The sequence below is a fragment of the Lucilia sericata genome, unplaced genomic scaffold (assembly GCF_015586225.1).
Source record: "Lucilia sericata isolate MDLA Ls3-8-SP2 unplaced genomic scaffold, ASM1558622v1 Contig000214F_arrow, whole genome shotgun sequence".
NCBI lineage: Eukaryota > Metazoa > Arthropoda > Insecta > Diptera > Calliphoridae > Lucilia > Lucilia sericata.
Genome location: NW_023994242.1, coordinates 1 through 72089, shown reverse-complemented (window position 1 = coordinate 72089; position 72089 = coordinate 1). Strand labels below are relative to the sequence as shown.

At 33.3% G+C, this 72089-nt stretch overlaps 3 protein-coding genes across 4 annotated transcripts in view; all 3 read right to left on the bottom strand.

Annotated features, from left to right (window-relative positions):
- LOC119602212 (adenylate kinase isoenzyme 5) overlaps positions 1–9896 on the bottom strand; it is a 42287-nt gene extending 32391 nt beyond the window's left edge. The window contains exon 1 of one of the 2 annotated variants that reach the window (XM_037953599.1): positions 9038–9896. In XM_037953599.1, coding sequence (XP_037809527.1) covers positions 9038–9059 — 22 coding nt within the window. In that variant the 5' untranslated portion in view covers positions 9060–9896. The remainder of the gene's footprint in view (positions 1–9037) is intronic. The other variant, XM_037953600.1, reaches the window with a different exon arrangement.
- A 22867-nt stretch (positions 9897–32763) lies between these two features.
- On the bottom strand, positions 32764–63577 carry LOC119602209 (protein rolling stone). The gene is made up of 6 exons (XM_037953595.1): positions 63187–63577; positions 43763–44150; positions 35061–35289; positions 34872–34991; positions 34620–34803; positions 32764–34482 (listed from the first exon to the last, which is right to left on the bottom strand). The coding sequence occupies exons 2-6, from the start codon at positions 43871–43873 to the stop codon at positions 34161–34163; spliced, it is 966 nt and encodes a 321-aa protein (XP_037809523.1). The 5' UTR covers positions 43874–44150; positions 63187–63577; the 3' UTR covers positions 32764–34160.
- Positions 63578–67509: 3932 nt separating this feature from the next.
- On the bottom strand, positions 67510–72084 carry LOC119602206 (protein rolling stone; the record flags this gene model as incomplete). The annotated part of the gene is made up of 3 exons (XM_037953591.1): positions 67510–68085; positions 68231–68414; positions 71742–72084. Coding segments are annotated over 3 exons (717 nt in total), but the record flags the coding sequence as incomplete, so codon positions are not given.
- Positions 72085–72089: the final 5 nt, after the last annotated feature.

The window sequence follows — 72089 nt, the reverse complement described above, 5'->3', positions numbered from 1 at the left end:
TTGTTTGGCGTTCCTAGGAAGGACAGTATTTTGGTAGCTTTGAATACTTTTCCATTGGATATCACTCTGCATAGTTGCTTCATCCTGACCCAAGTTCTGCCTGAACTTCCCGTATTCAAGAAGACGATTCCTGATATACCTATTTATCTAGGGTGAGCTTTCCACACACTGTAATGTGATAAAGTTAGAATCACTTCTCTGATGGCATTTCAAAAGAAACTGATGGATCAGATCTGCTTTGGTGGGTATCATTTTGGTAGCTTTTAATAATTAACATGGTTTTTAATTGAACCCTGATCTATTGTATTACACATTGTCAGGGTTTCTTTATCCATACCATAAGTTTTACAGGCTAAGGTTTTGAGATGAGGTTTCGGATAATCGGATAATCAATTATTCATCAAGGCGTTCTGGGAAAGTATGATACTATTGATAGTGATATAGGTTTTGGAAAAATAAAAGGTCCTACAATTTGCTACTTTAGGAATCGATGTGTAAGCACTAACCGATAACACTAAATATTTAGAGATGATATTTGATAACAATCTGAAATCTTCACTTAGAAAGGTCATATTTTTTTAATATTTATGGCAACCCTTGTACATATCTTAAAATAGTAGTTCTTATTGAACGAAATAAATCAAATACTTTGTCCTTTTTTTGAGGTTTTTGTTCTTTCTTTAATATTCTCATGGTCATAGATTTAGAAAGGTGCCTACAATGTCCCAAAAAAAAAAAACAAAATACATATTAATTAATCAATTACATATGAACTGCCAAAGGAACACGTGCCTCATGCTATGTATAAAACAAGCTGCGTTTTTTTGTGGGAGTTTTCTTATGTTTCCTTTAATATTTATTTTATATTTTTTAAAAGGCTTTTACTAAGACTAAGCACACAAGACAAGGCACATCGATTTTTGGCTAAAAGTCCTTTTTGGAGTACCCGTAATATGTAAACATAGCAATGCAATGGCCAGAATGGAAGAATGGAATTTTGTTTTCCTAGGGAGCATCGTCACTACTATTTAAACCGGTTGGCAAATTTGCGGAAAGTAATACCGAAATACTTTTATATACTGTTATTTTGATCACCCACTTGTGGGATTGCCAGATTACACAGGCCGACAAATTTTTAACCCAGAAAACACAGAATACTTTTTTAAACAATTGAGCTGCACTGAATCTGGGACTCAAGATATCGTGTCCTGAAGTTTGAAAAAACGCCATTTTTTGCCCCTTTTGAGACGTTATGAAAGCGCCAAGATAACTTTATTTATAAAATGTTTTATTCCATCTGAAAGTTCATTCTGTCAACTTAAAAAAAGGCTTAACATCTGACATATCTTCATATTCTAAGTCAGTACGGCTCAGTTCTTTAGAAAAGTGGGTCTCAGGGTTTCAACGTTTTTCATATATTCTAAGGATAATAGATAGTATGGACAAGCGAAAATATACAGAATAGAAGAAAATCCAGCAAAAACCGAGTTATTAACATTTACAAGAAGATATGAAATCCTAAGAATATTGAATGCCTTTGAAGTAATTTTGAACGCAGAGTTCTTGATGAATCATAATTATTAGAGTTGTCTCTTTCAATTACTGATTCTATAAAATTAACACCTCAATCTAATCATGAAACAACACGCCCTTTAACCTATATTAAGGCAATTCAGCTATGTCGCCTCATAGAACGATTCTGGCCCATCAAATGGATTATATTCTACATACACCAAGCTTTGACAGAATCTAAAATTGAAAATAACTGCAAGAGACATTTACGGTTTTGAAAAATTGACGGGTACTGGCTACGAAGTTTCTCCAATGGAGGCCAACTTCATCAGTTTGCTTAATGTCTATTTTTTTCAAACTGAAATTTACTTCATCAAGTCCAAAAATTGCGAAATGAAATGATCAAAGAATGTTCGTTAAAAGGATCCTTAAACATTGGACTTTTGTGAAAAACGATAGACCATTTTAAAACGAAGAATATTCAATAAAAGATCTTCTATATGATTGCCCGTTCACTGCGCTCAAACAGTCAAGTAGAGCCGAAAAGACTCCGTTAAAAGGATAACAGATGACGCTTTATATGCGGTAAGTTTTGCGGTTTCAACGTGCTAGAGTTGGTTTGTTCGGTACAGAATTGGTGTGATTTTGACGTGGTGTGATTTTGACGTGGAAGACGAAGATCGCCCAGGTCTGCCTAGCATTACACTCAATAAGAACTTTCAAAATCCTTGGAAACTACTTAAACAACAATTTCAAAAAATTTGAGGGAAGCTGATTTTTTAAAAGGATGGGGAACCATACGAATTGAAGCCGAGAGAACTTGAAAGCGAAAAGTGGATCCATTATGATAAAATGAGTCATAAAGATCTTATGGAAGCCCGGCCAACCAGAAAAATCAACACCGAAGCCAAATATCCATGGCGCTAAGGTAATGCTCTTTATATGGTTGGACCAACATGGTCCTATCAATTATATGCTGGTGAAGTTTGGCTAGACTATCTATCTATGGAATCTATCGAATGCAATTGATTCGTTTGAAGCGAATATTGGCCAAAAGTCGTTGAGAATATGCTACTACTTGATATTAAAGTGTTATATTCCATCATGAGATCGCTCGGCCACCTTTTGAAACCTCATTAGAGATTAGCTTCGCTTTAGAACATACAGTGTGGCGGAATCAAAATTTCTTTGCAAATGAATCTGGTAATTCTAAACGGCGGATGAGATCGATATAAAATTTGACACGTGAGTAGCCAAGAAGAATTTAAGAGTGTAAGTTTTGAAAATGGTTCCCAATATGCTCCAGTTGCGGCTCTGTGGCAGCTCAAAGCAGTCTGTCTTCGTCATGTACTTTTTTATTTCACATTAGATTTTTATAGTCTTTTGTCCCCCCGGGACATGTTGTCTTGATGAATGATCCCATCTTGGTGTAAGGAGGAGCTACTAGTACCTCTAGTCTGGTGGGACTATAAACTGGTGATGATCAAATGTATCCCCGGCCTTGCCTTGGAATGATTTGACATGGGGTCGAATCAGAGCACCACATAATCTGGTACTACGGGTGGTCAGTGGTTCGCAGAACTTTGTCCTAGCTGTTCAGTTGATTGAGATTTCTTCGGAATCCACGTAGTGGCTGTGGTTTAAATCCAAATTCACGGAAAGAGGTGGTAGGTTAAAAGATTGATATACGGTGTAATATACATTTTTCGGGATAAATTTTTCGTTATCGCTCCTAGTTTCTAGGAGCAGTACAAACCACAAAGCAAGGCTGTGGATTAATAAAATGTTGGATTTGACCTAATAATACAAATATTGGGTACACAGAGGGAAAAGGAAATATACATGCCTGTTACCAAATTGACACCAAAGAGTTTATAATTTTTCAATAACATCCGTTGTCAAATACGTACGACAACACTATGTAACGTTGACAAAGCAACGTTGTAAACATAGGTAAGATCACTATTGACAAATAATCCGTTGCCAATAGTGAGCTTACCTCGTTTGTTAACATTTAGACAACGGATGTGTATAAAATTTAAATTTCGACAATGAATTGTTGCAATGTTGTTAACATTACATAGTGTTGTTGTACGTATGTATATACTTTGACAACGGATGGTATTCAAAAATTATAAACAGTCTGGTGTAAATTTGGTACCAGGCGTGTATATTTCTTTTTCTCTCTGTGTATGCGATGTACCATTGGATACTTGTATCTGATGGTTGAGAGGGATTCTGAGTAGTTTATGTGTAGATGTCGGAATGACGGATGGAGTGACGTTTTAATTTAACGACGATTTTCCTTCATAGTTGAGTGTGTTGGAGTTTACTCTAAACATGCTCAACTTATTGCGGTAGGTCCTTGTGGCCGCTGAAATAAGTCTGACCAATGTAGAACTGTGTTTTCGAACCACCTATTACGTCCCTAGCTGTAGACAGCAGAGCCATCTCAGTAGTGTAGTTGGTCGACTTAAGAGGTCTAGGAATGCATTGGGGTAAGTCTTTAGATGATAAGAATGCCGGTAGGGACAAGAACATTCCTTATAGCATCAATAGCCTGATGTTGCGTCCGACCCTTTCATAAAAGCTATAAAAGTTTTCATAATTTAGAATATAATCATAGTAATCAAATAAATTTATAACAATAAGCAACAGTTCTGACCTAAATAATTTTTTTCTGTGATAAAAAATTAATCAACAAATAAAAAAAAACACAAATCGAAAAAAAAATCTTAAAATCAAATCAAGGTGAAAAACTTAACGAAAATAGAAAAAACCCACAATGAACAAATGAATTAAAGCGATAATTCATAAGGTAGCAAGTACTTGATACAATTATCCACTTACAATTAGAACGATAATCATCAGAAATAGTTTTTCTCTCTCAAAAAGAGGGAAAAACACAAAAAGCTAAAGGAGAAAAGGAGTAGAAAATGAAATAAAAAGGATAAAATGAAAAAACAACAATAATAATAGAAAGAAAATGTAATAGGATCAAGGTCGTATATAAGAGGAATGACAACAAAAAAATCACTCAAAACAACAACAACAATTCAGTTGGAACACATTGGAATGGTCTATTATTTTGAAAAAAAAAAGACATGTAAATACTACATGACCACATGACCGACCAACAACATAGACCTACAAAATACAATTAAATTCCTACACACATACAAAAACACATGTATACAAATAAGCGGATGTCGAAAAAAAAACTAACAACAACAAACACCCCCTTTCCGGCCGTTCTTTATTAATAACATCAACAGGAATGAATAACTGTACACATGGTTGGGTGGTCAACTATTAAGCGGGTAGTCCACACCATTTCTAGCAACTTAATAATTTGTCATTATTATGTAAATGCGTGTGCTAAAGGACGCAGAGAGAGAGAGAGAGTGTGTAAGTATGAGTACAAGAGAAGGTTTTAAAATGTAACGTTTGTTTTATTTACATTATTAAGATATATTTGTTTAAGGACATGCGGAAGTGATAATTGAACGGAAGTGTTCAATAGGCAATATAGTCAGGTGCAATTTTCGCTGAAATGTATTTGTGTAATCATTATCCAACGACCTTGACTTTAATTTATTATTTGCTTCATTTCAATACTTATGTTTGTTTAGATAAATGACAATTATTGGCAAGTGTTAGAATATATTTTGTAATGTTTTTTCCATGTTACGGGGGATACATCCAAGGTTGGTTAGTTTTCAACAGCAATATGTATATTCATAGTAAGAATAAACGTGCTTTGTAAGATTCCTATCATGTCCAGTTTCCAGTACTGAAAATGTTTCTTAATTTAATAAACTGGAAAAATGTTTTTTGTTAAAAACAAAAACCTTATTCACGAAATGTATTGATTATCGTTCGTTGTTCAGAAACTCAATTTCCTGGACGTAAGTACTAAGAATTTCCCAATCAGTGATTGTAAGAGGTTTTACATCTGGAATAATATCATTCCCATAGGATCTAATTTCAGTGAGAGCCTGACAATGACAATGAAAGTGGTCCAGAGTTTCACTGTTTTCTCTACATGCTCTACATTCGTCTGAATACGCACGTCCCATTTTTATATAGTTACCCTGTGTGTCCACTCAGAATAGGCATCAGAAAAGGCTTCTTGTTAGGTTCACCCCATAGAATCTTTGTGGTTATGCCCATCTTTTCATTAGTTCATGAGGCCTTTTGGGATTCTTCCCTTTAAAGCTAGTACAATCGCTCCTTCGTTACCGACAACTCCCGAGTGGCACACATATCATGTAAACCTAACCTTTCGGAGAGTTTTCGTTTAAAGCTTTTATACAATCCAATATGGGTTTGAATCATATGACATCGCCCCAATTGCTGTCGGTAAATATGTTAATCCCTGTTGGCGCCATATTTATTATAACCCAATTTAGCATTCCATTATTGATCGGACTTCTGTCTCTAAAATAGTATTGTGATTAAGTAAACGGTAGTATATTTCTATTTCTGGGTCTTCAATATAGAACACCAGGCCCGCCATTCGTGTAGTAACGGATTCCTACGGGTATTTGCTTTATTATTCCGCTTGAGCATGACATTCCATCTGGAGTTAGTGTTTAAAAATTCTCGACATATTCAGTGTCTGGTAGGCGATAGGGCACGTCCGATGATTGAGTATAACCTTCCAATGTGTTCAGTATACATTGATGGTCGCTATTGGTTAGTTATGACCCGTTAGTCTATAAGTGCCACCAGTGTGTACCAGTACCAGTTTGATCGGTACAAGGACCCCAGGAAGTTGCAATAAACTTCCTCAATTTCCCTGCCCTTAACGAGTAAATTAACCCCTTTCTTGCCGATGACATATGTTAAACCTTCGATGTAACTAAAGGAGAACGAGAACTGAATAAGCGGAATCTGTCGTGTATAGAGCATTTCGTGAGAAACACTTTCTCTGACATCTCAAAGCCTTTGTCGACATATTCCTTAAGAGGGAAATTTAGTTTTCGAAACATCGTACAATAATTCATCTTTAAACATAATTCAGTCCAAGATTGGCCCGATAGCGCCCTACTAGTACCTATATATCTTCATGATATGCTGCTTTTAGTAAATTCTTATTCAACCGAAACTAACTTAATATCTCTATAAAAATCTTTAGAGTTTGGATCACAATGTAATCAAAAACTATTAGATGGCTTCGGCTAAAATAATTTTCTTTCAATTAAAGGTGATCTAGATGATAAGAAGATCACTAAAAATGTATCGTTTGAATATTTTTTTGACTGTAGTCTAATGTCTAGAGCATTAAAAACGATATATATATATAGATATATATATATATATATATATATATATATATATATATATATATATATATATGTAAGTTTGTCGATCGTTTGAACATGTATTTACGCTGAATATGGCAACTCTAGTAGTTCGTCAGACATATTCAGCGTAAATACATGTTCAAACGATCGACAAACTTACATATATCCTTTTTCAGCATCGTTTCATGCCCAACCTCCACTGATTTTTCGTAGGTGGCTTATTTATGATCTTTTTAGACTTTAGTCGCTCTCCATAATGAGTAATTCGATTGCGGAGTTGGGACGATCCATATAGTTGCCACTCTCTTTGGACTCTTCTTTTCTCATATAAGAGCTGTTCGACATCTGCAGAATAAATAGCTAATTCAGCCCTTGATCTTCATTCCCTTGGGATCTAATTAAACATGAATAATATGTTCTGAAAGAGTGTCGTTCTAATTGTAAGATTTTGAAATGACGCAGATAAACGCTGACTCACTTTAACATAATTTGGGGCTGTAGAATCTAGTAGCTTACTACGGAGAAATGGCACTTTGAGAGGAATTACTTTTGCAAGAAGTTTGGTCCAAATACTGAAGGTACGGATCTAGAATGAATTATCCCTATAATATGTTATTTCATTCACTAGTCAATCGTTCACAAATGGGCGTGTTCTTATTGAAAGATCTGCCTTGACTTTCCCTTTCAATAAGGGAACAAATTCAAAGGAATACATTCTTTTGTAAGATCGATAGAACAGTGTGGAACGGGTCGAAAAGCTCAAAATAGACTTCGAATCTAATGCTTATATATGAGAGAGTTGTATTAATTTTTCCTTTAGATATAAGTTATATAAAAAGTAAGGAGACCAGATCGAGTCAAATATGTATTTGTTCGCTACTTAGAAAATGGGCTTATTGCATTTTATTCTCATGCAAAAGTTTCTGATTCCATTCTTAGGCACTGAAACCCAAAATAGTAATTTGCTGAGAGAATTCAAATATCAAGTGAGTTACCTGCTCAAAATATATCTTATTATGTTATATGATGTTATCCAAAATATCTATGGATTTAGTGTTGACCGTTCGAGAGTTGGGCAGTATTCAAAACAAGTAGGAAAGTATAGTCGGGCATGACCGACTATATGATACCCTACAACACTGAGTATGTTAAAAATGTGGATTATTTTTCATAACAAAGCATTTAAGTTGTTTACCTTAATTCCGAAATATTTTAATAATTTGTTGAAAAAAGTAATTTTCTAAAAGAGGGGCATGGGTAATTATGGCCCTATCCTTATAAATTTTGATACATGGCTTTACGTTTACATTAGAGTTATGTATGCTGGATTTCATCGTGATACTAGTGTTTATTAATGAATTATTGTCATTTTCTGAAGGGGACTTTGTATGAGGGCTAGGGTCAAATAAAGTCCGATAATTACGAAAATCGGTAGTATTAAGACGTATGTAGAACTAAGTTTTGCCGATTTTTGTGTATATACTACAATATTTAACATAATTATGAACTCTAAAGCCCTTTTCGGGGGGTAGGGTTGTATGAACCGATTTCAACCATTTTCAATAGGTTTCGTAGTTGCCAAAAAACATGTATGGTCCAAATTTCATCAAAATATCTTGAAAGTTGCGAGCTGTACCTTGCGCACAAGGTTTACATGGACAGCCGGACAGACGGACATGGCTTAATCGACTCAGAAAGTGATTCTGAGTCTACCTGTATACTTTAAGGTGGGTGTAAGAGATCATGATTTTATAGAGTCCATAGGTCTAAAGTATTTACATAAATATACAAAATTTGATAAATTTTTAAAATAGTTCTGAAAATATGGTCCAATCTTTCAAATTGGATGAAGAACTGGTTCAAAAAAGGTGATTTGTTTCCTAAATTTCCATAGAACTAGTTCCCAGAATAACTACTTTGAAGTATTCGAAAACATTCATTAAACAATTAGTTCTAGAGCCATTCTAAAGAACCATTTTAAAAGGTGAAAATTTTCAAGATAAATCGTTAGCTGGTGGGTCTAGTGGGCCCAGGGGCTTAACAACTTTAATAGAATAGGAATTATTTTCTTAAAAATCTCTAGGAAATTGTGTACTACTATTTGTCCACTCCAAATGGTTTATGCTTAAACAAGTGATTACAAAAAAACAAGTTTCAAAAGGGAATAGAAGAAAAGAAACAGAAAAGAAAAACAAGGAAGGAAAATTACCACTCACCTGTGTCTAAACAAATACCCATTATCCATTCGGTAGCCAATATAGCAGAATCACAGCTATTTCCGTTTTGTTTTTGTTAACGTTTTCCCTTTTATTTTTCGTCTTTATTACTTTACTTCATACGAACTCGATTTTATTTTCTAATTTATTTTGTATATTAATTTTATTATGCAGCTTTAGGAATTTCTTTGACACGGCACAATTTTGTTAGTAAAAATTTTAATGGTTTCTTTACGACTTTTTCTATTTTATTTGTTTTATTTTAATTTTTATGGATAAATTTTGAGGTTATAAAACAATTTATGTTAATTCAATTTTATTAAATTTTTTAGGTTACTTTTAATATTAACTGATAACTTTTATGTTTTAAAATCTTTTTAAACACTTTTTCAAAAATCTTTTAAATTCTTTTATTATAAACTCTCCCATGATTTTATAAGAAATGTTAAAATTTTTTTGAAACTATATTTTAATCAAAATTTAGTAGAATTTTGTTTTAAACAAAATTTGCCAGGTTAATTTTTTTAATTTTTTCTTAATTTTCTTAATACTCTTGCCATGCAACATGTTTTGGCCTTTTCTATATTTTAAATAATTAAATTGTAACACTTTTTTATATAAAATAATTGAAATATTTTTCTTAAAATATTTGAAAAATAACTACGTGATAATTAGTAAAATTAAAGAGGTTTTTTTTTAATTTGAATTATTTCCACTATATGTCGAGTACTATTATAATTGTTTTATAGTTTTCCTTTCTCTTCTTCAATTTATTTACTTTTTATTTCTTTAGAATTTGTTTTTTTTTACGTTTTTAGTTTCTTTCCGATTTTATGTTTTGAAATCCTGAACGTTCGAAATCCAACTAAACTTTGTCATTGTCTAATGTTTGAGTTTTTAGCTCTGCCGGTCGTTTTGTTCGTACTAACTACAAGACCTAGGGTTCATGAATATTTTATGAATTCTAGCAGTCAGTTTTATTTTATTTGTTATTAGTATTTTTTTCTACTTTTGTTTCTTTTCTTTTTGTTGTTGTTTTCGTCCTGCATGTTCTAAGTATATGGGTTCAGTATGTGTTTTGAGTAGAGGGTGTATTTAAGTTTGTGGTAACGTTTGTAACACATATTTCAAATATTTTAAAGTTTTACTCTGAAGATACAAATCTAGCATCAATATTTTACTGTCGTCTTCTTGGTAGAAGCGAAGTCCAACTTGGAGCCATAGTAAGCATTTCATCACCTCTACCTAAAAGGAGCTAAAGACTAGCGCTTCACAGTGGCCGTGGTCCTTCTTTAGTGTCCTTAGAATTCGTTGGGAGAGTCCAACCTCTCCCAGCATATTTCTATAAATCGTGTCTGAATTTAAGTGAAATACTTAACATTTAGTGGAGAGATATCAGGATTTTCCTAACGGATATCACAAACAATCTAAAAAGGAGATTGAATCCTTAAAGAGGGTGGAGTAGTTTCTTTGATAATTCGTCAGAACTCTATACATCGTATCTGAATTTATGTGGAATAAGGCGCGATAAAAATCTATGGGTATTTTACTAAAGGATCTGTCATGCGGCCGCTGTTGTGGAACTGAGCCATAATCGTCTTCGTTCTCGTTTAGAAAACTCATTATATGAGATGGGAGTTAAACTCTTCTGATCAACCAAAGATTAAAAGAACCTCCTGAGAACCGGTTGGGAAAGCGTAACCTGTTCCCAGTTGCTTTGCTGGCAGAGTATCAAAAATCTGGTTCACAGTAGCCTCACACTGGTTTCATTTTTGAATTTGGGTGGAAAATAGCGCGATCAAAATCTTTAGGCTTTGGGTATTTCACTGTAGGATCTGTCGCTGTTACTTCAGATGTTTTTCCTGGAACCGAGCCATAATCTTCTTCGTTCTCGTTTAGAAAAGTCTTTATGTTGGCCTTATTTAACGGTGGTCTTTTTCATCCACTGGGTGAGCTAAAAAGTAACGACTCACCACCGCCCATTGTACATCTTACACGCCGGTAGCAATTTACGTATATGGATGTCCGGTCCAGTATACGTGCACTTTGCTCAAATACTCGAGCTATCTAATCTCTTATGAGGAATGATGTTATGAGGAATTCTCGTGTCCCTAGAAAACATTCTCATCATCTAAAGACTCACCCCAGTGCATTCCTAGAGCTCTTAAAGTCGCCCAACCACACTACTGAGATGGCTTCTGTTGGTTTGGCAACAGCATCTAGAGACATATTTGGTAGCCCGAAATATCCAAAATAATAAACCAGGATCCCTCTTCATGAACTGATCTGCGACAAAGGATATAGGAATTTCCAAAGTCAACTGAACCCAATAATTGCCCCGACAAATAGTCGCGTAGCATGAATCAAAATATCCTGTTGAGATGGCAACAGCACCGAGAAACTTTCCCGAAGCGTAAAAAGTCATACTAAATCAGTACTAATCTCCAATATATGGAGACTTTCCCAATCTTTCACCAATTTTTGCATCAGTTCCATTCCCATGATCATAAAGATCTCTCTACGGAATGACAGGCAACTACTGAACGCTAACCTGGCAATTCCCCAGCATATACCGGCTCCCTTCTACACGATCGGTAATAAAATACTGATCGGGAACAGTAATCCAGCATATGCTGCTTTGTACACAGACCTGTGAACCTCAACCAACTGACCAGCCAGGACAAGTCCTGCGGGAATCTGGCCATGTGGTTCTCTGGTTAGACCCCATGTCAAATCATACCAAGGACTAGCCGAGGAGTGAAGTGACATCTCCAGTTTATAGAGATACTGGTAGCACCTTTTTACCCCGGGATAGCAATACACCAAGATGGGAGCTATCATCAAACATGCCCCGGGGGAAACTAGGAGCGGTACAAACCACAACCCGAAAAATGTATATTTCACCGTGTATCAATCTTTTAACCAAGCGAATTTGGTTTTACTGACTGGTACTGTTAGTACTTCTTTACCCCGGGATTGCAAAACACCAAGATGGTCATTCATGATGGAAACATGATCCGGGGTGTGTATCTTGAGTATACAAAATCTCATTCACAGAATCCTCAAACTGGATTCATTGTCATGTGCCATTTCACTTTGTCAACTAACGAAACATGTGATTTTGCCGATTCTTTATGTCGCTATAAAACTAATACTCAAATATATGTAGAGAAGTTTTGTAGCGGCATAAAGTATTAGCGCTACAATATTTGATAACTATGTTGCATTATCAACGGTAGGCTTGTGATCGTAGTCCTCATGATCTTCGTATACTACAGTTTTTGTAGCTGGGGGTCGTCTGCTGAAAAAGATTTTGATATTCTCTCTTCATAGTGAAATACCAGTTTCCGCCATTATTTATTACCAGTTATCTATTGAGTAACCGGAATGCTCGATGCTCGGCATTCAAAGATCAAGTTTGATGTCGATACGCTACATTATTTGTTTTAGAGTTATCTGTGTAAATCTTATATGATCTAAGACGATGATTAGTTCCATATTATTTGAATGGTATTGGATCAACACGGAAATGTATCTATCAAAAAATAGTTTGGGGTAGCAGATATGTCAATATTATCCGGTAGTTCTCTCAAACTATTGAGCTTGGACGTATGTCCAGTGACAGTCATAGTTGAGGGCAACTTTCTGAGCCTAGATCAATAGGTAATGAATGAATGGACCTTGAGAAGCCACAAGTGACCATTAGTGATGAAATATGTAGGATTTTTAAAATGGATCTTTGTCAAAAACTTTGGTCTGGTCTAAAGTGTTGACTATAAAAATTACCCTTTTTTGCGATGTCGTTCAAAGAAAATAACTCCCTTATAGGCGTGGCTTCTAATATTGAACATTCTATAGTTTGCACTTATTCCTAATATTCTCACTCGCAAATCATGGTTGTTTAATGACTTTTATAGTATTTTTATATAGAGGATTCTCATGATATAAGACACTTGATTGAACCAGCTAGTTTGACAGACAGTTGATTGGTATTCAGAACAATATTTCCTAAGAAAAGGCTATGTTATAAACCTGATAATTAAGAATCAGTATACATAGATTATATTACAAAAATCTGAACTTGTAGGGTACATTTAAAATCAATCTAACCTGACCTCTAACCTGGTTTTCCTATTTTTTCATTTATTTGGTATGTATGTGTGTTAAATATTTGGTATCTATGCCTGAGCTTTGCGTGTTTATGCATGTCCATACATGTTGTTTTCCATAGTTGTTTTTCGGTTTATTACTCTCTGTTCATAAACCATGTATTTGAAGAAACCAGTAGTGTCTCTAATATTCTGAGAACATAGATAGCTGTTTAACACAATCCATCCTATCCCCACAACAACCTAACGCTTATATTTGGAAATTGTTTTCGAACTCACAGGTGTTTTGATTCGTTTCGTTTTAAAATGGGGGGAATTTTTCGTTTTTTTTTTACTGGAGCTTGTTGACAGTTGTATTTTGGTTGAGTTGGAAAATGGAACACAATCAGTAAAACTATAGAAAAAACAAAACAAAAAAGTGAAAATGAAATAAAAATTCCCATTTTCAGAAAGTTGTAAAATTCTCACAAGGATAATATGTTCGTTCTTTTGGTAAATGGTTTATATGTGGACGTCGGTGTGTGAATATGTGTATTTATGTATGTTTGTCTGTCTATGTAATATCCTTACTGTAATTATTAATATTTGTTTTATTATTGTTGTTTTTTTTTGTACATTATTTTTGAGCGTTTTTCTTTGTTTCAAGTTGTGGGTTTTTCTCATTTCGGGGTTTTTGGGTAAATGAACCTTTATTATTTGTTGTTCCCAATTTTTCTTCTCTTACATTATTGTTATATTGTCAATTATTTATATTTTCATTTAATTTTTCAATTAATTTCGTTTTTTTTTTGTATAACTTTGAGAATTTGTTGAGTATTTGTATGTGTGTTTATGTTGTTCAATTTAAATCGAAGGTTATTATATAAATTTAATAAATTTTGAATTAAACATTGTACTTATCTATTAACACAAATACTTTGAAGAAGAAGGAGTTATTTTGTAGTTTGTGATAAGTGGAAATTTGAAACAGCTGTTGATGATCTAATTTGGGTTGTTAAAAAGGGTGCTGCCACATTGATACCCAGCAGTCATTTCCGCTAACGTCTAACCACCTGGTTGGCTCTAATTCGTTTTTTAGTCATGAATGTTCTCTTTGTAAACGGCAGTGAAAACAGTTGTCACTTTAGAATCCTCTTTTTAAGGGAGAATCGGTCCTCACTTTACAGTCCCCAAGTAATCTAGAGAGTGGACACTTAATAAACAAACTTAAGCCAACATTTTTATTACCGTACATTGACTCTTTTGGACTAAGTTTCTGACTGCCTTTTCGTAGTCTATGTAGTGACGATAGATCGGTACAGTCCGGCTGAACTGCTGGGTAAGGCGCATGTGTATTGTCCACATTTTAGTGTTAAAACACCGATATAACGTTAAAGGTTTCGATTACTTTAGAAATAAGAAGACTTTTTAATTACGTTTCAATATAATTTCAGGTGTTTAGAACTATGTTTGTTGAAGGTTGTCAGAATAAACTAGTTACTAGTATTCCCCCAGAAAAGTTCCTCTACTTATTTGCACTGTAATTGTAATTTCAAGTATGAAATTAACAATATCCTATATTGGTAGGACTTCTTACACATCCATTTGGAAGTTCCTTTTAGGGATTCATCCCTTAACTATTAGGCAAAAAGGTCTCGTATTCTTTCCATCTGTCTATTGGGTGGAGTACAGTAATTGAAGAAAATCTAAAGTTTTATTGTTACATATGACGAATTCTGGCATTCGAAAAGGATCGAACCATCAATAGAATTTAAAAAATTTTTTTAAAAATTTCGATCGCTCTCGATTGCCAGAATTTGGCCCCTAATTAGCAACCATCAAATTTCCTGAGATCAGCACTATTTATTTCTTCCATTTCGATTCATTTAATTTACGACAACCGCTTAAAGCACCCTCAATGACTCTATAATGGGAGTAAGCATGTAGTTTCGTCGATTACTTCAGTTTCTTTGATAATTTTGTTCACTTGAAGAACCAGTCTACCTAGGCTCTTAAAAGAACTAGATAGAGTTTGTACTATATGAATATTACAACCCGACATGTTATGAATCGGAACAAACGATCCCAGATTTTTGACCACCTGATCAATATAACAATTTAGCAGTTTTCAAAAGATGCCAAATACTTTGTCGTCATTTTGAAGAAAACATTCGGAAAATTATGAGGTCCTAAACTTTACATAATTCACTTGATGTACACAGAAGCCATAAGATCTATTCTATACTATGATTCACTAATCACATGTAATCCGATTAATTAACACCTCTAAATCTTAAGACATTACGGAAAAGAAACTTGACCCTCTCGTTATCGTCAAACCTACTGAATACTGTCAGATCGGGGTTCACTATAATCAAATGTTAGTTAGTTAGTTAGTAGTTAGTTAGTTAGTTAGTTAGTTAGTTAGTTAGTTAGTTAGTTAGTAGTTAGTTAGTTAGTTAGTTAGTTAGTTAGTTAGTTAGTTAGTTAGTAGTAGTTAGTTAGTTAGTTAGTTAGTTAGTAGTTAGTTAGTTAGTTAGTTAGTTAGTTAGTTAGTTAGTTAGTTAGTTAGTAGTTAGTTAGTTAGTTAGTTAGTAGTTAGTTAGTTAGTTAGTTAGTTAGTTAGTTAGTTAGTTAGTTAGTTAGTTAGTTAGTTAGTTAGTTAGTTAGTAGTAGTTAGTTAGTTAGTAGTAGTTAGTTAGTTAGTTAGTTAGTTAGTTAGTTAGTTAGTTAGTTAGTTAGTTAGTTAGTTAGTTAGTTAGTTAGTTAGTTAGTTAGTTAGTTAGTTAGTTAGTTAGTTAGTTAGTTAGTTAGTTAGTTAGTAGTTAGTAGTTAGTTAGTTAGTTAGTTAGTTAGTTAGTTAGTTAGTTAGTTAGTAGTTAGTTAGTTAGTTAGTTAGTTAGTTAGTTAGTTAGTTAGTTAGTTAGTTAGTTAGTTAGTTAGTTAGTAGTTAGTTAGTTAGTTAGTTAGTTAGTTAGTTAGTTAGTTAGTTAGTTAGTTAGTTAGTTAGTTAGTTAGTTAGTTAGTTAGTAGTTAGTTAGTTAGTTAGTTAGTTAGTTAGTTAGTTAGTTAGTTAGTTAGTTAGTAGTTAGTTAGTAGTTAGTTAGTTAGTTAGTTAGTTAGTTAGTTAGTTAGTTAGTTAGTTAGTTAGTTAGTTAGTTAGTTAGTTAGTTAGTTAGTTAGTTAGTTAGTTAGTTAGTTAGTTAGTTAGTTAGTTAGTTAGTTAGTAGTTAGTTAGTTAGTTAGTTAGTTAGTAGTTAGTTAGTTAGTTAGTAGTTAGTTAGTAGTTAGTTAGTTAGTTAGTTAGTAGTTAGTTAGTAGTTAGTTAGTTAGTTAGTTAGTTAGTTAGTTAGTTAGTTAGTTAGTTAGTTAGTTAGTTAGTTAGTTAGTTAGTTAGTTAGTAGTTAGTTAGTTAGTTATTTAGCCATTAATGGTTAAAGGAATTCTTTTTAATTTCAAAGATTTTACACATTTAATAATAACTCATCATAAATACTCATACATAAGTTTTTATTGCGATTTAATTATATAAGTTAATTCGATTATTACTTAAGTATCCCACATTTGAAAAATCCTAACTCCAATGGGACAAAGAAAGTCAACAATTTTGCATGGCAATATTTAATTCATAGTTATATGAACTTGCTAAATGTTTCAATTTAATCGAAATGAAACGTCTAACTCCCAGATGATAAAAACTAATGATGGCGGGTAATGGTCTCTATGTGTACATATGTATATCTAGTGTAAACAATAATTTCCTAACAACTTTGTTAACATGATACATGCATTTGAAACATGACGTCGATGGGAAATAATTGCAAATTTTAATATATGGATATTTTCGGTGTAACAATTCTCTTGAACGACACATTTCAAACCGGAAACGAATAAATCTTGTCGTGCAATTGTTTTTCTAAAGTGAAAATTATACAGTTTCAATTTCATTCACTCGTTCATTCATTTATTTTTTCATTCATACGACCAATAAAATTAAAACGGCATATTTTGTGTTGTTTGTATGAACGAGTGAGTGTATAATGAAATTATCCTTGCCAATGAAAATTTTCACATAAAAGGGAGAAATAAAAATTGTAACGAACGAATAGTGTTTGCCATGGAATGGTTTAAATTTAATTAACACACTACTATTCGATCAGGATGTGTGGCAGTGACAGTGAACGTGGTAGTTGGAGACTCGGTTTGACACAAATTGCATTACGTTGTCATACACGAAGTACTCATATTGTTGTTTTTTCTAACTTTTCAACGAATATGTGGGTTGTTTGACTAATTTTATTGTATTCAAGTTACAGAAGTCCCATTTAGTACATGTAATGAGTAAATTGTTAATTTTTAAGTTTATTTTGACTAAAAGTTTGGAAGACTTGAATATAATTTTCAATGCAGCGACGTCACAATTTGATCAACTCATCCTGCTTATCTTTTCTTATGAAATACCGTGTTAGATGAGGTTCCCCTGTTGAGTACAAACACATGTTGTTGCATGGACGTGTTTACAAATAATAATAATAAAAACGTCCAACCACATATCAAGGACATTCGTTATGATTCCGTTTTGTTTTGTTTTTTTGTCTCCTACTTTTTTATATTTATATGATTTTAACTTTCAAACGTTCATACCGATAATAAAAGAAATGTTAGAATGACTCTAATCCTGATATGTTTTCAAACGAATATATCGACTGTGATTTAAAGTGTCAATGTCGACAATGTTTAAAAATACATGATATGGAATACATTTGTTTGGAATATTTTTAAATACTAATCCGGAAATTAAAAAGGTCAAGTAATTTTATGGATAACCCTTTTTTATAAATACCCATTCGTTTCGGTATGCGGTGATACATGTTTCTTTTAGTCTGAATTTTATAAGAGTTCAATTATTAGTTCCAGTTCTAGTTCAGTTCTAGTTTAGTTCTAGTTCAGTACTAGTTGAGTTCTAGTTCAGTTCCAGTTCAGTTCTAGTTCAGTTCTAGTTCAGTTCTAGTTCAGTTCTAGTTCAGTTCTAGTTCAGTTCTAGTTCAGTTCTAGTTCAATTCTAGTTCAGTTCTAGTTCAGTTCTAGTTCAGTTCTAGTTCAGTTCTAGTTCAGTTCTAGTTCAGTTCTAGTTGAGTTCTAGTTCAGTTCTAGTTCTAGTTCAGTTCTAGTTCAGTCCTAGTTCAGTTCTAGTTTAGTTCTAGTTCAGTTCTAGTTCAGTTCTAGTTCAGTTCTAGTTCAGTTAGTTCAGTTCTAGTTCAGTTCTAGTTCAGTTCTAGTTCAGTTCTAGTTCAGTTCTAGTTGAGTTCTAGTTCAGTTCTAGTTCTAGTTCAGTTCTAGTTCAGTCCTAGTTCAGTTCTAGTTCAGTTCTAGTTCAGTTCTAGTTCAGTTCTAGTTCAGTTCTAGTTCACTTCTAGTTCAGTTCTAGTTCAGTTCTAGTTCAGTTCTAGTTCAGTTCTAGTTCAGTTCTAGTTCAGTTCTAGTTCAGTTCTAGTTCAGTTCTAGTTCAGTTCTAGTTCAGTTCTAGTTCAATTCTAGTTCAGTTCTAGTTCAGTTCTAGTTCAGTTCTAGTTCAGTTCTAGTTCAGGTCTAGTTCAGTTCTAGTTCAGTTCTAGTTCAGTTCTAGTTCAGTTCTAGTTCAGTTCTAGTTCAGTTCTAGTTCAATTCTAGTTCAGTTCTAGTTCAGTTCTAGTTCACATTGAAGAAGTTCAAAAACAAATGCGTAAATCAGCTGTTATGCTATATCATCTTAGCAACTCAGCTACTTACAGCGTACTAAGACAGGCATATTTCTCGCTGACAGAATCATATATAAGACATGGTATCACAGCATGGGGCAGTTCAAACTATTGCAACGTTCTTCAACATTCCCAAAATAGAATACTGAAAATACTACTGGAAAACTATAGAAAATCCACAAAATATAATAACACCAACAATAGCATAAACCGCAATAGAGCCATTATAAATACAAACAACAATGGTAATGATAGCTCAATTATAAACAACAACTCAAACACAAATAATATCATTACTATAAACAACATCTCAAACATTTACGATGACACCACAATAAACTACAACCTTAGCACAAACAATATAAGCATATTCAACAGAAATATCAATACAAACAACAATTACACCAACGTTAACATCAATAATAACACAACCATAAACAATAACACACACAACAACATAAACATCATCAGTGCACACAATATCAGAGCTGATAGAAGAAACATCAATACAAACAATTACAACAATACCACAAATAACAACATTAACAGCACGAACTACAATAATAATATCAGCACAAACATCAATAACAACAGAAACAACATAATCAACACTGCAGAATTCCAAATTCGGTATAAAGAGATTGCCAAACAACTATGTATATTAAACATCAAAAGTATATATGAAATCACATTGATCAACAACTTTGAACACGATAGCAGATATCTACAAAAAATAAACCATCAGTACAATACCAGATTACGTGCGGAAGGAAGATATAAACCTGATAAGTATAAAAACAATTATGGAAAAGCCAAAATAGAAGTTCAATTGCCTAAAATGCTAAATAATTTGCCAACAAATATATTAAATATTAGAAATAATTTCAAGAAAAAGAAAGATCTAAAAAATTTTTATATACGTTCGCAACATTAACTTTATAGTAATGTATTTATAATAGAATTTTCTGACCTACAGACAAGCCATAAATCGCTTCGTGGGTCCTTAATCTATTTAAGATCAATATTTAAACATATAATGAAATGTAATAAGTAAATGAAATGTAATTAATCACAATTTAATTAAAAAAAAAAAAAAAAAAAAAAAAAAAAAAGTTCTAGTTCAGTTCTAGTTCAGTTCTAGTTCAGTTCTAGTTCAGTTCTAGTTCAGTTCTAGTTCAGTTCTAGTTCAGTTCTAGTTCAGTTCTAGTTCAGTTCTAGTTCAGTTCTAGTTCAGTTCTAGTTCAGTTCTAGTTCAGTTCTAGTTCAGTTCTAGTTCAGTTCTAGTTCAGTTCTAGTTCAGTTCTAGTTCAGTTCTAGTTCAGTTCTAGTTCAGTTCTAGTTCAGTTCTAGTTCAGATCTAGTTCAGTTCTAGTTCAGTTCTAGTTCAGTTCAGTTCTAGTCAGTTCTAGTTCAGTTCTAGTTCAGTTCTAGTTCAGTTCTAGTTCTAGTTCAGTTCTAGTTCAGTTCTAGTTCAGTTCTAGTTCAGTTCTAGTTCAGTTCTAGTTGCAGTTCTAGTCGTTTAGTTTCAGTCTATTCAGTTCTAGTTCAGTTCTAGTTCAGTTCTAGTTTCTAGTTCAGTTCTAGTTCAGTTCTAGTCAGTTCTAGTTTCGAGTTCCTAGTTCAAGTTCTAGTTGCGTTATAGTTCAGTTCTAGTTCAGTTCTAGTTCAGTTCTGTTCATTTCTAGCGTTCTTTCTTAGTTCAGTTCTAGTTCAGATTCTAGGTCATTTATAGTTCAGTTCTAGTTCAGTTCTAGTTTTCAGTTCTTAGTTCAGTATAGTCAGTTAGTTCTAGTGCAGTTTCTAGTTTAGTTCAGTCTAGTTCAGTTCTAGTTCAGTCTAGTTCCTTCAGTTCTGTTCAGTCTAGTTCAGTTCTAAGTTCAGTTCTAGTTCAGTTCTAGTTTCAAGTTCTAGTTCAGTTCTAGTTCCAGTTCAGTTCAGTTTTCTAGTTCAGTTCTAGTCAGTTCTATTCAGTTCTAGTTCAGTTCTAGTTCTTCTAGTTGAGTTCTAGTTTGAGTTCTAGTCCAGTTCTAGTTTTATTTCAGTTCTAGTTCAGTCCTAGTTCAGTTCTAGTTCAGTTCTAGTTCAGTTCTAGTTCAGTTCTAGTTCAGTTCTAGTTCAGTTCTAGTTCAGTTTCTAGTTCAGTTCTAGTTCAGTTCTAGTTCAGTTCTAGTTCAGTTCTAGTTCAGTTCTAGTTCAATTCTAGTTCAGTTCTAGTTCAGTTCTAGTTCAGTTCTAGTTCAGTTCTAGTTCAGTTCTAGTTCAGTTCTAGTTCAGTTCTTCTAGTTCAGTTTCTAGTTCAGTTCTAGTTCAGTTCTATTCAGTTCTAGTTCAGTTCTAGTTTCTAGTTCAGTTCTAGTTCATTCTAGTTCAGTTCTAGTTCAGTTCTATTCAGTTCTAGTTCAGTTCTAGTTTCAGTTCTAGTTCAGTTCTAGTTCAGTTCTAGTTCAGTTCTAGTTCAGTTCTAGTTCAGTTCTAGTTCAGTTCTAGTTCAGTTCTAGTTCAGTTCTAGTTCGTTCTAGTTCAGTTCTAGTTCAGTTCTAGTTCAGTTCTAGTTCAGTTCTAGTTCAGTTCTAGTTCAGTTCTAGTTCAGTTCTAGTTCAGTTCTAGTTCAGTTCTAGTTCATTCTAGTTCAGTCTAGTTCGTTCTAGTTCAGTTCTAGTTCAGTTCTAGTTCAGTTCTAGTTCAGTTCTAGTTCAGTTCTAGTTCAGTTCTAGTTCAGTTCTAGTTCAGTTCTAGTTCAGTCTAGTTCAGTTCTAGTTCAGTTCTAGTTCAGTTCTAGTTCAGTTCTAGTTCAGTTCTAGTTCAGTTCTAGTTCAGTTCTAGTTCAGTTCTAGTTCAGTTCTAGTTCAGTTCTAGTTCAGTTCTAGTTCTAGTTCTAGTTCTAGTTCTAGTTAGTTCTAGTTCTAGTTCAGTTCTAGTTCAGTTCTAGTTCAGTTCTAGTTCAGTTCTAGTTCAGTTCTAGTTCAGTTCTAGTTCAGTTCTAGTTCAGTTCTAGTTCAGTTCTAGTTCAGTTCTAGTTCAGTTCTAGTTCAGTTCTAGTTCAGTTCTAGTTCAGTTCTAGTTCAGTTCTAGTTCAGTTCTAGTTCAGTTCTAGTTCAGTTCTAGTTCAGTTCTAGTTCAGTTCTAGTTCAGTTCTAGTTCAGTTCTAGTTCAGTTCTAGTTCAGTTCTAGTTCAGTTCTAGTTCAGTTCTATTTAGTTCTAGTTCTCTAGTTCAGTTCTAGTTCAGTTCTAGTTCAGTTGTAGTCCAGTTCTAGTTCAATTCTAGTTCAGTTCTAGTTCAGTTCTAGTTCAGTTCTAGTTCAGTTCTAGTTCAGTTCTAGTTCAGTTCTAGTTCAGTTCTAGTTCAGTCTAGTTCAGTTCTAGTTCAGTTCTACTTCAGTTCTAGTTCAGTTCTAGTTCAGTTCTAGTTCAGTTCTAGTTCAGTTCTAGTTCATTCTAGTTCAGTTCTAGTTCAGTTCTAGTTCAGTTCTAGTTCAGTTCTAGTTCAGTTCTAGTTCAGTTCTAGTTCAGTTCTAGTTCAGTTCTAGTCAGTTCTAGTTCAGTTCTAGTTCAGTTCTAGTTCAGTTCTAGTTCAGTTCTAGTTCAGTTCTAGTTCAGTTCTAGTTCAGTTCTAGTTCAGTTCTAGTTCAGTTCTAGTTCAGTTCTAGTTCAGTTCTAGTTCAGTTCTAGTTCAGTTCTAGTTCAGTTCTAGTTCAGTTCTAGTTCAGTTCTAGTTCAGTTCTAGTTCAGTTCTAGTTCAGTTCTAGTTCAGTCTAGTTCAGTTCAGTTCTAGTTCAGTTCTAGTTCAGTTCTAGTTCAGTTCTAGTTCAGTTCTAGTTCAGTTCTAGTTCAGTTCTAGTTCAGTTCTAGTTCAGTTCTAGTTCAGTTCTAGTTCAGTTCTAGTTCAGTTCTAGTTCAGTTCTAGTTCAGTTCTAGTTCAGTTCTAGTTCAGTTCTAGTTCAGTTCTAGTTCAGTTCTAGTTCAGTTCTAGTTCAGTTCTAGTTCAGTTCTAGTTCAGTCTAGTTCAGTTCTAGTTCAGTTTCTAGTTCAGTTCTAGTTCAGTTCTAGTTCAGTTCTAGTTCAGTTCTAGTTCAGTTCTAGTTCAGTTCTAGTTCAGTTCTAGTTTCAGTTCTAGTTCTAGTTCAGGTCCTAGTTCAGTTCTAGTTCAGTTCTAGTTCAGTTCTAGTTCAGTTCTAGTTCAGTTCTAGTTCAGTTCTAGTTCAGTTCTAGTTCAGTTCTAGTTTCAGTTCTAGTTCAGTTCTAGTTCAGTTCTAGTTCAGTTCTAGTTCAGTTCTAGTTCAGTTCTAGTTCAGTTCTAGTTCAGTTCTAGTTCAGTCTAGTTCAGTTCTAGTTCAGTTCTAGTTCAGTTCTAGTTGAGTTCTAGTTGAGTTCTAGTTCAGTTCTAGTTCAGTTAGTTCAGTTCTAGTTTAGTCTAGTTCAGTTCTAGTTCAGTTCTAGTTCAGTTCTAGTTTCAGTTCTAGTTCAGTTCTAGTTCAGTTCTAGTTCAGTTCTAGTTCAGTTCTAGTTCAGTTCTAGTTCAGTTCTAGTTCAGTTCTAGTTCAGTTCTAGTTCAGTCTATCTAGTTCAGTTCTAGTTCAGTTCTAGTTCAGTTCTAGTTCAGTTCTAGTTCAGTTCTAGTTCAGTTCTAGTTCAGTTCTAGTTCAGTTCTAGTTCAGTTCTAGTTCAGTTCTACTTCAGTTCTAGTTCAGTTCTAGTTCAGTTCTAGTTCAGTTCTAGTTCAGTTCTAGTTCAATTCTAGTTCAGTTCTAGTTCAGTTCTAGTTCAGTTCTAGTTCAGTTCTAGTTCAGTTCTAGTTCAGTTCTAGTTCAGTTCTAGTTCAGTTCTAGTCAGTTCTAGTTCAGTTCTAGTTCAGTTCTAGTTCAGTTCTAGTTCAGTTCTAGTTCAGTTCTAGTTCAGTTCTAGTTCAGTTCTAGTTCAGTTCTAGTTCAGTTCTAGTTCAGTTCTAGTCAGTTCTAGTTCAGTTCTAGTTCTAGTTCAGTCCTAGTTCTAGTTCAGTTCTAGTTCTAGTTCAGTTCTAGTTCTAGTTCAGTTCTAGTTCAGTTCTAGTTCAGTTCTAGTTCAGTTCTAGTTCAGTTCTAGTTCAGTTCTAGTTGAGTTCTAGTCTGTCTAGTTCTAGTTCTAGTTCTAGTTCAGTTCTAGTTCAGTTCTAGTTCAGTTCTAGTTCAGTTCTAGTAGTTCTAGTTCTAGTTCTAGTTCTAGTCAGTTCTAGTTCAGTTCTAGTTCAGTTCTAGTTCAGTTCTAGTTCAGTTCTAGTTCAGTTCTAGTTCAGTTCTAGTTCAGTTCTAGTTCAGTTCTAGTTCAGTTCTAGTTCAGTTCTAGTTCAGTTCTAGTTCAGTTCTAGTTCAGTTCTAGTTCAGTTCTAGTCCAGTTCTAGTTCAATTCTAGTTCAGTTCTAGTTCAGTTCTAGTTCAGTTCTAGTTCAGTTCTAGTTCAGTTCTAGTTCAGGTCTAGTTCAGTTCTAGTTCAGTTCTACTTCAGTTCTAGTTCAGTTCTAGTTCAGTTCTAGTTCAGTTATAGTTCAGTTCTAGTTCAGTTCTAGTGTTCCAGGGTATGAGACCATGAAGGTAAATACAATTGGAAAATACTGTACTCCCGACAAAGGAAAATATTAAAAATTTTCTGATCCGCAGTCAGACGACTTAAAAAAGTATTGCTGCTACACCATCTATCTAAATTCGCATTACAACAGAAACACCCCGCCACCCCCGGGGCATGTTTCCTTGATGAAATATCTTGTTGTATTGGAATCCCGAGCTGTGGATTAATAAAATGTTGAGCTGATAATGCAAAGATTGGGTATGTGATGGTGTGAGATATACCATTCGGTTATTTGTATCTGATGGACGAGAGGAATCATGACTTCTATCTCGGCGATTTTCCTTCATGGTTGAGTGTGTTGGATTTTACTCTAAACATGCTCAACTTATCACAGTAGGTCCTTGTGTTTCGGACTACCAATTACGTTCCCTAGGTGTGCAGTTGCCGAATCTACAGAAGCCATCTCAGTAATGTGATCGGGTGACTTTAAGAGGTCCAGGAATGCACAGGGGTGAGTCTTTAGATGATGATAATGTTTGTAGGGACATGGCATTCCTCATGACATCAAGGGTGTTTTCACTTGTTGTTGGGTCCGCCCCTTTTATCAACTGTAACCAGTGATTGCCTTTTCCTTTGTCGGGTTATATTGAGCTTGGCTTGAGCTTGTCATTCCCCAACGGAACTACTATGCTTGAACACTCGAGCAAAGTGCACGTATACTGGATCGGAAATTCCATATACGTAAACTGCCACCTGCGTGTAAAAAGCACAATGGGGCGGTGGCAAGTCATTACAAAAGCTCACCGATTAATTTTTGGAGTTCAATAACGATATTGCCATTTGACTTAACCGCTCTTAACATAGTAGACACTCTAGATTGCTGCATTCGAATTTGTGTAGAATAATGTTTATGAGGTTTCGAAACTAATTATTATAACAAGTTCATTTGACTTAAAATATTCTTAATAATTTGTCCTAACGTCCAAGGCCAACATTCCCTTTTTTCGTGTCAATGATTTTTCCATTTATCTCATATATTATGGACATTAACACCCGCTATCTCACACAAACACAAAACAAAAAGAAACAAAACATAAACTGTTATTAATTTTTAAATTAATAAAAAATGTATTTCGTTTGAAATTATAATGTTGTGTCCGAAATCAATAAAAATGAAAATTTAGAACTGAAAATATTTCTTTGTGTACCACGAATATGAATGTCAAATAAGAACTTGACCATGGAAAGGAGTCAAGTGAATACAGTTGAATAACGATTGATATAAAAATTTTCAGAATTATTAACAAGTTATTAAAAGTCAGTTATTATTTAATGGAACTACTAACTTACAAATATATATGTATAATCAAGATTCCACTGTATTTCTGTGCACCATTCATAAAAATCTCTGCATGTAACTAATATATACACACATGAGTAGTCAGTCTGTCAATCCTTAGTACTCGAATGTATATCATCATAAAACATTAATTAACAATTTTAAAAATGCAAAAGTTCTCTTGGGAACTCAAAAACTGTTTTATTCTATTGTGACAAACAATAAGAACTCTTGAAACACATTTTGTAGGGAAATTTTCTTTTGTCATCAAACACCTTCACGTATGATAAACTATTATTATTATTATTATTTACTCGTATCCATATTTTAGAATATATAATGGTCATTGATGATTCTTGGAAAAAAGAGGGGTGCTCAAGGTAAGGTTTCTTATGAACAAAAAAATCGGAATTTTAAATATTTTCCTTAATGTCATAGAAAGTATTTTGAGGGTCATGCTACAAGGATTAAATGGTCACTGCAAGCGAACTGTCAAGTAGAGTCGAAGAGACTTCGTTTTGGCCGGACCACTCTAATCGTCAGATGTAGTATTTATAGTATTAGATCCAGCCTGTAGAAATCTAGGGATATCATTAAGCTTAGACCCAGATATCTTACCAAAGTTAGATATGAAGTAACTGCCAAGGAAGCGGTTTCTCTTTACGGCCAAAGCAGCGCAGTCACAGAGAAGATGGAAGACTGTTTCTTTCTTTTCCTCATCTTTGCAACTGCTACAGTTATCGTTGAAGGGGATTCCAAGCTGACTTGCATGTCTGAATATCACCCAGTGTCCAGTTATTACTGGTATCAGCCTCAAAGAAGCGGTTTCTCTTTACGACCAGAGCAGGATTTTCACAGATAAGATGGAGACCGTTTCTTTATTTTCCCTGTCTTTGCAACTGCGACAGTGATCGTTAAAGGAGAGCCCAAGCCGACTTGTATGTCTGCCTATCACCCAGTGTCCAGTTATTACTGGTATCAGCCTCAAGGAAGCGGTTTCTCTTTACGGCCAGAGCAGAGCATTCACTGAGAAGATGGAATACCGTTTCTTTCCTTTCCCTGTCTTTGCAACTGCGACAGTGATCGTTAAAGGAGAGCCCAAGCCGACTTGTATGTCTGCCTATCAGCTTCGATATGTCCCGCATATTTCGCGGCCTTGTGCGTTTCTCATTGTAGGAGGGCCACAATTACTTGGCCCCTTTACATGTGTCTATGTTAATCCACCTATTTTCAGCCTTTTGAAGAAAGAATCTGCTACTGAAGCGGCGTTGGAAATATCAAGAGCAGATCCCGTTCTGGCAAGCTCATCTGCCTGTTTATTACCACAGTAGTCCCTAAGCGCAGGGACCCAAACAAGGGTAATTTCAGACAGGTCTTGGCAGATCCATCTTGTATTGTCTATCCAATAGGGAAGTGGTAGTATAAGATTTTATTGAGAGAAGTGCCGCTTGACTATCGACAAGGATTCGATAGTCATCCAGTTGCCGCGAATAGTGAGGTCATATAGTACCCTACGTGCTTACCCCAGCTTCTTTACAGAAGACATCAGAACCAACACCTCAGTTCATTTTAGAACCATCTGTAAAGATTCTGGTGGTATATTCGCTCGGTAGGTTACCTCTACACCATTCGCTCCTGGAAGGAACTTTGACTTTGAAAACTCTATGAAAATCCGTGTGTGGGGTAGTATAGATATTCTAAATATTATTTCGTCTGGGAGTATCGAAACTTTGCTGCTCAAACTGAGTCTGTTTTGCGTTCATCAAGTTAACTACCACATGATCTCTGGTTCTTGCAGAATCAACACCTCAGTTCATTTTAGAACCATCTGTAAAGATTCTGGTGGTATATTCACTCGGTAGGTTACCTCTACACCATTCGCTCCTGGAAGGAACTCTGACTTTGAAAACTCTATGAAAATCCGTGTGTGGGGTAGTATAGATATTCTAAATATTCTTTCGTCTGGGAGTGTCGAAACTTTGCTGACCAAACTGAGTCGGTTTTGCGTTCATCATGTTAACTACCTCTTACTATCCTCCCTTTAAAGCTATTACTCTCGCTCCTTCGTTACGGACTACTTGCGAGTAGCCTGATACCCTTATGATGTGTGTCAGGAGAGTATTCTGTTAGAGAGTTTGTATTTTTTTGTAGATCTTCTCAAGGAGTAGTTATATTTTAAATATCGCCCCATTACACCCACGATCACCTACAACTGTCAATCATCTTGAAAACAATCATATGAAATTTCGTTGCTATGTATATCTCTAATAGTTCCAGAGATATGAACTAAAGTTTAAAATAGCAGATCTAAAAACATCTGTTTATAATGACGTCTATTAAAACTAAGATATTAGTTAAAGGTTACTCCATTAGTCACACACAAAAGGACATTTACCTTTGGAAAGTTTATATAGAAAAAATTCTAAAAATTTTATTGGTCTATGACGTGATTAAATTAAAATCCAAACAAATAATATATAGTAGATAGTTAACCCAAATGTTGAAAATCTTTAAAAGAGGTCAACTGACATACATCATCCTAAAACATTTAAATTTCTGATTACTACAAAAATCCGTCCGTCATTCAATGGAATATGAATTAAGTTTTAATAAGTCCTTCAACACTATTATTTTTTAAGAAAAAATAAAGTTCCTTTAAGTCAACTCATTCGTTATTAAGGTGTTGCAAGAATATTCAAAATTCATTTGGCTTCGTATTTATTATAACAGGAGAATACAACTTTAACGAATAGATGAGTATGCATGAATGTAATATGAGAATAGAAACGATATAGGAGTTTATTACTGTCACTACTTTCATAGACAGAAAACTAGTATCTTGGATGATACTTACTTTAAAATCGGAACCCATGCTTTATATTAACAGTTTATTTGACTTATTGGCCATATAGACAGTAGACTCTAGTACTCCTGAGACATGCATGCCTCTAAGCTAAATTGATTTTTTTACATTTTTTACTAAATTTTCTTTTCATTTTAGCTCTATTCTACTGTTAGTAGTGATTTTCATCGTCATATTATTTTCATAGACATGGTGTTAAAAATAGGTTGGTTGGATAGATGTCACTATTTGTTGTTGGCTCTGTTTTTGTTGTTTCATTGTCGAAGTTTTTTTTTTAAACAAATACAAGAATTAGTTAAACGTTTTTATTTACCATGATTTAATCAATTGTTAATCAATAATTAATTAAGACCTTGACTAAAACAAAAATGAAGGCATGTAAAGGCATCGTTATAAGGTTGACAATCATTTTACAATGATCCACAAAAGAATGGACATTTTAAAATTCTTATTAGAAAGTATGAGTCTATCGGAATTTGTAGAGGTTATTATCAGTCAGATTCAGGATGGGAATCAACAGTCAGATTAAGGAAATGTCATAAGAAATGATCAGGAAAGATGTTACCACCAATATCAGGGATAACGTTCTAAACTGTGGTTCTAAAATTGGATAATTTGCCATATTTGAGACGTTTTCGATAATACAAAAATTTGGATGCGACGTAGAAATTCTAAACACAGATTCAGGTTCAACCTCTGGAATCGGAATAGTTTTCGGAAAGTAATTTATAAGACTTTTGCGTCTTATTGATCGCAAAGATCTACTCGAATCATAGCTCTCCATTTCGCATGATCTGGAGATTATGTCAGATTTTTATACTCACCATCAAAAAAGATGGGTTTTGTCATTCCGTTTGTAACACATCGAAATATTGGTCATAGACCCACAAAAGTATATATATTCTGGGTCCTCATTAAATTCTAAGACGATCTAGCCATGTCTGTCCGTCTGTCCGTCTGTCTGTCTGTTGAAAGCACGATAGAGTCCGAATGGAAAGAGCTAGAGGGTTGAAATTTCACATATTTCTTATAGGTAAGGTTTGTTTGGTATTGAAAATGGGCAATATCGGTCCACGTTTTCGGATAGCCCCCATATAAGTGGCCCCTCGAAAGCAGCTTTAACAGCCATAATTTGTTTAAAAATACGAATATAGCGATGAAATTTCTTATGATCCAAAATCAATATGCAAAATTTTATGAGGATCGGTCCATAATTGACCCTACCCCTCATATAAGGTCCCCTTCAGAAAATGACTTTAACACTCATTACTGGCTTAAAAATACTAGTATATAGATGAAATTCGACATAAGTAAGTTTCATACGAGTCTAAATCTATCTAAAAAATTTTATGAGGATCGGTCCATGATTGACCCTACCCCCCATATAAGGTCCTCTTTAGAAAATGACTGTAACGCTCATTAATGGTTTAAAAATACGAGTGTAGCGATGAAATTCGACACAAATAAATTTAATACGAACCAAATTCTGTCTACCAAATTTTATGAGGATCGACCCATAATTGACCCTACCCCCCTATATAAGGTCCCCTTCAGAAAATTACTTTAACGTATATAACTGGCCTAAATATACGAGTATATAGATGAAATTCGACATAAATAAGTTTCATTCGAGACAAACGAGGTTTGATGGTGGGTATATAAGATTCGGCATAGCCGAATATAACACTCTTACTTGTCTTCGATACATTTGGTATGGTTGTGCGGTTAGTCCTAGATATATGTCCCATGAGAATACGTTCCATCTTACTAAACATAGATCTACTGATCTTGAGGTGGCTTCTTTTGGTTAAGTTGTAATCCAAACTTACATTTCATTACTCCAACAGGCTGTGAGTATTTCTCTCCCCCATGCCTCTTACACTGTTCTCATTGACTCCAAATGTTGTATAATTTGATATTGACCTCCTAAAAATCCCTTCTCGTAATAACGTATACATAAGTTGTGTCAATACCGACAATCCACGAGTGTATTTTGGATCCATTCCAATACATTTTATTTATTTCATAATAACAGGAACGTCCTTGCAAAAATAGATTCTCCCAGGTACTGAATCTTATGTCTCCTAATTTTCCAACATTTTTTTGAACCTGGTATGCGATTTAGAACTTCTGAGGTCAATATGCAAAGGTATGCAAGTATTAGGCCTATGCAAGTCCGAAGAGAAGTTGCCAGAGACCTCTTAGACGCTCAATGTGAAAAATCCCAATCCCAATACGGGGGCCTTTGGACAGAATTTACCTAGTACAGAGTTTTAAACGAAAAAGAATGTTTATTTACTTGAGCTCTCTTCGGTGTCTGGAGAAATATATTGCTGGAGATCCGGCATTGATTGCCAGAGTTAAAACTCTGAGACGAAGTCATGCCTATCGCATACGAGAGTATGAGTATAAAATAATGACACGATGTAGAATAAAGCGGTAAGTAAGCGCACAGTAAGTAAGCTATTGCAATAATCGGCCAGCTTGAAATCAGCTCCTGCACTACCAGTAGCTGGTCATAGTTATTCGGACCTTGCTGCATTCGATGAGGGAAAATGGTTAAAGGGTGTCAAGATGTGGCCTTTTGTAAAAACTGTTTCAAAGAGTTGGTGAACTTTAACCCAACACAAGGATAGAAATTGTTTCTTCCAATCAGAAACACGCTGCCAATAATACGGACATAATGGGATAATTATCGTCACAATATCGACATTTTCAAATGGGAAACCAAAGGGGCTGCGAGAGAATCAAGAGAACAGTTCTCTTGATTTAGAAAATGAATCGAAGGCATCACATGTCGAAAGATAGTTTTCAAAAGACCCGGTACACCAGGATTCTCTAATGAAACAGAAAGTAGTGCCGAAACTCTGGAACATCTGATGAATACAGACTTTATAGTTTGTAGGGATGTTAAATATAAGGGTTGTAATTGAGACCACCTAGCGGCGACTTAGTAGCTATTGCAGTATTTCCTTTCGAGGCCTTTAAATCTCCTAGTCCGGATAAGTTATTTTCAGCTTCAGTAATCATGTATAGCCTGGAATCAGTACATATTTCCCAGGAATTTAAAAAGGTAAAAGTAGTGACATTCATTTGCTGTAAAGACTGGAAAGATAAATCAGTTCACTTTTGAAAGACGACCAGAGAATAGTATTATTTTGTGTCAAATCTTTATTGAAGAACCTCACGAATTCTTTAACAATTCATATTTATTCTGACCTAGGCGAGAATAGTAGTCAACGTTTCCAGATACAATTTTCGAATTCTGCTTACGACCGTATCGTTTGATTGTTTCGTCCCGGATAGCTAAATGTTTATCGAAGAACCTCACGAATTCTTTAACAATTTCTTTCTGACAGATGTACTCACGCACTGGGACCCATATTTTTAAACAAAACATTATCTGACCTAAGCGAGAAAAGTAGTTGACGTTTCCAGATAGAATTTTCGATTTCTGCTTGCGACACCTGCTGCAAGTTATGGGCAACATAATAGTGACCTTTAATCCATGTTTTGATATATTTTCATTCGTTATTAGATAAATTGAGTTTAAGAGCAGGTTTACAGTTCTTCCTTGATTTATTTAGATATCAAAATGCAACGGATCCTAAAAAACAGCACAACGGTTCCGGGAACTGTCTTGAATTAGCTATTTAACATAACCATTTGACTAAAATCTGCTTGGAGGAATTCATCACTCTATAGATTACAAAGGTGTCAAGGCATTGTGATGAACCTTTTCTTTTATGTTTGTTTTTTAAGTGTCTCCTCTATAGATTACTTGATTACAGTAAAGTGACGACTGCCTTAAAGGGGATACTAAAGTCACGACTGTCTTTACTTTCGTTTATGTACAGTTCATCCGTAACGAAAGGCGAATTAAAGCCAACTAGATTCTTAGATGTCGAACTACTAGACCTTGTCTATCTGTCAGCCTACAACAGATTATGGAAGACAATAGCTACCGATCCAATCCGCGGAGATAACTTAATTAGTTTTCCTCATCTAATTAGGACTTGGTTAAAACTAGCTAGCTAATGTTATATCAAGATATTAAGTTTCGTTTTGGAACTCCCAAATTTTACCAACTTATCCAAGTTTTACCAAGTTTAATTTCCAGTTCCAGATTAATAATTTCAAATAAAAATATTGAAAAAAATCTATTTACTAAATACTTTATTTATAGTTTCTAATACAAGTACGCTATACATTAATACAATAATTAATCTTAATGTTTGATAAATTTACACTTATTTATAATAAAATTTAACAATTTTTTTTATATACATATATATCAATATTTTCCCCTGAGTCTAAAACTAAATACTTGTACTCGCGTAAATACAAAAAAAAACGATACATATTAAAATTTTAAATTTACAATATTTAAAATTCAAATGCACTAATAAAACTATTAAAGTAGAAATAATAATTAAAATTAACATTTAATTAAGTTTTAATTTATTGTACTTGAAAAAAATTCGAAAAAATACTTATTAATTAAGCTATTAAATACATACATATATACAGATGCAAATATGAATAGATCTATTTGGAGAATGTTTAATACGAAATGACAGGTTCTTGAAAAAAACTGACATATATAACTTCAATAAGATACACTGATGTAAAAAGAATCAGTTGACACCAGAGATACAAGCCGAGACGGCTCAAGGCGGCGACTGGCCGCCGGTAATATTTGGCAAGCCGCGCCGCCGCCGACTTCTTTCGGCTCAAAGGCTAACTGCCGGTCCACACTAGGAAACTTTTTTTGGGAAACTTTTGATTTTGCGTGTGAGAGAAAGAGAAAGAATATCATTCATCTCTCTCGCGGTACGGAGTTTCTCGTACTCGGAAACTTGTTTTGTTATTCTTCTCATTCGTACAACAACAAATCAATACAATTAATACGTAGTTTCTGAAACAAATGTTTCTATGTGTGGACATTAAGGAAACTTCAAAAGAGAATTAAGAAACAGTTTCTCAACAAAAGTTTCCTAGTGTGGACCAGGTCTAAGTCGGCTTAAACGTAGCCGCTGATAAAGATTGGAATCGCACATGTCTTTCAGAAAATAATTTCACCAATTTGAACAGAGTTGCCACTATTTCAAATTCTTATGGCAAATTCAAAAGAGTTGCCACACAATATTATGCTAATATTAAAATAGTGATAACTACTATAAAAATGTCCATTTTCTGCAGAAAAAAAACTTATATAGAGACAGGTTTCTATATAACAGACTATTATACAGAGATTTTTCAATATAATAAACGCTTTTAAGGTCAATTTCTGAAGAAAAAGTAAAATTGAGCCGACAATTTAGCCGCCGCCGATATTTTCGTCGCCGACCTAAAATGGTTGCGCCGCCGCCGCCGATCATTTTGTATCGGCTGGTTGACACTTGAAAGACCTTGATTTTATGGAATTCCCCCAAAATCTGAATTATCCTCCCATTCCCCAAATAGATCTGATTTGACTAAATTTTGTAACTAATTTTACATTGAAAGCTATAAAATTCCTTAAAAAAATTTTTCTTAAGTTCTTTTTCTTTAAACTTAATTTTTGGTAATATTTTCCGAACTCTTTGAAAAAGCAGGATTCGTATGGCCCTCAAAATTGCCCAATACCATAGAAATGCCAGGCGATGTGTGTTTGATGCCGGTGCCAATGTGTTTTTTCGTAATCGGTGGTGGTGCTGTGGTGGGTAAGATGAAGGTGGCATTGTTGAGACGTCGATAGAGTAGTGTCCTTAATTTGTAAATCGTAAATAAGGCCATGTAAACACAACAGCAGAGCAGTATAACACCCACCACAGTTAACGTGGAATTAACAGGTTTATTCCAATCAATCACATGATAAATGTAAGGCTTTCCCTTTCTATAAAAATTCCAACAAAAAAAAAAAAAATAAAATAAAACAAAAATAAAATTGTAATCAAAATATAGACACAAACAAATTTTGTATTTCAGTTAAAATGACAAAACAATGATTTGTTTTGGCTACTTGTCACTTACCGGTTATGACCTCCACATAATTGATAAATGACAGAGAAGAAAGCATAGAATAGGCCAAAACATACCGGCAGAAACATATGTAAAAGTCTTAAAGGATGAGCAACTATCAGCAGATCGATAAACATACAAATCGAATTGAAGGCATGTGTTAAAATGTTTGTAGCACTCAAAGTACTTTCGTTAGCTGAAATTTGAAAATAAATTTCTTAATTTTATTAATACCATTTAAAGTAATGTATCTCCTATACCCACCATCATATAAAATGCTCCAATAGATAATTGTTATTACAATTGATACCACCAATGTTGTTATATGTATGCCCCAATAGATGCGAAAAGGACTTTTCAATGATTCCAGATTTAAAAGTTTGTCTAAAAGAGAATTTCCCATTTTAATTCTTACTCTTTCAACTACTAGGTATTCAATCTCATCTTACTCACCCGCATATTCTGGATGAAAATGCCAAATTGTTACCAGTATCGCTGCATATACGTTTGTAATCATGCACAGCATGATGCCCCAATTTGTCATGTATATAAAATATAACCAAAAATTGGGATTCTCATCTGGATCTGGATCTATCATAGACTCAATGACAACAGCAGTAAAGAATAAAGCCAGAAACCAACGATATATTAAGTATACAATACTTTTGGTACGATTTTGCCACTGAAATTGAGAAAAACATAAAGAATTTAAAAATAGTTTCACCCATCCTGATCCCTTAAAGAAAGAGACGAATGTCGCACAGTGGTATAGGAAAAAAAAAAAGAGGGAAATAATTCGGTAACTTCTAAACAGTTAATCCGATTTTAATGAAATTTGGTATGCACAAAAAGGAGGTGTTGTCGAGTTTAGGTTTTGAATTTGGACCTTATAGGCCAACCAGGGGCCCGGCGGGGGGTCCTCAAATTAGGACACCTCGGCTATGTTAAATTTTTAAAACGATCTTATTTCTTCATTTGAGTTCCGATTTAAAAAAAATTTCGTATATAGAATCTTCTCATCGAGCACTATAAAAAATGTCGTCGTAGCAGTAAATTATCTCTTATAGTTTAGGAGATATTCGCATTTGAAAATTAAAATTTTAAAATTTTTACCGTCCTTACTTTAGTTTTTTGATAATAGCGGGTCCAAATATTCCCGATTTTCGCCATTTTTTTTTTTATTCGCTTAACAACAAGTCTATATATCAAGCAGTGAAAGAATTATGTAAAAATCATGACTGAGTCCAAAGTTATAGGCATTTTAATTTAAAAAATTAAAAAAAGGCGATTTTTTGCCATTTTTTGGGGAAAAAAGTATCTTTTTCTTTTTAAGTTATCTAAAAAGTTTCTAAGAAGATGTATATAGAATTTATACTTTTTGAAAAGCTGACTTTACATAAAATACGATAAATGAAACAAAACCTAAAAATTTTTGATACCGAGGGGACCAGATCCATCCAAAAAAACCCTATTTTTTATATAAAATTCAATTTTGAGCAAAAATTCTCAAATCGCATAGTCGATATCAAATTATAGTGACCTGTTTTATATGACCCAATATGTTCTTAATCATTTTGTAACGGGTTTCGATAACCCCGCCCCTGGTATGGATATAATAGGCAAAAAACCAAAAAATCCCATTTTTGGGATTTTTTAAAACTTTTTTGGGAATTCCGGGATTTCTAATAAGAAAATTCGAAATTTTTATTTAATTTTGGATTTTGAGTAAAAAAATCTACCTAACTGTAAAATTTCATCAAAAAATATTCATAAATAAAATTTTTATTGCAATTTGAAAAATTTGTATCTTCGCAAAAACTGAATAAAAAACATTTTTTAATTTTTTTTAAAAAAGTATTCCGCGAATTTTTTAATTTTCAAAAATTATATACAGTTTTGAAAAATAGACAAAATTACCTTTCCATTGATATATAACATGCCTACCTAATGTTTTTTAAGTGACAAATTAATTAGGGAAAACTCAACATCTTTTAGAGAATTTACCTAGTACTATTATTTTCATCCATACATTTGTTAGGCATGTTTTACTACCTAAATTTTTATGAATTTTTACAGCCACTTTTTACGATTAATCTTTTATTCTTTATCCCTAAAAAAAATTAACAAGTATTTATTTTATATAAAAATAGTCTTTATTTATTTTTTTTTTTTATAAATTAATATAATTTTGTAAAATAATCGGTATCACAGTAGTCCATATCTAAAAGATAAAGTAAATCTTTAAATTCATGAATATTTTCAAATGCTAACGTTTTGTAGCAAATCCAACGTTTCCTTATAGTAGATAAAACAGGATCAGAAGATAGAATCAGATTATTAAAAATATCTTCATTTTGAGACTGCCTAGAACACTTCCTTGAGCTAAACTGATGAATATGCTTAAAGTCTCTATTCCTCGATTCTTGGGGTTCTTCTGTAAGCTCTCCTAAAGGCAGAATATTATGTTCTATGATGACCTTTCCATGACATAATATCTTGTGAACTGTAGGTGTCATTTCTTTCCAGGGATATAATTCCAAAAGTAATTTAGAAACTTTTGTAGAATACTCTCCAAATTTTGTTGCGTTCACTTTATGCTTGCTATTTATCGCCATTAGAATAATATTGACCTTTTGCAGTAAATCCATACTAATTCCGGTTATTTCGGAAGTAGTTTCAAAATGTTTAAAAAAACGTCTAGCGGTATTACCATCGTTTGTGCTTCCATATCCTGTGAGTGGTTTATCAATATTTAATCCCATCCGCTTTTTAAATTCCTCTTGAATTCTTCGTTTCTCACTGGCTCTCATTTCCATTAACTCCTTATTGTTATTTGCACTTTTGTTTGCATTTTCCGGTATGCTTCTGTACTTTAAATCATATGCTAAATGTAGAAAATGTTCCAGAAATCGTATGCGAGCATGTAGGGGGGATATTCCAAATTGTAATGTTTCCTCATTTATTGATCTTTGCTTGGAAATATTCGAAAATTCTGATTTTTTATCACCACATATGTAGCAGTACCAAGTAGATGATGTTCCTGTAATGGCATTTCCAACTTTCCCATCAATCATTGTAAGTTTTAAATCATAGGACATGTTAAACGAATAATTTTCTATTTCGATTGTTATAGGTTCCAAGTTTTTAATTTCTGCTTCAATACGATTTATCAAATCTTGCGTTGTTGTTTTGGATTCCTTTATATACTCAAAGCTTATTGGCCTACAAAAAGCTTTGGATCCTGGAGTCGAATTCTTCCAAATATCATCGAAACTGGTTGATGGAGAATCGCTGTCAGCATACTTTCGAATTCTTAATGGAACTAGCGATGCCATAAATACACTTTTATACTCGGAAGATGATTCACTTGTGTTGATTTGTTTATATTCCGAGAGTGCTGATAATCCATCACATCCCCACTTACAAATGAGTTGATGATCACAAGAATTTATTTTTTTTAGTTGGTCTGAAGAAAAGTCGGAAGCAATCCTTAAAGCAGTATTTTCGAGTAGAGCGCCGAGTCCAATAACAGCCTTCCGATCAGTTATTTCAATAGGAGGTGGTATAATGCTTTTCTTCTTTTCATTTATTTTGTCATATGATGGTAAAACATCCACTCCTTTTTCAGATAGCGCCTTTCTTAACGTTATGTAGTTATCACGACTTAATCCCAGCTGCAACATAAGCGCAATAGCTTCTTCCTCAGTGAACGTTGTATCAGATGATGGTGTGGGTATACTCTTTACAATTCTTTTCAGTCGTCTTGGTGATGCGGTTGGAAGAATATTTGCAATTTTTATGGCATCCAAAGGCTGTTTTTCTTTTCTTAACATTGCTTTAAAAGTGTCCGAAACTTCTTCGTTAGATAAGGTTTCTAGTGAAGTTGATAACCTTTTCCTCTTAGATTTTGAGCTCAAATCCTCATACTGCTTACAGGGAGCACCAACAGTTGATACGCAAATAGCAACTTCTACACATTCATCCAGCCAATCAGAAAATTTCGATCGAAATTTAGCAATGGAATACCGAACACTCTTCAGTTTTATATCAACTGATTTTATAAAATTTTCAATTTTACATATATCAGTTTTATCCACTTTATTTTTATGTGCAGTTTCAATATATTTCAATAAGAAGTTCACTTTATCTTGAAAAGGAGCTGAAGAGTGTTCAAATAAAATGGAGCACAAATCATTTTTATACCCTCCACCACCATCAGTGGTGATAGAGGGTATATATAACTTTGTCATTCCGTGTGTAACACCAAGAAATATTCATCTGAGACCCAACAAAGTATATATATTCTGGGTCCTTATCAAATTCTGAGTCGATTTAGCTATGTCCGTCTGTCCGTCTGTCCGTCTGTCTGTGTAAAACACGCTCACGATAAAACGAAGCAATAGAGCTTAACCAAATTCACCCAAAATGTTCTTCATTTTCCTAAGTTGTTTGGTATTGCAAATGGGCAAAATCGGTTCACACCGGGAAAAGTTATGAATCAAAATTTAAAACAACCTCGGAAAAAAATAAGCATTTTTTACACATTCTGATGTAGTTTTCTCGAAAACTATGCAAGATAATTCCATAGAAATCATCATACATTCGTTTCTGCACAAGATCTTGATCCCTGCTGAAAATTGCCAGAATCGGTCCACAATTTCATATACCTCCCATACAAAAGTACATATTCCCGGAAAAAGGGAATACAAGGTCACCTCCCGAAAATCACTTAAACGCGCATAACTCAGTACTATATTAAGATATCCATATAAAATTTGGTATAAGTATTGCCCATATGCATAGAAATATTACTGTGAAATTTTTTTCCGATCGGTCCATAATTGGTCATAGCTCCCATACAAGGTCCCCTCCCGAAAATCACTTAAACGCGCTTAACTCATAACTAAATTAAGATATCCATATAAAGTTTGGTACAAATATTACTCATATGCACAGAAATTTTGCTGTGAAATTTTTTTCAGATCGGTCCATAATTGATCATAGCTCCCATACAAGGTCCCCTCCCGAAAATCACTTAAACGCGCATAACTCATTACTAAATTCAGATATCCATATAAAATTAGGTATAAGTATTGCCCATATGCATAGAAATATTACTGTGAAATTTTTTTCCGATCGGTCCATAATTGGTCATAGCTCCCATACAAGGTCCCCTCTCAAAAATCACTTAAACGCGCATAACTCATTACTAAATTAAGATATCCAAATAAAATTTGGTATAAGTATTGCCCATATGCACAGAAATATTACTGTGAAATTTTTTTCCGATCAGATCAGATAATTGGTCATAGCTCCCATACAAGGTGGCCTCCCGAATTTCACTTAAAACCACATAACTCATTAGTAAATGAAGATATCCATATAAAATTTGGTGCAAGTATTGCTCTTATATACAGAAATATTACTATGAAAGTTTTTTCCGATCGGTCCATAATTGGTGATAACTCCCATACAAGGTCCCCTCCCGAAAATCACTTAAACGCACATAACTCATTACTAAAGTAAGATATCCATATAAAAGTTTGTACAAGTATTGCTTATATGCACAGAAATATTACTGAAAAATTTTTTTCCGATCGGTCCATAATTGGTCATAGCTCCCATACAAGGTCCCCTCCCGAAAATCACTTAAACGCGCTTAACTCATAACTAAATTAAGATATCCATATAAAGTTTGGTACAAATATTACTCATATGCACAGAAATTTTGCTGTGAAATTTTTTTCAGATCGGTCCATAATTGATCATAGCTCCCATACAAGGTCCCCTCCCGAAAATCACTTAAACGCGCATAACTCATTACTAAATTCAGATATCCATATAAAATTAGGTATAAGTATTGCCCATATGCATAGAAATATTACTGTGAAATTTGTTTCCGATCGGTCCATAATTGGTCATAGCTCCCATACAAGGTCCCCTCTCAAAAATCACTTAAACGCGCATAACACATTACTAAATTAAGATATCCATATAAGGTTTGGTACAAGTATTGCACATATGCACAGAAATATTACTGTGAATTTTTTTCCGATCGGTCCAACTAACACTAACTAACTAACTAACTAACTAACTAACTAACTAACTAACTAACTAACTAACTAACTAACTAACTAACTAACTAACTAACTAACTAACTAACTAACTAACTAACTAACTAACTAACTAACTAACTAACTAACTAACTAACTAACTAACTAACTAACTAACTAACTAACTAACTAACTAACTAACTAACTAACTAACTAACTAACTAACTAACTAACTAACTAACTAACTAACTAACTAACTAACTAACTAACTAACTAACTAACTAACTAACTAACTAACTAACTAACTAACTAACTAACTAACTAACTAACTAACTAACTAACTAACTAACTAACTAACTAACTACTAACTAACTAACTAACTAAACTAACTAACTAACTAACTAACTAACTAACTAACTACTAACTAACTAACTAACTAACTAACTAACTAACTAACTAACTAACTAACTAACTAACTAACTAACTAACTAACTAACTAACTAACTAACTAACTAACTAACTAACTACTAACTAACTAACTAACTAACTAACTAACTAACTAACTAACTACTAACTAACTAACTAACTAACTACTAACTAACTAACTAACTACCTAACTAACTAACTAACTAACTAACTAACTACTAACTAACTAACTAACTAACTAACTAACTAACTAACTAACTAACTACTACTAACTAACTAACTAATTAACTAGACGACCAATTTTTTACCCAGAGACCAATGCTTTTCTAAATGATTGTGCCGCGCTCAAGGGATTCAAGATATCGTGTCCACCACCATCAGTGGTGATAGAAGGTTTATAAAAGTTTGTCGTTCCGTGTGCAATACCATGCAATATTCATCTAAGACCTTACAAAGTATGTATGTATATTCTGGGTCCTTGTGAAATCGATTTATATATATAAACATAATACGAATAGAAATCATACTACCGACGTACATCTGCATCGGTCCACAATGGGTCATAGATCCAATATAAGGTCGACTTAAGAAAATCACTTAAACATATTTCATTGATAAATAAAACTATTGTGATATAATTCGACACAAATATGTTTTGTCTATATGTGAATCACTCTACGAAATTTTTTCGGGATAGGCCCGTAATTGGTTATAGCTCCAAGTCCGCTTCCGAAAATCACTTCAACGCACATATTTCATAAATTAATAAAGCTATTTGTGTAAAATTAAACTTGAGTTAGTTTTGTGTACATATAAATTATTATGCGAAATGTTTTTGCGGATCGGTCTCTAATTGGTCACAACTCCCATATAAGGGAATAAAATTCGACATAAATGTGTATTTTGTATATTTATTCATTATACGGAATTTTTTCCGGAACGGACCATAAAAAATCATTTAAACGAATTTAGTTCACTAAAAATATCGAAGTCAGAGTAAAACTCGACAAGAGTATGGTTTGTAAATATATAGCCGAATATAGCACTCTTACTTGTTGAGACGTTATAAAAGTTCCCAGACAACTTAATTTGTATGCCATCTGAAAGTCTATTCTGTCACATTTAAAATAAAGGCTTCTTCAAGATATCTTCTCCAGATTCGAATTCAGCGGGTAAGCTATGTCCGTCTATATGTCCATGTAAACATAATTTGATGAAAATTGACACATACGCTTTCCTTGACCCAAGAATGAAGCCTGCTGAAATCTCTTAAATCTTAGCCCTCATACAACTGTATATCTCGAATGGGCACTTTGAGTTTATAATTACGTTAAATGTTCTAGTACTATATATCTACAAATTTCGGAACAACTTTGTTGTATATAAGTCTAAATAATGCTGCCTATTTTCGCATATAAAGTCCTCTTCAGAAAATGAGTTTAAGTTCAATTATTCACATATACTTCCTGGTCGGTCATGCCTAACTATACATAGTTACTTTTTGAAAAGTTAAACCTCCTAAATTATAAGATATAATTGATAAGGTTAATTTTATAGGATCGTTTCTAATTGTATAGGATTCGTCTTAAAAATATCCGATGTATCCATCTTTGGGGACCGCGTCTCTTGTGGCACCCAAATTCAGAACTCAACCACCCAGACTCGTCTATTTATTATAACTTAAATTTTTGCTGATTTCAAACTGTTCTCGAAAACATGTTTAGAAATATATTATCTCAGTGATATCACGGGTCTTCAGAAATTTATTTCAACAAGCATAAAGCTTTTAGGTTGATGAAAGCCTCTCACAGTCGCCAAGGAAATATGATTTTCTAAGATCAATATCCTTTTGTTTTTTAAAAACTACGTGGTCTATATCATCATTTCTATCAAGGTTGAAACAAATACCCCTTTTTAGTAGTAATACCTCTTTTTCATAATATAAAACAGAAGAACAATGACCTAAATTTTCCCACAAAGAAAGTCAATTGCTGCATCTTTAATGATGTTGATATGAAAATTCTTATATAAAGCAAAAAAAGTTCTAAAGTTCTCCCTTAAATTCCCAAGGTGACCGATTGACATGAATTCTTTTAACTCGTTAAAAGCCTCCCACAATTTTTGGGGGTTTTGATTTTGAAGGTTGTTTTAAAGAAAACCAATAACAAAGCTGTGCGTGTTTTTACTTCGAATTTCTTTTAAACAGAAGGTTAGGTAATATGAAAAGTATGGGGTATAAGTATATTCCAAAACATTTGGACATTGACCCAAATAATGGACGCACCATTTCTAATGTTTGTTTAACTTTTTTTAAGTTTTTTTAACTTTGTGATTTAAAACACATGTTTTGCGGTCGTTGGGGTTTTCAATACTTATGATTTGGTATTCGATTACATTTAGAATCACACTGTCAAATAACCTTCAACTATTAAAGTTATTATTTGGATTTGTATTGGGTACAATTTTAATAAGTTCTTAATTTTCTAAATTATATATGAATAACTAATTGAAGTATTCTAAGTTAGTTACCTTGAACTAATTTAGTTAGTACATTGATATTTTGAAATGTTTAATAATTTAAAAGCTAATTGAAATAAAATAGTTTTATTTATGAATAGTTTTAAATCATGATCCGCCCAATAAGGATCTGAAAATTTTCACATATATAATACTTACTTGCGATTTAACAAAATCATCTGGTGGTGTATGTTCGAAACCACATTTCTCACGACGAAATTCCTTCTTTACCGGATGTACAAGATCTTTTAAAGCCTTCATATTTTTCATCAGCCCCTAAATTTTTTGGTTAGACCCTTTAAAATTGTTGCTGCTTTCAAATGAATTAAAATTCAAACAAAATTTTCCAATAAAAATACAAATTTTTACATTCGAAAATGCTGTATAATCTATCACAGTATGTTATTTTATTATATTAAAACAATAATCCAATTAGAAAGAAAATTGTGAAAATTATTATTCTCGATTCGAATTTTCGTATGAAACATCCAATTCGTGCAGCAGTAGTAGTGACATCATCAATATTATTTTTACACAATTTTGACAACTGAAACGAAATGAAAATTATATTTTAGCATGATTTAAAAAAAAAGTGCAAAGTCATTTGTATTTGAAAGTTAATAATTATAATATTAATGTTTTAAAGTACATATTTAATGATTACACGATAAAATAGCAAACAATAAAATGTATAATGCAAAATACTTAATAGAATATTTTAGTAAAATATGTGTGCCGAAATATACATATTGAAGATATATGTATGTATTTCGATTTGAAAATTGAAAAAGAAAGTCAAACAAAGTTCGACTCACTTGGGATCATGAACTAGTCCTATTGTGTTACCCTATAACACGGTCTAGTCTGTAGTCTAGACTGTAGTCTAGTCTATAGTCTAGTCTATAGTCTAGTCTATAGTCTAGTCTAGTCTAGTCTATAGTCTAGCCTATAGTCTAGTCTATAGTCTAGTCTATAGTCTAGCCTATAGTCTAGTCTATAGTCTAGTCTATAGTCTAGTCTATAGTCTAGTCTATAGTCTAGCCTATAGTCTAGTCTATAGTCTAGTCTATAGTCTAGTTTATAGTATAGTCTATAGTCTAGCCTATAGTCTAGTCTATAGTCTAGTCTATAGTCTAGTCTATAGTCTAGTCTATAGTCTAGTCTATAGTCTAGTCTATAGTCTAGTCTATAGTCTAGTCTATAGTCTAGTCTATAGTCTAGTCTATAGTCTAGTCTATAGTCTAGTCTATAGTCTAGTCTATAGTCTAGTCTATAGTCTAGTCTATAGTCTAGTCTAGTCTATAGTCTAGTCTAGTCTATAGTCTAGTCTATAGTGTAGTCTAGTCTATAGTCTAGTCTATAGTCTAGTCTATAGTCTAGTCTATAGTCTAGTCTATAGTCTAGTCTACAGTCTAGTCTATAGTCTAGTCTATAGTCTAGTCTAGTCCATAGTCTAGTCTATAGTCTAGTCTATAGTCTATCTAGTCATAGTCTAGTCTATAGTCTAGTCTATAGTCTAGTCTATAGTCTAGTCTATAGTCTAGTCTATAGTCTAGTCTATAGTCTAGTCTATAGTCTAGTCTATAGTCTAGTCTATAGTCTAGTCTATAGTCTAGTCTATAGTCTAGTCTATAGTCTAGTCTATAGTCTAGTCTATAGTCTAGTCTATAGTCTAGTCTATAGTCTAGTCTATAGTCTAGTCTATAGTCTAGTCTATAGTCTAGTCTATAGTCTAGTCTATAGTCTAGTCTATAGTCTAGTCTATAGTCTAGTCTATAGTCTAGTCTATAGTCTAGTCTATAGTCTAGTCTATAGTCTAGTCTATAGTCTAGTCTATAGTCTAGTCTATAGTCTAGTCTATAGTTTAGTCTATAGTCTAGTCTATAGTCTAGTCTATAGTCTCGTCTATAGTCTCGTCTATAGTCTAGTCTATAGTCTAGACTATAGTCTAGTCTAGTCTAGTCTAGTCTATAGTCTAGTCTATAGTCTAGTCTAGTCTAGTCTATAGTCTATAGTCTATAGTCTATAGTCTATAGTCTATAGTCTATAGTCTATAGTCTATAGTCTATAGTCTATAGTCTATAGTCTAGTCTAGTCTAGTCTATAGTCTAGTCTATAGTCTAGTCTAGTCTAGTCTAGTCTATAGTCTAGTCTACAGTCTAGTCTATAGTCTAGTCTATAGTCTAGTCTATAGTCTAGTCTATAGTCTAGTCTATAGTCTAGTCTATAGTCTAGTCTATAGTCTAGTCTATAGTCTAGTCAATAGTCTAGTCTATAGTCTAGTCTATAGTCTAGTCTAGTCTATAGTCTAGTCTATAGTCTAGTCTATAGTCTAGTCTATAGTCTAGTCTATAGTCTAGTCTATAGTCTAGTCCATAGTCTAGTCTATAGTCTAGTATATAGTCTAGTATATAGTCTAGTCTATAGTCTAGTCTTATAGTCTAGTCTATAGTCTAGTCTATAGTCTAGTCCATTGTCTAGTCCATTAGTCTAGTCTATAGTCTAGTCTATAGTCTAGTCTGTAGTCTAGTCTATAGTCTAGTCTATAGTCTAGTCTATAGTCTAGTCTATAGTCTAGTCTATAGTCTAGTCTATAGTCTAGTCTATAGTCTAGTCTATAGTCTAGTCTTAGTCTAGTCTATAGTCTAGTCTATAGTCTAGTCTAGTCTAGTCTAGTCTAGTCTATAGTCTAGTCTATAGTCTAGTCTATAGTCTAGTCTATAGTCTAGTCTATAGTCTAGTCTATAGTCTAGTCTATAGTCTAGTCTATAGTCTAGTCTATAGTCTAGTCTATAGTCTAGTCTATAGTCTAGTCTATAGTCTAGTCTATAGTCTAGTCTATAGTCTAGTCTATAGTTAGTCTATAGTCTAGTCTATAGTCTAGTCTATAGTCTAGTCTATAGTCTAGTCTATAGTCTAGTCTATAGTCTAGTCTATAGTCTAGTCTATAGTCTAGTCTATAGTCTAGGTCTATAGTCTAGTCTATAGTCTAGTCTATAGTCTAGTCTATAGTCTAGTCTATAGTCTAGTCTATAGTCTAGTCTATAGTCTAGTCTATAGTCTAGTCTATAGTCTAGTCTATAGTCTAGTATCATAGTCTAATATGTCTAGGTCTATAGCCTCTCTAATAGTCTAGCTCTATAGCTAGCTCTATAGTCTAGTCTATAGTCTGTCTATAGTCTAGTCTATAGTCTAGTCTATAGTCTAGTCTATAGGTCTAGTCTCTAGTCTAGTCATAGTCTAGTCTATAGTCTAGTCTATAGCTAGTCTATAGTCTAGTCAGTCTAGTCTATAGTCTAGTATATAGTCTAGTCTATAGTCTAGTCTATAGTCTAGTCTATAGTCTAGTCTATAGTCTAGTCTATAGTCTAGTCTATAGTCTGTCTATAGTCTAGGTCTATAGTTAGTCTATAGTCTAGTCTATAGTCTAGTCTATAGTCTAGTCTATAGTCTAGTCTATAGTATAGTCTATAGTAGTTCTAGTATAGTCTATAGTCTAGTCTATAGTCTAGTCTATAGTCTAGTCTATAGTATTCTATAGTCTTAGTCTATAGTCTAGTCTATAGTCTAGTCTATATCTAGCTAGTCCTATAGTCAGTTAGTCCATGTCTAGTCTAGTCTAGCTATTAGTCATATTCTAGTCTATAGTCTAGTCTATAGTCTAGTCTATAGTCTAGTCTATAGTCTAGTCTATAGTCTAGTCTATAGTCTAGTCTATAGTCTAGTCTATAGTCTAGTCAATAGTCTAGTCTATAGTCTAGTCTATAGTCTAGTCTATAGTCTAGTCTATAGTCTAGTCTATAGTCTAGTCTATAGTCTAGTCTATAGTCTAGTCTATAGTCTAGTCTATAGTCTAGTCTATAGTCTAGTCTATAGTCTAGTCTATGGTCAAGTCTATAGTCTAGTCTATAGTCTAGTCTAAAGTCTAGTCTATAGTCTAGTCTATAGTCTAGTCTATAGTCTAGTCTAAAGTCTAGTCTATAGTCTAGTCTATAGTCTAGTCTATAGTCTAGTCTATAGTCTAGTCTATAGTCTAGTCTAGTCTATAGTCTAGTCTAGTCTATAGTCTAGTCTAGTCTATAGTCTAGTCTAGTCTAGTCTATAGTCTAGTCTATAGTCTAGTCTATAGTCTAGTCTATAGTCTAGTCTATAGTCTAGTCTATAGTCTAGTCTATAGTCTAGTCTATAGTCTAGTCTATAGTCTAGTCTATAGTCTAGTCTATAGTCTAGTCTATAGTCTAGTCTATAGTCTAGTCTATAGTCTAGTCTATAGTCTAGTCTATAGTCTAGTCTATAGTCTAGTCTATAGTCTAGTCTATAGTCTAGTCTATAGTCTAGTCTATTGTCTAGTCTATAGTCTAGTCTATATCTAGTCTATAGTCTAATCTATAGTCTAGTCTATAGTCTAGTCTATAGTCTAGTCTATAGTCTAGTCTATAGTCTAGTCTATAGTCTAGTCTATAGTCTAGTCTATAGTCCAGTCTATAGTCTAGTCTATAGTCTAGTCCATAGTCTAGTCGATAGTCTAGTCTATAGTCTAGTCTAGTCTATAGTCTAGTCGATAGTCTAGTGTATAGCCTACGTAGTACCGTCCAGCTTGGAGACCTCATTTGAGTGACCCTTTACCCAAAACTGTTCTAGGTATGAATCGTTCGCCATCTCGTCAAGATACGCCTGACAATCGCAAGTCAATCTGGAAAACGTGTATATACCTCATGAGACACCGATGAAGAGGATCGCTCTATACTTTGCACAGTCCCAGGAGTTTGCATAGCAGAATATAAAACTCTTTATTTAAATCTACAATTAATTTAAGTCTCTAGTTTTTTTTCATCTAGTTATTGCAACATCTGTAACCCTGTTTGACAACTAGTCTAAGTTATAAACAAACAATCCCACACTTTTTTATTACACTTAATTATCATTTCATAATAAAGAAATTTTAAATGAAAGAGAAAAAATGTTAATCGTTAGAAATTTAAATTTGAATTTAGATAAGAAACTACTAAAGTTGAGCGTAAAAAACCGTATGCAAATCATAATAAGAAAAATGTTAATAATTTAATTCATTCATAAATATTTTAAATATTTAGTCATTATTTAAAAACAAACTTTATTCGAAAACAAATCGATGATATAACAATGGTGGTGCAGTAGTGATAAAATTAGAGATGTTGCTGTTGTAAAAGAAATTTTAATTAATTTTTTTATTTTGGTGTATGACAATTTCTTGTTGTTGTTTTTGTTAACAATTTCACTATTAATTAGTTAGACAAATTCAAAATTTGTTACGTCGCTCCACTAACACATAAAAAATTTAGATTTGTTTACTTTTGCTTTCTACGGGAAAAGATTTGTGTTTGAAAAATGGACTTTGACTATTTAGAGAAGTGATCTGTTATTGGGTTTAAAGTTATCTTTTCAAAACTTATAGTAGGTTTATCGATTTATAGGTGTTTGTTATTTAGGTTAGCGTAGGCCGAACTCGATAAACACTAACTAACTAACTAAACTAACTAACTAACTAACTAACTAACTAACTAACTAACTAACTAACTAACTAACTAACTAACTAACTAACTAACTAACTAACTAACTAACTAACTAACTAACTAACTAACTAACTAACTAACTAACTAACTAACTAACTAACTAACTAACTAACTAACTAACTAACTAACTAACTAACTAACTAACTAACTAACTAACTAACTAACTACTAACTAATAACTAACTAACTAACTAACTAACTAACTACTAACTAACTAACTAACTAACTAACTAACTACTACTAACTAACTAACTACTAACTAACTAACTAACTACTAACTAACTAACTAACTAACAACTAACTAACTACTAACTAACTAACTAACTAACTAACTAACTAACTAACTAACTAACTACTAACTAACTAACTAACTAACTAACTAACTAACTAACTAACTAACCTAACTAACTAACTAACTAACTAACTAACTACTACTAACTAACTAACTAACTAACTAACTAACTAACTAACTACTAACAAACTAACTAACTAACTAACTAACTAACTACTACTAACTAACTAACTAACTAACTAACTAACTAACTAACTAACAACAACTACTAACTAAACTAACTAACTAACTAACTAACTAACTAACTAACTAACTAACTAACTAACTAACTAACTAACTAACTAACTAACTAACTAACTAACTAACTAACTAACTAACTAACTAACTAACTAACTAACTAACTAACTAACTAACTAACTAACTAACTAACTACTAACTAACTAACTAACTAACTAACTAACTACTAACTAACTAACTAACTAACTAACTAACTAACTAACTAACTAACTAACTACTAACTAACTAACTAACTAACTAAGCTAACTAACTACTAACTAACTAACTAACTAACTAACTAACTAACTAACTAACTAACTAACTAACTAACTAACTAACTAACTAACTAACTAACTAACTAACTAACTAACTAACTAACTAACTAACTAACTAACTAACTAACTAACTACTAACTAACTAACTAACTAACTAACTAACTAACTAACTACTAACTAACTAACTAACTAACTAACTAACTAACTAACTAACTAACTAACTAACTAACTAACTAACTAACTAACTAACTAACTAACTAACTAACTAACTAACTAACTAACTAACTAACTAACTAACTAACTAACTAACTAACTAACTAACTAACTAACTAACTAACTAACTAACTACCTACTAACTAACTACTAACTAACTAACTAACTAACTAACTACTAACTAACTACTAACTAACTAACTAACTAACTAAACTAACTAACTAACTAACTAACTAACTAACTAACTAACTAACTAACTACTAACTAACTAACTAACTAACTAACTAACTAACTAACTAACTAACTAACTAACTAACTAACTAACTAACTAACTAACTAACTAACTAACTAACTAACTAACTAACTAACTAACTAACTAACTAACTAACTAACTAACTAAACTAACTAACTAACTACTAACTAACTAACTAACTAACTAACTAACTAACTAACTAACTAACTAACTAACTAACTAACTAACTAACTAACTAACTAACTAACTACTAACTAACTAACTAACGTAACTACCTAACTAACTAACTAACTAACTAACTAACTAACTAACTAACTAACTAACTAACTAAAACTAACTACTAACTACCTAACTAACTACTAACTAACTAACTAACTACTAACTAACTTAACTAACTACGAACTAAACTAACTAACTAACTAACTAACTAACTAACTAACTAACTAACTAACTAACTATAACTACTAACTAACTAACTACAACTAACTAACTAACTAACTAACTACACTAACTAACTAACTAACTAACTACACTAACTAACTAACTAACTAAGTAACTAACTAACTAAGTAAAACTAACTAACTAACTAACTAACTACTAACTAACTAACTAACTAACTAACTAACTAACTAACTAACTAACTAACTAACTAACTAACTAACTAACTAACTAACTACTAACTAACTAACTAACTAACTAACTAACTAACTAACTACTAACTAACTAACTAACTAACTAACTAACTAACTAACTAACTACTAACTAACTAACTAACTAACTAACTACTAACTAACTAACTAACTACTAACTAACTAAGTAACTAACTAATAACTAACTAACTAACTAACTAAGTAACTAACTAACTAACTACTAACTAACTAACTACTACTAACTAACTAACTACTAACTAACTAACTACACTAACTACTAACTAACCTAACTACTAACTACTACTAACTAACTAACTAACTAACTAACTAACTAACTAACTAACTAACTAACTAACTAGACTACTAACTAACTAACTAACTACAATAACTAACTAACTAACTAACTAACTAACTAACTAACTAACTAACTAACTAACTAACTACTAACATAACTAACTAACTAACTAACTAAACAAACTAACAACTAACTAACTAACTAACTAACTAACTAACTAACTAACTAACTACTAACTAACTACTAACTAACTAACTACTAACTACTACTAACTAACTAACTAACTACTAACTAACTAGACTAACTAACTAACTAACTACCTAACTAACTAACTAACAAACTAACAAACTAACAAACTACTAACTAACTAACTAACTAACTAACTAACTAACTAACTAACTAACTAACTAACTAACCTAGAAAGGGTTACAAACCTAGAAAGGGTGAATGGTATATAAGATTCGGCACAGCCGATTGTAGAACTCTTAACTGTTAATATTAAAATTATCACTATTTTCCTGATAACAGTTTCAGTTCATATAATCAGCTTATTTCAGAAACATTTGTTTGCAACTTTGTTTTGAAAAAAAAAAAAAAATTATAAAAATTAATACTTTCTTTTAAAATCCTCTTTATTTTACAGTACATTTAAAACCCATTTCATTTCAACAACAAAAAATACTCATTAAACCAAAATAATAACTTTCAAAAACTGAAATGTAATAAATCTTTATTCTCGCACTTTATACTAAGTACTTCTCAAAGAAGTACACACGTACATTTTTTCCAAACTTTTCTTAATATCAACTTCTACAAAGTTCAATTACCTTCTTATTAATATTTTTTCATTACGTTTTTTTAACTCGGAAAAAATAAAAAAAAAACATAATTCGTGTTTTAAATTAACCTTCAATGTCTTTACAAATTAAAACCTGACCATTGTAATTTTATATTAAATACTTTAATGAATACTTAATGTCACATTATAAAAAAATGAAAAAAAGACACTAATATAAAATTAGAGACCATTGAATAATCGTAAGAGTACTTTAGGTACTGTATTATTATATGTTTGATTATACCCTACAACACTATAGTGGAGAGACTATTATAGGCTTATATGGTGTTGTTATTGCCCATCTAAAATATATGCCAATATACTCAGAACCATACTCTTCTTCCGAAAAATACTATAACACTCACAAATCTCTTTAAATTGTTACAATTGTTATTCTGATTAAAATTTTAATCCGATAAAATTACAAAAACAAAGGTCCAGTGACCTATATTTTTTATGAAAAAGCTATGCTAAATCCGAATTCGGTCATGTCTGGTAGACGGTCGAGTTAAGTTTGAAAGAAAGTTTTTGGCCATATTTGAGACATTATAATAGCGTGAAGTATTCCTTATTATAAAAAATTGCTACTTCGTCTGAGAGTCCTATCCGTTGGCCTCACAATAGAGGTTATACCTCTATTATATCTAGTTCCTTCTTTCAGATATCTTATTCAAAAGTTTGCAACAACTTATAGTTTAGTTAGTTAGTTAGTTACAAATACACCTAGGCCTCTATCGGGACTGTTGTGCGCTCCTTAACCAGTGCCTCAGGTGGGAATCGAACCCACCACCTCCGATCTACCAGACTTGAACACTAACCTACCGGGAGCCACCGTAGTTTAAAAAACGATTTTGATTTTATTTTGCAGCAAATACTTTAACCGAAGATATTTCTCAAGAAATACTTAGAAGAGATATCCAAACAACTTTTCGGTAGAAATCTAACAAGTCGAAAAATCTGTTTTTAGTTTCAACTATAAATCCTTTACTTATATAGTTTTATGTTATCTAAGGCTTCCAGACAGAAGTCCGAGCAATAATGCAATGCGTACATTCGAATAAATATGACGCCAATAGGGGTTATCAAATTTACCAACAGGCAGAAGGAAATTATGGCATTATCAGGTGATAAAGATAAATGTAAGACTGAATTCTCTCACAGAGGTAAGCATTGCATCGTATGGTTATCAGGTCACTCGGGAGTAGTCGGCAATGAAAGAGCGAATATACTTGGTATAAAAGGAAGGGAGCTTGAGGGCCGAATTAAAAATTTGGGTGAGAGAGTCTTATAAGTCGCCTTGATAGTGCTATTATTCCGGATATAACATACCTCATGAACAATGATTGAAAAATTCAGGTAAACTGAGTTTCAGAACATCGAACGATAATACCATCATTGATCACTATATAAGGCATGATAGTGGCCTTCGGATTCGATGTAGTATTCATCCTCCAAACAAAATAACCTAAGGCCTCCCTAAAAACTTGTTCCGAAGGTGGCAAGTTTAAATAATATTCATTGATTAAATAACTGGGTCCAGAAACGTGCCATACAACGAGTGTAGACCTAGTAATCATAGTCGTAGAGCCACAAAAAGTGTACCCATAGATTTTAAAACGATCTGTCCATGTCCGTCGGCAGTTGCCGAAAGTGTGCAACTACAGAAAACGACAAAAACTAGCACTATATAGAACCATGATTACCTTGTCTTGTATGGGCTAGAATGGGATATACCTGTAAACTAAGATAATCCTTGTTTTTCAGCTAGTCACACAGAACATAAAAATATCGATCTTACATGTTATCAGCTGTCAGCTGACAGCCTTAGAGCCGCTATTACAACTCTTTAGACTGAATAATATGCAACTTCTTAGAATACTCTAATGCTTTTATCGATATTGCGATAAAATTTTAAATTTCAAAACCATATTAGTCACTCTGCCAAAGTCTCTCGATCCCTTATTGGATCTAGTTTATGGACTTTCTTCAAAATCAAATTTATATCTTAAAAAAATGGTATGTATTTGAAAATTGTTATCCTAAATTACCTTAAGTTCAGTACATATGTATGTAATTGAACCCAGCCCCTAAATACCACCAGCTTTTGGTCATTAAAAAGTATAGTTGGGCAAGATCAATCGATCATATATTGTAATATTGACTTAATATTGTAGAAAATCTTAAAAATTTACAACTTTTAACATTTTAAAATTTAAACCTACTCTCAAAAATATTTACAACAAAATTTTAAGAATTTCATTGCATTTATCGACATTAATATCTTATCTTAACCATTAACCAAAAATATTTTTTTTTCCTCAATTTATCTTAAAGGCAATTTAATGCCATTTCTGTTTTGTATATATTTATACCCTACACCACTTTAGTGGGGAGGGTATATTGGGTTTGTGCTGATGTTTGTAACGCACAATAATATTGGTCCTATACCCACCTTAAAGTATACCAATCGGCTCAGAATCATTTTCTGAGTCGATTTAGCTATGTCCGTCCGTCCGTCTGTCCGTCCGTCTGTCCGTCCGTCCGTCCGTCCATGTAAACCTTGTAATCAAACTACAGGTCGCAATTTTGAAGATAATTCAATGAAATTTGGTACATGATCTTCTATTGTCCCAGGGACGAAGCCTATTGAAAATGGTTAAGATCGGTCCATTATTTCACCTAGCCCCCATACAACTGAACCCCCCAATAGGGCTTGTAATCCTTGTAATCAAACTACAGGTCGCAATTTTAAAGATAATTCAATGAAATTTGGTACATGATCTTCTATTGTCCCAAGGACGAAGCCTATTGAAAACGGTTAAGATCGGTCCATTATTTCACCTAGCCCCCATACAACTGAACCCCCCAATAGGGCTTGTAATCCTTGTAATCAAACTACAGGTCGCAATTTTGAAGATAATTCAATGAAATTTGGTACATGATCTTCTATTGTCCCAGGGACGAAGCCTATTGAAAATGGTTAACATCGGTCCATTATTTCACCTAGCCCCCATACAACTGAACCCCTCGAATAGGGCTTTTAAAACTTTTAATCAAACTACAGGTCGCAATTTTGGAGATAATTCAATAAAATTTAGCACATGATCTTTTATGGTACCGAAGATGAAGCCTGTTGAAAATGGTTTATATCGGTCCATTATTTCACGTAGCCCCCATACAACTGAACCCCCGATTAGGGCTTTTAAAACTTGTAATCAAACTACAGGTCGCAATTTTGGAGATAATTCAATGAAATTTGGCACATGATCTTTTATGGTACCGTAGACGAAGCCTGTTGAAAATGGTTAACATCGGTCCATTATTTCACCTAGCCCCCCATAAAACTGAACCCCTCGAATAGGGCTTTTAAAACTTGTAATCAAACTACAGGTCGCAATTTTGGAGATAATTCAATAAAATTTAGCACATGATCTTTTATGGTACCGAAGATGAAGCCTGTTGAAAATAGTTTACATCGGTCCATTATTTCACCTAGCCCCCATACAACTGAATCCCTCGAACAGGGCTTTTAAAACTTATAATCAAACTACAGGTCGCAATTTTGGAGATAATTCAATGAAATTTGGCACATGATCTTTTATGGTATCGTAGATGAAGCCTGGTGAAAATGGTTTACATCGGTCCATTATTTCACCTAGCCCCCATACAACTGAACCCCCCAATAGGGCTTGTAATCCTTGTAATCAAACTACAGGTCGCAATTTTGAAGATAATTCAATGAAATTTGGTACATGATCTTCTATTGTCCCAGGGACGAAGCCTATTGAAAATGGTTAACATCGGTCCATTATTTCACCTAGCCCCCATACAACTGAACCCCTCGAATAGGGCTTTTAAAACTTTTAATCAAACTACAGGTCGCAATTTTGGAGATAATTCAATAAAATTTAGCACATGATCTTTTATGGTACCAAAGATGAAGCCTGTTGAAAATGGTTAATATCGGTCCATTATTTCACCTAGCCCCCATACAACTGAACCCCCGAATAGGGCTTTTAAAACTTGTAATCAAACTACAGGTCGCAATTTTGGAGATAATTCAATGAAATTTGGCACATGATCTTTTATGGTACCGTAGATGAAGCCTGGTGAAAATGGTTTACATCGGTCCATTATTTCACCTAGCCCCCATACAACTGAACCCGCCGAATAGGGCTTTTAAGTTCATAATTATGTTTAATATACTCATATCTCGACAAAAAGCTGCAATAACCAAGTTGTATACAAGACTTGATGACCCCCACGAATTCCATAATAATAGGTTCTCATATGACGCTAGCCCCTATGAAAAGCCCCCATCAAAATTTCTCTTAAATGTCCACAATTTTATTCAACAATAAACGGCTTAAGTATGTATATCTAAGGCAAGGTACAATTCAACTTAAATGCTTTATTATGGCAACTAAATCACATTATATTTTTGTCAAAGGTGTAGGGTATTATATGGTCGGCCTCGCCCGACTATAATTTCTTACTTGTTTTCTGAATGTAAGTATGTCAATGAAATATTTTGTACAAATTCTTGTGGCAAGTTTAAACGTTTTTATCTAAAGAAATAAATCATTAAAGTAATATTTGGCATAGACTATAATTGTTTTTTAGTTGTTGTCATTTTAGGAATACAAACAGTTTTAATACCGAAATTTACCTTGAGTATAAATACGTACATATGTTTGGACATATGTACTGGGGGAAACACTAATTGACCGATCATAAACATATTTATTATTTATTAGTAGAAAAATATACTGGAATATTACGACCTTAGTAATCATTGTTTAAAACACAGTGCTTGTCCCCTATATTAAGATCGGCTGTGTGGTATATGACCCTTCCCTCTATTACTTTACTGAGGCGATTGAAGCTTAACATTACTTAAATATTAGCAACTTTAGCTTATATATACCTTCTAAAGGATCTCTGAATGAAGTTTAACTGGGACTTGTTAATGACCTAAGACATACTCTTAATTGGGACTTCTTATAGATCTAGTATTTCACTCTGGAACTTCTTTGCAACTCTGGATTAAATTGGGCTTCTAAAGGATTTTTGAATGAAGCTTAACTGGGACTTGTTAATGACCTATAACATACTCCTAATTGGGACTTCTTATAGCTCTAGTATTTCATTCTGGGACTTCTTTAAGATCTATGATTAGAGCCAAACTCTTAAAGTCGTACAATTAAAGCTTAACTGGGACTTATTAAAAATCTACAATTAAGGATCCATTTTAACTTCTTAATATGTTTAAGTTTAATTGGTAGTTTTGAAAGATCTCTCCTAAAGATTGAAAATAAACTGAGAGTGTATTTTTCTTAGAACTCTAAGATTAAAGCTTAACTGGAACTTCTTAAAGATCTACGTTTAAGGTTTAACTAAGACTCCTTATATAGCTTGACTGGGACTTCTTAATATTTTTTTAAAAGAGAAGTTCTACGAATGAAACTTATCCTAATCCTTAAAGCTTAATTGGGGCTTTGAAGCATACGCTAGACTTTCTCAAGCTTTCTTAAAATCTTTAATTGAGCTAAATTCCGACTTCTTAAAGATCTTAGGTTAAAAAAGATCTACAGGTATAGTTTCACTGTCACTTTTCAAAGATCGCCGAAAAATGTTTAATTATGTTTTCTTTAAGATCTACGATAGAAGCTTAATAGAATCTTCTTAATATTCATTCGAGAATAATAACATTCGAGAATAATATACATAATTGGATATTACATAGAGTTTCACTACTAAAGCTATAGAGTGGTCTATTTCATAATTTCGATAGAACCTGCTATACAACTTTGAAAGCTCCTGACTTAAAGGTCAAACATTGATCGGAAGATAGGCAGTTGATCTTTATAGAAGTCATTAATTATTATCTATAAACTTTCTAACTAACATTCTTTCCAAACTCCCTATTTTCCTTTATTCTTCCTAGACACGAAGTTGACAGGCAAAAAATAACATTTTTCCCTGAGATAGCGCTATCAGGGAAGAGCTATTTTTCAATGTTCTTGTAGTCCACTGTTTACATTAAGCGATGGAGTAGTAAATTGGCGAATGAAGACATATAGGAAAAGCTAGGCTGTCGGAATATTAAGCTGGAAAAGTGGCAGGTTTTTTAAGCTGAATTCTTCTAAATGGGAAAGATGCCTATTGGAACGACTGTTACCACCATTCACAACAAGGACTTCGCACTTCCAACAACGGTGTCCACAAGATCACTAGCCACAACAGTGAAAAAAGACAAGTTATATCAAATCGAGGAGGTGATCATCAACCCGCTTAATTGGAAGGGATGTTACCACTAGCCCCAACAAGGTCATCGAAGGTCATCAGCAACGGTGTCTATGACATTATTAGACACTACATGCTAAATGGAGGAGTCAAATCGTAAAAGCGAAGATGTGAACACCAATTTACAAGTAAGCAGTTTATAGGAGTGTTATAATCATTTTCCAATAATTTTTCAATCTGAAATATTTGACCTTAATATTCGTGGCAATACCGGAATTTTCGTCAGTAGGTGACGCTTCTCTCATTGATTTCTTACACTACCTATAGGTCAGACAATATAAGAATGATCTAATATTATCCTAGTTTAGGTCCAGGCAGAAACCACACCCAGATCTGTTGCAATTACGTTGATGTCTTTAAAAAGTACTCAGACTCCTTGGAAGCTCATGACATATTAGCAAATATCACAATGTCGAAACGGAGAAATACATAATTTCATCACTATACATAATCCCGAAGGACCTCCTTGTATACGAGGATAGTGGACGAATTACGATTCAAGGATCCCTTAAATCTGACAACTAACCGCGATAGGTCAACAGCCTCAACACCTACTGGTCCCGCATTGACCGCGACGTCCCCAATATATACACAGTAAGTGGTTAGGGTCCTCATGATAACCACAACAAATTCAACTGTCCAGCCCACCCCATTTATGTACTAATCCAGTAGAAGTAAATTGTATAGTTTAAGGGGTTACAACAACAACGAAGATCATAAATTTAGGAAAAAGTGTTTGAACTATAATACATGATAGCAATTTTTTGGCGTCATAATTGTACGAATTAATATTAGTCACACTTAAACTTCTCTAAATGCTTGTAAATTTTAAAATATTTTAATATGGCGCTTACAAAAAAAACAAAAATTAATAATAACGAAATTAAAACAGCACTTTACTCGTACAACTGGATTTAACATTTACGCGTTTTTTCCACTAATTTCAACTTGTTTCTTTTTCAGATTCTGCATTTATTTTTAAACTTCAATTCGCATTTCTTTTTTTTTAAACAGTAAATGTTGTCTTTTTTTTATTTTTTTGGTAATTTATTTTAACGTATGTCTGGTTTTGAACTCAATTCTTTGTTAAAGCTATTTTTTGGGTTTTTGTACACTACCAAGTTGTTATTTATTCCCTCCAAATTTGAATGGTGGCCTCAAGGTAAAATTGTTTTGTTTATGTGTGCAGACCAAAATAACTATTGTTATGTTTGTCTGTCTGTTTGTAATTTTTTAACAATTAAAGCTTTTTAAACACGCTTGCGCTTTTAGCTAATGTTTGATGTTAAGATTCCTATAGTTTGATTAAAATTTGGAAAACATAAAAATATTTTAATTAATCCATGAATATGCTGAACTATTTAGGTTGTTTTTTATACAGCTTGGTTATTGAAATTCAAAATGGTCAATCAATGATATCATTGAAATTACATGATTTAAATATAAATCCAATAATAAATATTTAATTCAAGATTTAGACAGCTTTAAAATTATTCTGATCGATCGAACAAATAAGTTTATACTTAATTAATGAGAAAATCATCATACTATAGACTAGACTGTAGACTAGACTATAGACTAGACTATAGACTAGACTATAGGCTAGTCTAGTCTATAGTCTATTCTATAGTCTAGTCTAAAGACTAGACTATAGAATAGACTACGGACTAGACTATAGACTAGACTATAGACTAGATTATAGCTAGACTATAGACTAGACTATAGACCAGACTATAGACTAGACTATAGACTAGGCTATAGACTAGACTATAGACAGACTATAGACTAGACTATAGACTAGACTATAGACTAGACTATAGACTAGACTATAGACTAGACTATAGACTAGACTATAGACTAGACTATAGACTAGACTATAGACTAGACTATAGACTAGACTATAGACTAGACTATAGACTAGACTATAGACTAGATATACTAGACTATAGACTAGACTATAGACTAGACTATAGAGACTAGACTATAGACTAGACTATAGACTAGACTATAGACTAGACTATAGACTAGACTATAGACTAGACTATAGACTAGTCTATAGACTAGACTATAGACTAGACTATAGACTAGACTATAGACTAGACTATAGACTAGACTATAGACTAGACTATAGACTAGACTATAGACTAGACTATAGACTAGACTATAGACTAGACTAGACTATAGACTAGACTATAGACTAGACTATAGACTAGACTATAGACTAGACTATAGACTAGACTATAGACTAGACTATAGACTAGACTATAGACTAGACTATAGACTAGACTATAGACTAGACTATAGACTAGACTATAGACTAGACTAGACTATAGACTAGACTATAGACTAGACTATAGACTAGACTATAGACTAGACTATAGACTAGACTATAGACTAGACTATAGACTAGACTATAGACTAGACTATAGACTAGACTATAGACTAGACTATAGGCTAGACTATAGACTAGACTATAGACTAGACTATAAACTAGACTAGACTATAGACCAGACTATAGACTAGACTATAGACTAGACTATAGACTAGACTATAGACTAGACTATAGACTAGACTATAGACTAGACTATAGACTAGACTATAGACTAGACTATAGACTAGACTATAGACTAGACTATAGACTAGACTATAGACTAGACTATAGACTAGACTATAGACTAGACTAGACTATAGACTAGACTATAGACTAGACTATAGACTAGACTATAGACTAGTTATTTAACAAAAGTTTATAAGTTAGGAAAAGTACTGAATACGTGGGTATTTTTCGATATCTAATAAAGGCCTGCACAAGACACACGATATTTTTTGTCGCAACAGATCTGGCTATGATCATTCTTATATTGCCATGAGTATTGAGGTCAAATATTTCAGACTGAAAAATTACGGAAAACGATTATAACAGTCCTTTAAACTGCTTACTTGTAAATTGATGATTAATTTCGTTTTTAAGCTTTGACTCCTCCTGGTTATTAATGCCCTAGACAACGTAGCTGATACTTCATTGACCTTGTTGGGGCTAGTGGTAACATCTTTTCCAATAGGTAATCTTCTTCGTATTGATGATCACCTCCTTGATCTGATATAACTCGTCTTATTCCACAGTTGTGGCTAGTGAGCCTGTAGTTCGGAGTCGTTGTTTTGGATGATGGTATCACTCGTTTTAATAGGAACGTTTTCCATTTAGAAGAATTCAGCTTAAAAGGCGAATTATTCTTCCCAAAGTTAGTCTTGGAGTTCTGGTCAATAACTGCCACAAGAAGAGTGACCTCAGAGTTATTTTTAGTGCTAAAACCTGCCATTTTTTCAGCTTAATATTCCGACAGCCTAGTTTTTCCTGTATGTCTTTATTCGCCAGTTTACTTTTCCATAGCATAATGTAAACAGTGGACTTCAAGGACAGTGAAAAATACCTCTTCCCAACTTTGGTTAGATTTCACCTACCAACTGCGTGTCTAGGAAGAATAAAAAAGGGGGAGTTTGAAAAGAAAGATAGAATGATCAAGTGCCCATCTTTCGTTCAATGTTTGATCTCGAAGTCAGGAGCTTTTCATGTACTTCAACTGAGCACAAAACTATGTTCTCTCGAAGTTGTATATATAGCCCATTCTATAGCTTTTATCGTGGATCTCTATATGATATCCAATTATATTATTTTCGAATGTGTCCAATCACAGGAATATAGTTAGTTAGTTAGTTTGAAAGGAGGATGTACATACATATATACATCAAATCCGAAGAAATACACCTAGACCTCTATCGGGCCTGTTGTGCGCTCCTTAACCAGTGCCTCAGGTGGGAATCGAACCCACCACCTCCGGTCTACTAGACTAGAACACTAACCACTAACCCACCGGAGGCCACACAGGAATATAAGTAGACCCACATCTTTAAGAAGTCGAAGTAAGGTAATTATCGAAATTAGATTTAGGTAAATATCTTGCGAACAAGGGAATTTTCGATAGAAACTTTGACCCCAAATAAATACAATTTACACTGTAAAGTAAATAGCCCATTGTCACATAACTAACAATTATTTGGGCGTTTAGTTAATTTAAGCTTATTATTCGCTTTTTTAACATTTAACACAAATTATTTAAACAAATTTTTAATAATTTAATTATACAATTAACCAGTATAGCTGACATTGAAGGTAGCTGTCAATATTAATGTCGCTATGTAAACGTCTATTTACTTATTTGTTAGACAAGCCATTTTTGTAACTTATACCATTTTGTTTTTGTTTATAATGAATTCATACTTTAAATGTCTGTTTGGTTACCACTATTAGCCAGTGATCGGTAACAACAACCACAACTCTAAGTAGGTCAATTACATGCAACAATAAACTTCCAATAGATTTGTTTAAAGTTGTTTTTTTTTGTTCAGTTTTTGTTTTAACAATTTACTAACTGTTACAGAAACATTATTGCTAATGTTTTTGTTGCTGTTATTGTTATTATTAATTTGATTTAAATATCAGAAACACTTCTTTTTGACCATTTGCTTTAAGCTTAAAGAAGCAACAATTATTAGTTGGCTTACAACAAACACCAGCCAAGCGATTAACCATTCCAAAAATAAAAACAGGCTCGTATTATTACCAATCAACCTACCAACTCTTTACACACGATCTAACTCCAAACAGCTGTTTTAGTTTTTTTTTTCTTTCTTTATTTTCAATTTTATTGCGGACTTTTTATTTCAACTCTGAACTGATCACTTGTTTTGAACTTTGTTTTTAATGATAGATCTTCATTATAACGATTTAATTAACGCTCTTATTTCTGTTTTACTCTCTTTTAATGCTTTAACTTTAAGCTTTTTTTTTTTGTTAGCACACACACCTGTCTGTAGTTTTTTTTCTCAATTCAAACGAACGCGCTTTATTTTTATACAAAAAAAAGTTTTATTTCACGCGCGTTTATTAACAGACAGCAGAATCCGTGCGATCTACGTTAATCAATTGCAACTTATCGTTACCACTCTCAATCACAGACTGACTACTTGAATGTCAAACAAAAACTGATTTTGTTTACAAACCACCGCAACAACAAACAGCACTACCACTAAATAAAATATCACACGCGACCACAACTACAGACATAGAGATCAAACAAATATCAAATTTTGTTATGATCATACACTTAAAGAAAAATTTTGGTTAATTAGTGGTTAATGGTGGTCTTTTTCATCCACTGGGTAGACTTGAGAACGGTCTTCCACTCGCCCCTGAATTCTTCTATGAAGAAATCAGGTAGCAATCTTTCTACATGGCTGAGCCGGTCCATGCACAAGCACTTTGCTAAAGAGCTCGAGCTATCTAATCTCTTGTCAAGTGATCACGTTGCGGAAAGCCAGGTTGAAAAGTACCAGATGAATCGAAAGAGAGGGGCCAACGAAGACCTCAACATCGCACCCATTGAATCTATAATCTTGGGATCAACGCCGAGATAGATCAATAGGTATATGCACAGTCATGAGCGACGCCGTAGCGTCCCCATCTTCTAACGATCCGCACAGATGGAGGAAAATTGCCGATAAAACAAAGATTAAACATCGTCACCAAACCGTTCAAAAACCATCGGCATACTTAAGTATGCAGCCATCAACCTTCTTACATCATCCATCTTCTCCAATACTTCCGTCTCTTCCAACACTTTCATCTTTTCCATCAAATACATCATATCCAACAGTCAACACATCATTTTAAGGATCAATTATTGCATTATCAGCTCATTCCTAACATTTTATTCCACAGCCTTCCTTGTGGTTTGTACCGCTCTTACCAACTATAAAAGAAACTTATCTTGAAAAGATATTACTACACCGTGAATCAAACCAAACCATCTGTCCCTTCCCGCGATTTTGGGTATAAACCACAGCTACTACGTGGATCCCGAAGGAACCTCAACCAACTGACCAGACAGGACAAAGTCTTGTAGGAAACTGGCCACCCGTAGTACCAGATTATGTGGTTCTCTGGTTAGACTCCATGTCAAATTATTGAAGGAAAGGCCGAGGATAGATTTGATCATCACCAGTTTATAGTCCCGCAGACTAGAGGTATTGGTAGCACCTCTATACCCCGGGATTGCAATACACCAAGATGGAGTTTATCATCAAGAAAACTAATTCGGAATTCTAATTCTTCCATGATCTCTAGTATGTTATCCTTCGATAAATCCTTTATATCGTGCAGTAAATAGGTTCCTGGAGAGCTAAATCTATACAACGCTAGGTTTGGCCAGTGATAGAAAAACTGAATGACATCTTTCTCTTGACCATGAAAGCTTCTGCAGAATTCATTTCTTGCAAGATTCAATCTTCTGACATGGATTGGATCTGCTGGTAGTCACAATTGATAGTCTAAATTGTTTATGCTCTGTCCTGAATCGAGCTTCACTTCCCTAGCAAGTGAAGCATCATGCAACGATATTATCCGTTAACTTTTGATGGCTCAGAATCTAGTACAGTCCCACTACGAAATGCTTTACCATATCATTAAGAGATCCCAACATTCAAGGCCTCAGTTCGATATACATACATATTATAAGCACCAACGGGCGGTTAAAATGTCTGTCAATTTAAAAGAAACCTATTCACGCACGCAAGAGTATTAGTTTCAATTCTTCTGAATTATACAGAATTGATTCGGAAAAGTCTCTGTAAAAAACGGTTCGGAGTTGAATATGGTCGTATGGCCAGATTGAGTCTTCGCTCCAGTAATCATTAGAGCTGAGGTAAGAGAGATTCCATCAACATTTGGGAGGATTAAATTGTTTATAAATCATCAATAACAGTTCACCCAAAAAATAGATTCCAAACACGATGGGGTATAAACAAGGTGAAAGGTCAAAGATGAAAAATCCAACTAAATTTGTTGGGATTGATATCAACAAGGACCATACATTTCACAAAATCGCAACAATGGTCATTATACGTTTTTTAGAGTGTACTCCTAACAGAAACACCATTAAATGTATTTTATTTTTGTTATTTTAGCTGTTCTCATAATTTTGTGGTTGTTAACAACAACAACAACAACAAAATATTACTTGTTTTTTTAACTGCCAAATTGAATTGTATCACATCGTATTTTACATACATACTTACCTAAATATATACATGTTAGTATTTGCTAAAACAGAAACGTCATCAACATCAGATCATCGTTATTGTATTTGCTTAACTTTTTTCATTAGTATTCACTAATGAAGATCATCTACTTCATAATGATGAAAACGTCACTACAATTTGTGGATTGTGGACTCTGGTCTATTGTTTGTGTTCATCATTCATTTGTTGGTTGTTGGTAAATACAGGCTTAAACCACATAATATAAACAACAATATTTACCAAACAATTGTGCGAAAAAAACTAAGTTCTTGTTTATATTTGAGAGTAAGCTTTTTGTAAGAGAGTAGTTGTTGGAGTACAAATTAACCCATTCGGAGATAATCAACAAAATTAATTGAATGCTTTTCTACTGAAAATCTATTAATCGAAAGCTTTTCTATTGAAAATTTTCGAAATCGAAAGCTTCTTAATCCAAAGCTCTTTTGAAATCTTTTCCACTGAAAACTTTTCTCTTTGAAAAAGTCGCTATTAAAAACCTTTCAATCGAAAGCTGTTCTATTAAAAAGCTTTCAATAGAAAGCTTTTCTATTAAAAACATTTTAAACAAAAGCTTTTCTATTGAAAACCTTTAAAACGAAAGCTTTTCTACTAAAAAAAAAATAAATTTTCGAAATCGAAAGCTTCTTAATCCAAAGCTCTTTTTAAATCTTTTCCACCGAAAACTTTTCTCTTTGCTCGTAGCTATTGACAAGCTTTCTATCGAAAGTTTTTCTATTGAAAGCTCGATTGAGATCTTTTTAATTGAAAACCTTTCAATCGAAGGTTTTTCTATTGAAAATCTTTAAATCGAAAGCTTTTCCATTAAAAAGCTTTCAATCGAAAGCTTTTCTATTAAAAATCTTTTAAACGAAAGCTTTTCTATTAAAAACCTTTTAAACGAAAGCTTTTCTATTGAAAACCTTTAAAACGAAAGCTTTTCTACTAAAAACCTTTCAATCGCAAGCTTTTCTATTAAAAACCTTTCAATCGAAAGCTTTTCTATTAAAAAGCTTTCAATCGAAAGCTTTTCTATCAAAAACCTTTCAATCCAAAAGATTTTCTGTTGAAAACCTTTTAAAGCTTTTCTGTTGAAAACCTTTCAATCGAAAGCTATTCTATTGAAGGCCTTTCAATCGAAAGCTTTTCTATTGAAAACCTTTCAATCAAAAGCGTCTTTATTTTTAGCTTAACAGTCGATAGATTTTCTATTGAAAGCCTTTCAATCGAAAGCTTTTCTATTGAAAGCCTTTCAATCGAAAGCTTTTCTATTGAAAGCCTTTCAATCGAAAGCTTTTCTATTGAAAGCCTTTCAATCGATAGCTTTTTTATTGAAAGCCTTTCAATCGAATGCTGTTCTATTGAAAGCCCTTCAATCGAAAGCTGTTCTATTAAAAGCCTTTCAATCGAAAGCTGTTCTATTGGAAGTCTCTCAATCTTTCTGTAAAGCTGTTCTATTGAAAACCTTTCAATCGAAAGCTTTTCTATTGAAAACATTTCAATCGGAAGCAGTTCTATTAAACTGAAAACTTTTATGTTGAAAAGCTTTCAATCGTAAACTTTTCTATTGAAAACATTTCAATCGAAAGCAGTTCTATTAAACTGAAAACTTTTATGAATTGCAAATGAATTTCTTCCTAGGGACAATATTGTTTCCAGACTCTCTAAACGAAATATGGAATAATTTAAGAAATGTTTAATACTATAAAAATTTATTTATGTTTTAAAAAATATTAATTGTATTTAGTAATTTAAGGAACAAAATAATTATAAATATTTTAGTTTCACTAAATTTTAATACATTTCGTACTACTTACTTTAGTAATTAAATAAATGTGTATAAATGATTTGACAAAATGAGATATTAAAGTAAAATAATAATAATATTAAAATACACCATTTCCAATGGGGAAATTTTAAAATAAATTCTCAGACATAAAATGTATTTGCACACATTATTTATTGATATTCAAAAGAATATTGAAAGCATTTCGTTCGTAAACAGAATCTTTTCTTTTGCTGCAAATGGAAATGGTGTAAAAAATAACTTAACAACAAGTTAAATATGTATGTAGGTGCTTGTACAAATTATAATAAAATATGTGGCAAGTATTTTTTAAAAATTTGATAATGACAAAACAATGAAGATAATTATAAATATGATGTTCGATGATAATCATGATGACACTAACCGAGAGAATAATGATGATCAAATTAAACCAACACAATGAGGTGACCAGACAACACTCATTGTACGATGTAAGAAACGTCTTAATTTGTAGACCACAAACAGTAGAATCGAATAAATACAATATAAACCGAAAACGCCAACAAATGTCTCTACACCACGGACGGGTATTGTCCAATCCAATAGCGGATAAACATAATGATTCCCATACCTTGATCGTACATTTTTTTTATTAAGGCAAATTGTTTATGAGGGAGAGAAAGAAAAAAACAACATCAGTAATTAAATAATTAGTTATAATTGTGTTATAATTCACAGATTCCAAATGTGAATTCGTTTGTACAACAAGTACTTACTCATCAGTACCGCCACAGAAAAAATAAATTAACGTAAAGAAACAGAAAATTATGGGCAACAGCATGGCATAGAGGGTGTGCAGCAGCCGCACCGGAAATGCAACAATCAAAAAATCCACCAGCATAAACACGGAATTAAGGCAGTGTGTTACGAAACTAATGATCGGAAATCGTGAGGGTTTATCTAGAAAAATAGTAGTTAGAATTAAAAATTAAGAACAGGAAATTGAAAAAAAATACAATAAAGAAAATAATTTCTTATTCCAAATGTGGTTAAATAAAGATGTATAATTTTGTATACAACAATTACCGAATTTTGATTAGAAATAGGAAATACATATATTGAAATCAAACTCCAATATAAAATTCTGTTTAATTAAGATTTTTTCTAACTTTTAATAGAGAAATGTCTAAGATTTATTTAGGATATCAGATAGAGGCACTCTTTGTCCGGATATTGCAGTTCAGATTCTCATAGAAAGTACACTGGATAAATATATTAAAAATAGCATTTAGAAAATTAAGTTACTAATGTAAGTAGTACAACTGTTCTAAAAATCGGTCACTTTTTTCAGTCAAATATGGTTTTATTTCGCATCTTAGCCTTATTTTAGGGAGAACAGTTTATCTATCTTCTATGGACCGTTTAAAGTCTACATTTTATTTCGAAAATTTATCATACAAAATATGTAATAAAAGAAGGGTCCTCAAGGTCCATATGAATATTTAGGGACAAAATGGGCGGACTGGATATAGTGGGCGTGGCACCTCCTATATAAAGTAAATATTAAATCAGTATATTTGAGAAAATTAACAGTTAGAGTCCACAAATTATGTCGAAACCACTATAGTGTTCATAAGTAAAAAATTGGTGGACTAGCAATAGGGGGAGAAGCAACTCCCATATGAATTAAATACAAAAATCGTTTTTCTCGGTCTTGGAAAATCCCATATGAATGAAATACATCATTTCGTTGAGAAAATATTAGAGCTAAAATGCTTAAATTTTTGCACGAACAACTTTGGCATTCATGTGAATATTTGGATAATAAATTGACGGACTAGCAATAGGGGGCGTGGCACCTCCCATATGAATTAAAAACAAACATTTGTTAATCTGGGAAACTATAAGAGCTAGAATCTTCAAATATCCTACAAAGAACTTTAACATTTCTCTGAACATTTTGGGGTAGAATGGGCGGACTTTCATTGGGGGACTTGGAACCTCTCGTATGAATTAAATACAAAAATTCTTAGCTCGGAGAGTATGCATGAAAAACTTTGACGTTTATGAAAACATTTGGAAAAATTCTCGAACTTGCAATAATTGGGCGTGACATATCCCATATGAAGTTAGTTAGTTAGTCATTCAGTTAATTAGATAGGTAGTTAGTTAGTAAGTTAGTCAGTTAATCAGATAGGTAGTTAGTTAATTAGTTAGTTAATAGTCAGTTAATTAGATAGGTAGTTACGTTAATAATTAGTAGTTAGTTAGCTAGTTATTTAGTTAGTTAGTAGTTAGTTAGTTAGTTAGTTGGTAGTTAGGGTAGTTAGTTTGTTAGTAGTTGTAGTTAGTTAGTAGTTAGTAGGTAGTTAGTAGTAGTTAGTTAGTTAGTTAGTTGGTAGTTAGTTAGGTATTAGTTAGTTAGTTAGTTGTTAGTTAGTGTTAGTTAGTTAGTTAGTTAGTTAGTTAGTTAGTTAGTTAGTTAGTAGTTAGTTAGTTAGTTAGTTAGTTAGTTCGTAGTTAGTTAGTTAGTTAGTTAGTTAGGTAGTTTGGTAGTTAGGTTAGTTAGTTAGTTAGTTAGTTAGTTAGTGTTAGTTAGTTAGTTAGTTAGTTAGTTAGTAGTTAGTTAGTTTGTTCGTTCGTTCTTGTTCGGTCGTTCGTTCGTTCGTTTTTTTTCGTTCGTTCGTTCGTTCGTTCGTTCGTTCGTTCGTTCGTTCGTTTTCGTTCGTTTCGTTCGTTCGTTCGTTCGTTCGTTTCGTTCGTTCGTTCGTTCGTTCGTTCGTTCGTTCGTTCGTTCGTTCTTTCGTTCGTTCGTTCGTTCGTTCGTCGTTCGTTCGTTCGTTCGTTCGTTCGTTCGTTCGTTCGTTCGTTCGTTCGTTCGTTCGTTCGTTCGTTCGTTCGTTCGTTCTTTCGTTCGTTCGTTCGTTCGTTCGTTTTCGTTCGTTCGTTCGTTCGTTCGTTCGTTCGTTCGTTCGTTCGTTTTCGTTTCGTTCGTTCGTTCGTTCGTTCGTTCGTTCGTTCGTTTTCGTTCGTTCGTTCGTTCGTTCGTTCGTTCGTTCGTTCGTTCGTTCGTTTCGTTCGTTCGTTCGTTCGTTCGTTCGTTCGTTTCGTTCGTTCGTTCGTTCGTTCGTTCGTTCGTTCGTTCGTTCTTTGTTCGTTCGTTCGTTCGTTCGTTCGTTCGTTTCGTTCGTTCGTTCGTTCGTTCGTTCTTCGTTCGTTCTTCGTTCGTTCGTTCGTTCGTTCGTTCGTTCGTTCGTTTCGTTCGTTCGTTCGTTCGTTCGTTCGTTCGTTCGTTCGTTCGTTCGTTCGTTCGTTCGTTCGTTCGTTCGTTCGTTCGTTCGTTCGTTCGTTCGTTCGTTCGTTCGTTCGTTCGTTTCGTTCGTTCGTTCGTCGTTCGTTTTTCGTTCGTTCGTTCGTTCGTTCGTTCGTTCGTTTTCGTTCGTTCGTTCGTTCGTTTCGTTCGTTCGTTCGTTCGTTCGTTCGTTCTTTCGTTCGTTCGTTTTCGTTTCTTTCGTTCGTTCGTTTTCGTTCGTTCGTTCGTTTTGTTCGTTTCGTTTTGCCTTTCGCCCCTCGAGCTCGCGAGCCCTGCTTTTTTCGCGAAAGATGGGCCAAAGAAATTTACAAAATGCTCATGAGGACCACTTGGAATGTGGATATCGTTTAGAGAAACATTTTTACTTTACTACTTTGTCTTCAGGAACCCAATTCTATGGAATATTATCTAATTTAGGAGAGCAATAGAATGTAATTGGGAGGTAATTTCAACTGCCGAGGCGAATGCTTGCAGAATGCAGGACTGTCTACGTAGTTGTTAATGGTCGACGACTCGAAATTTTGTTCTCTGTTTCTCTCGGCCGTATCCTATCATTTCATAATTTCATTTTGAAACAGTGCAGGCATAAGGAAATCTGTTGGACATCAGTTACAGTATAATTTTTGAACAGTGTAGACTAAGATCGCGAAGTAAAGTGTTTGCTACTTAGTTTTCTCTTATTGGTAGTCGAATTCGGAAATTCATATTAAAGCTTCGTGCAGGTAATATAAAATCGGTCTCCCTACTTTTTGGCGATCATATTTCTCTGAGTCTAAGACTTTTTTTAACAGAAATATAACCCATATTGTATAGGAGTTTGGTGAATGTACGTACGCCTAACTTTACCTCCAGACTAGTCGGAGGCTTGGAGCTTTTACATATAATTTTTTAATTAAATATATAGCATTTGAATCTAATTAATCATTACACGATGGTAGCTACTTTCGATTTTAAAACAAATTACAATAACTTACTCATTTTCCCATGCAAAAATGTCCAATAGATAGTTGTAATTACCAGCGCCAAAGGCAATGCAACATCATGTAACAACCAGTATAATTTAATAAGTAACGGGGACTTCCCCGTTCTACCATGACCTTCACACAGATCCGATCTCACGGAACCCAAATCAAAGTGCCAACGTGTCACTAGAATAGCAGCCAATAGTTGTGTTAGAGAACACAGTATAATGCCCCAATTTGTTAAGAAAATAAAATATTTGCCATCGCAAAATTGTAAAATTACACAGGCTAAAAAGACAGCTATAAAAAATAGTGCCCATATCCAGCGATAACATAAAAATAACCAGCTTCTCTCGCCAC

Bases quoted from the DNA above. Each gene is read 5' to 3' on its own strand.
- LOC119602209 (XM_037953595.1), bottom strand. From the start codon at position 43,873: ATGAAAAATATGAAGGCTTTAAAAGATCTTGTACATCCGGTAAAGAAG. The intron at 34,804-34,871 runs GTGGGTATAGGA...TTCAAATTTCAG, and splicing joins TTGGAGCATTTTATATGATG to CTAACGAAAGTACTTTGAGT. The intron at 34,483-34,619 runs GTAAGTGACAAG...GAATTTTTATAG, and splicing joins TTATGTGGAGGTCATAACCG to AAAGGGAAAGCCTTACATTT.